This window comes from Saccopteryx bilineata, chromosome 11, assembly GCF_036850765.1.
Source record: "Saccopteryx bilineata isolate mSacBil1 chromosome 11, mSacBil1_pri_phased_curated, whole genome shotgun sequence".
NCBI classification, from domain to species: Eukaryota; Metazoa; Chordata; class Mammalia; order Chiroptera; family Emballonuridae; genus Saccopteryx; species Saccopteryx bilineata.
In genome coordinates this window covers 46131574-46203662 of record NC_089500.1, presented here as the reverse complement: position 1 = coordinate 46203662, position 72089 = coordinate 46131574, and the positions used below count along the sequence as shown (strand labels likewise).

The window sequence follows — 72089 nt, the reverse complement described above, 5'->3', positions numbered from 1 at the left end:
TCATCAAATTATGTTGCAAACCCCTCGCCCAAAGTCAGATTGTCCTCCGTCACCCTCTATCTAGTTCTCTGTGCCCCTCCCCCTCCCCCTAACTCTCTCCCTCCCTCCCTCCCTACCATGTCCTCCCTCCTCCCCCACCCTTGGTAACCACCACACTCTTGTCCATGTCTCTTAGTCTCATTTTTATGTTCCACCAATGTATGGAATCATGTAGTTCTTGTTTTTTTCTGATTTGCTTATTTCACTCCTTATAATGTTATCAAGATCCCACCATTTTGCTGTAAATGATCTGATATCATCATTTCTTATGGCTGAGTAGTATTCCATAGTGTATATGTGCCACATCTTCTTTATCCAGTCTTCTATTGAAGGGCTTTTTGGTTGTTTCCATGTCTTGGCCACTGTGAACAGTGCTGCAATGAACATGGGGCTACATGTGTCTTCACGTATCAATGTTTCTGAGGTTTTGGGGTATATACCCAGTAGAGGGATTGCTGGGTCATAAGGTAGTTCTATTTGCAGTTTTTTGAGGAACCACCATACTTTCCTCCATAATGGTTGTACTACTTTACAGTCCCACCAACAGTGAATGAGGGTTCCTTTTTCTCCACAGCCTCTCCAACATTTGCTATTACCCGTCTTGTTGATAATAGCTAATCTAACAGGGGTGAGGTGGTATCTCATTGTAGTTTTGATTTGCATTTCTCTAATAACTAATGAAGCTGAGCATCTTTTCATATATCTGTTGGCCATTTGTATCTCTTCCTGGGAGAAGTGTCTGTTCATGTCCTCTTCCCATTTTTTTATTGGATTGCTTGTTTGTTTGTTGTTGAGTTTTATGAGTTCTTTGTAAATTTTGGATATTAGGCCCTTATCTGAGCTGTCGTTTGAAAATATCAGTTCCCATATAGTTGGCTGTCTGTTTATTTTGATATCAGTTTCTCTTGCTGAGCAAAAACTTTTAATTCTGATGTAGTCCCATTCATTTATCTTTGCCTTCACTTCTCTTGCCATTGGAGTCAAGTTCATAAAATGTTCTTTAAAACCCAGGTCCATGATTTTAGTACCTATGTCTTCTTCTATGTACTTTATTGTTTCAGGTCTTATATTTAGGTCTTTGATCCATTTTGAATTAATTTTAGTACACGGGGACAGGCTGTAGTCGAGTTTCATTCTTTTGCATGTGGCTTTCCAGTTTTCCCAACACCATTTGTTGAAGAGGCTTTCTTTTCTCCATTGTGTGTTGTTGGCCCCTTTATCAAAGATTATTTGACCATATATATGTGGTTTTATTTCTGGGCTTTCTATTCTGTTCCATTGGTCTGAGTGTCTATTTTTCTGCCAATACCATGCTGTTTTGATTATTGTGGCCCTATAATATAGTTTAAAGTCAGGTATTGTAATGCCCCCAGCTTCATTCTTTTTCCTTAGGATTGTTTTGGCTATTCGGGGTTTTTTATAGTTCCATATAAATCTGATGATTTTTTGTTCCATTTCTTTAAAAAATCTCATAGGGATTTTGATGGGAATTGCATTAAATTTGTATATTGCTTTGGGTAATATGGCCATTTTGATTATATTTATTCTTCCTATCCAAGAACAAGGAATATTTTTCCATCTCATTGTATCTTTTTCGATTTCCCTTAACAATGCTTTGTAATTTTCATTATATAGGTCCTTTACATTCTTTGTTATGTTTATTCCTAGGTATTTTATTTTTTTTGTTGCAATCGTGAAGGGGATTATTTTTTTGAGTTCGTTTTCTAGTATTTCATTGTTGGCATATAGAAAGGCTATGGACTTTTGTATGTTAATTTTGTATCCTGCGACCTTACTGTATTGGTTTATTGTTTCTAATAATCTTTTTGTGGAGTCCTTCGGGTTTTCGATGTATAGGATCATATCATCAGCAAAAAGTGATAGCTTTACTTCTTCTTTTCTGATATGGATGCCTTTTATTTCTTTGTCTTGTCTGATTGCTCTGGCCAGAACTTCTAGCACCACGTTGAATAAGAGTGGAGAGAGTGGACAACCCTGTCTTGTTCCTGATTTAAGGTAGAAAGTCCTCAGTTTTATGCCGTTTAATAGGATGTTGGCTGATGGTTTATCATATATGGCCTTTATCATGTTGAGATATTTTCCTTCTATACCCATTTTGTTGAGAGTCTTAAACATAAAATTGTGTTGTATTTTATCAAAAGCCTTTTCTGAATCTATTGATAAGATCATGTGGTTTTTGTTCTTTGTTTTGTTGATATGGTGTATTACGTTAACCGTTTTGCGTATGTTGAACCATCCTTGAGATTCTGGGATGAATCCCACTTGATCATGATGTATTATTTTTTTAATATGTTGTTGTATTCGGTTTGCCAGTATTTTGTTTAGTATTTTAGCATCTGTATTCATTAGAGATATTGGTCTGTAGTTTTCTTTCTTTGTGCCATCCTTGCCAGGTTTTGGTATGAGGGTTATGTTGGCCTCATAAAATGTGTTTGGAAGTATTGCTTCTTCTTCAATTTTTTGGAAGACTTTGAGTAGAATAGGAACCAAGTCTTCTTTGAATGTTTGATAGAATTCACTAGTATAACCGTCTGGGCCTGGACTTTTATTTTTGGGGAGATTTTTAATAGTTTTTTCTATTTCCTCCCGGCTGATTGGTCTGTTTAGGCTTTCTGCTTCTTCATGACTCAGTCTAGGAAGGTTGTATTGTTCTAGGAATTTATCCATTTCTTCTAGGTTGTTGTATTTGGTGGCATATAATTTTTCATAGTATTCTACAATAATTCTTTGTATTTCTATGATGTCTGTGGTGATCTCTCCTCTTTCATTTTGGATTTTATTTATTTGAGTCCTGTGTCTTTTTTCCTTGGTGAGTCTTGCCAAGGGTTTGTCAATTTTGTTGATTTTTTCAAAGAACCAGCTCCTTGTTTTATTGATTTTTTCTATAGTTTTTCTGTTCTCTATTTCATTTATTTCTGCTCTGATTTTTATTATCTCCTTTCTTCGGCTGGTTTTGGGTTGTCTTTGTTCTTCTTTTTCTAGTTCCTTAAGGTGTGAAGTTAAGTGGTTTACTTCGGCTCTCTCTTGTTTGTTCATATAGGCCTGAAGTGATATGAACTTTCCTCTTATTACTGCTTTTGCTGCATCCCAGAGATTCTGATATGTCGTATTTTCATTTTCATTTGTCTGTATATATCTTTTGATTTCTGCGCTTACTTCTTCTTTGACCCATTCATTTTTTAGAAGTATGTTGTTTAGTTTCCACATTTTTGTGGGTTTTTCCCCCTCTTTTTTGCAGTTGAATTCTAGTTTCAAGGCTTTATGATCAGAAAATATGCTTGGTACAATTTCAATTTTTCTAAATTTGCTGATATTGTCTTTGTGGCCCAACATATGGTCAATTCTTGAGAATGTTCCATGTACACTAGAGAAAAATGTATACTCTGTCGCTTTGGGATGAAGTGTCCTGTAGATGTCTATCATATCCAGGTGTTCTAGTATTTCGTTTAAGGCCACTATATCTTTATTGATTCTCTGTTTGGATGACCGATCTAGAGCCATCAGCGGTGTATTGAGGTCTCCAAGTATGATTGTATTTTTGTTAGTTTTTGTTTTAAGGTCAATAAGTAGCTGTCTTATATATTTTGGTGCTCCTTGGTTTGGTGCATATATATTAAGGATTGTTATGTCTTCTTGATTCAACTTCCCCTTAATCATTATGAAATGACCATTTTTGTCTCTGAGTACTTTTTCTGTCTTGTAGTCAGCATTATCCGATATGAGTATTGCTACGCCTGCTTTTTTTTGGGTGTTGTTTGCTTGGAGTATTGTTTTCCAGCCTTTTACTTTGAATTTGTTTTTATCCTTGTTGCTTAGATGTGTTTCTTGTAGGCAGCATATAGTTGGATTTTCTTTTTTAATCCATTCTGCTACTCTGTGTCTTTTTATTGGTAAGTTTAATCCATTTACATTTAGTGTAATTATTGACACTTGTGGGTTCCCTACTGCCATTTTATAAATTGCTTTCTGTTAGTTTTGTATCTAGTTTGATTCTTCTCTTTTGTTTTTCTATCATTTGTTTTTGTTTGTTTGTGTTCCATACTTCTTTCCTCTGTTGCTACCTTTTTTAAGTCAAGTGTTTTTGTGGTGGTTTTTTTAAGGGTGGTTACCATTAAGTAATGAAAAGGGTACCTACCATATTCATTGTAGTACCCTATCTTATAAGTATTTCTGCACTTCATCATCCTTTGCTACTGTTAATCTCCATCCTCTCCCCCCTTTTTTTCCTTTGTTGTCACAGTTTAAGTTTGGTTTTATTGTGTTCTTGGTGGAGCTGTTACTTGTGGTGTTGTTTTCTTTTGTTCTTTGAATCTGGTTGGAAAACCCCCCTTAGTATTTCCTGGAGTGGGGGCTTTCTGTTGATAAATTCTCTCATCTTTTCTGTATTTGTGAATGTTTTTATATCTCCTTCATACTTGAAGGATAGCTTTGATGGGTATAGTATTCTTGGCTGAAAGTTCCTCTCTTTCAGGGCTTTAAATATTGGGGTCCACTCTCTTCTAGCTTGTAGAGTTTCTGCTGAGAAATCTGATGATAATCTAATAGGCCTTCCTTTATATGTTGTACTCTTCTTTTCCCTGGCTGCCTTGAGAATTTTTTCTTTGTCATTGGTTTGTGTCATCTTTATTATGATGTGCCTTGGAGTGGGTTTGTTGGTGTTAAGAAAACTTGGTGTTCTGTTTGCTTCTTGAATTTGAGGCTTTAGTTCCTTCCACAGGCTTGGGAAGTTCTCGTCTATTATTTGTTTGAGTATATTCTCCATTCCATTTTCTTTCTCTTCTCCCTCTGATATACCTATTATTCTTATGTTATTCTTTCTGATGGAGTCAGACAATTCCTGTAGGGCTTTCTCATTTTTTATTATTTTTGAGTCTCTTTCTTCTTCTCTCTGTTGTGCCTCAAGTTGTTTGTCTTCTATTTCACTAATCCTATCTTCAATCTGGGCTGTTCTGTTAGCTAAGCTTGTTACCTCGATTTTCAGCTCGTGAATTGAGTTTTTCATTTCTGTTTGATTTGTTTTTATAGTTTCAATTTCCTTGGTAATATATTCTTTGTGTTCATTGAGTTGTTTTCTGATCTCCCTATATTGCCTTTCTGTGTTTTCTTGTATATCTCTGAGTATTTTTAAGATTTCTATTTTAAATTCTCTGTCATTTAGCTCCAAGGCTTCCAATATGTTAAGTCTTTTCTCCATAGATTTTTCCACATCTATTTGTGTTACCTCTCTTTCTTTTGTATCCATAATATTCGATTTCCTCTTTCTTATTGGCATCTGAGGGTGGTCTTATTGATAGCACTAATTAGAATTAATAAAGAGTAAAAAGAAAAAAAAAAAAAAGGGTAAAACACCCCACAAAAAAAAACAGTAATAATTTATTATTTCCCCCTTTTTTCTCTCTTCTCTTTCCCTCCTCTCCCCTCCTCAGGGAAATATCGTGCCTATAATGGAGGGCCTGATTTGGGGTGAAGAGTTCAAGGGGCAAAAAAAGGGAGTAGGGACCTACTAAATGCAAAAAAAAAAAAAAAAAAAAAAAAAGGAAGAAAATCTTAGACAAGCATAAGATGATTTGCTTGTAAGTGATGGTCAACTAAGAGATATAATGAGAGGGATAAGAGGGAATCAGAAAAAAGGACCAAAAAAGAATAATAAAGAAGAAATAATAAAAATAATAAGTAAAAATCTGTTGTATTAAGTGGAGCGAAGACTAAATACAATGGAGACCTTGGGTTGGGAGGACCCAAAATGCCACAAAAATAAACAAACAAGAGAAAAAATAAATAAAAATAAAAGCAAAAAAGAGAAATAAAACCAAAAAAAAGCCTTGAGTCCCAAATTAACTAATTTGTTCGTGATTGAGGATTAAATGGGAGGAAAGTAAAATGAGAAAAGAAAAAACGAATAGAAAGGAAAAAATAAGAAAAAGAGAAAAACGAAGGAAGAAATAAAATAGGAGGAGAAAAAAACAAAATAAAGCAAGACAAAAAAAAAAACAAAAGAGGAGAGAGTGAGAGTTAAGTGTTTTGGAGTATAACCTTAAAGGAGGGTGAGGATGAAGAAGAAAAATAAAATGCAACACTCATGGGTAGTGTAGTTCAAGAAAGGGGAAGCATAAGATGGGCAGAGAATAGAAGGACTGAGGTGGAGGAAATAAAGGCAAAAAGATAGAAGAAACAAGCAACAACAACAACAACAACAAAAAAAAATTAGTGGATCAAGTTGTAAAGTCTGTGGGTTTTTCTTGATTTTGAGAGGTTAACTTCTTCCTTTTTATTTTCTCTCCCTCTTCCTAGTCGGTGACTCTGTACCCCAGGCTCTGCCCCTGTGTCACTCTTAGTTAGGGATTTGCAGTTGATGGGATTCTATGGCAATGTCATATAATTGGCTTTAGTCTTGCTGGAAGTAAAGGCTTGTTGGCGTTTGCAGGGTCCAAGGATGAGAGAGTTTGCTTTCCTGGATTCTCTCTCCTAGTCCCCCCTTTCTGAATTAGCAGCCTGGTGATCCAGCTATAAGGCTGCAACTGCTTCTGCCTGGGGAGTAAGAGGCTCAAAGAGCTGGGAAATCCCCACTCTATCCCCACTCAGTGCAAGGCTTTGGGAAAGGCTCTGAGAGTCAGGGCCTCCAGTGTAATCAGGCGGGGGTGGGAGTCAATTGTTGTCAAGGTGACTGCTCAGCGCCTATCATTTAGTTGGACCTCTCAACCCAGGCTTTCCACACTTTGTAGCCTGTTTTTGCAGGGAAGAAGAGGCACTAGTCTCTGCTTACGACTAATGTAGTATAGACCTTATTATCTGCCAAGTCCTTCTTGTTAGCGTTTATCCCTGAATATGGAGGCTCTATCAATCAGAAGTTGCCCCCGCCCCTTTAGCAAGAGGCACTAAAAAATATCACGCCCTTGTCTTGGATCGCTGAACTGAGAGAGATCTTATCAATTAGAACCGAGGGTGCGCAGATTTTATGGGTTAAGCTAATTTCAGTGATTGGGTCGCAGCTGTGTTTCCGAAGGTATTTTAGGCTGCCTGCGCGCACCCCTCCCCCAACGCTTGCTTGTTAGCTTGAATGGCTGGGTGAGGTGCCCCGCCCACGGAGAGAATCTCCCAAGCCTCTCCCGCTCGCCCCGCCGCTGGCGGCTGGACCGCACCAGGCGCAGGATAATGGAGCCCCCTGGGTGTGCGGGCCAGTAGGGCGCCCTGGGCGCGTGGAATGCCCAAGGCACGCGCGCGAATGGGGCGCTCAGGGCACCGGTGGCCGGCGACCCCCACTCGCAGTGTGCGGGCCGCTGGGAACGTCAGCAGTGCTCAACCGGACCTGGCGCGCGCCGCGGCGGCTCGTGGCGGCCGCTCGCGGTGGCGGTTCGCGGGGGCTCGCGGCGGCTCGCGGGCTCGTGGCGGCTCGCGGTCGGCCGCTCGCGGCCGCTTGCGGTTCCCAAGTATATGGGCTGACTCACCGCGGGTGCACTCCCTGGCGGCTTGAATGAGCGTCGCTGCGGTAGCTTCCTCCACACCCTCGTCTCTCAGATTCAAGTGATAACAGTCCTTTTGCTTTCAGTTTGTGTGGAACTCCGGAATGCTCCGAGGATAAATTTTTCTGTTTCTAGTTGATAAATTTGTTGTGATTTAGGGGAGAGCTGTCGGACGCGCTTCTCAAGGCGCCATTTCCGTGACGTCACTCTGTTTTTTTACTTTAAAATAAGATATGTGCATAGGGATTTGTTCATAGTTTTTTTTATAGTCTGGCCCTCCAACGGTCTGAGGGACAGTGAACTGGCCCCTGTGTAAAAAGTTTGGGGACCCCTGGCCTACACTAAGGATGGAAGAAGGACGTATAGGCTGTGGAGAGGGACTGCTTGCTTAATGATTGGTTTGTGAACTTCTGAACGCCCCCTGCCTGCTTCCTTTCTTGAAGACTGACTATGTCATCAAATGCACACCCCCAACAGTGAGCCCCAGTGTAAACTATGGATGTTTAGTGATGAGGAGTTTCATTGATTGTAACAAATGCACCGTTCTGGTGGGAATGGCCATTGTGGGGGAGGCTGTGCACATAGAAGAATGGGGCGGGGTTGATATGGGAACTTTCTGCGCTTTCCACTCAATTTTACTGTGAACCTAAAATGCTCTAAAAATATATATTAAAACAACAGCAATAATTGAGTATGTGAGGTGTGGGCTTTGCCAAAGGTGGCACAACCAGTAAGATAAGGCCTGTTCAATTCTTTTTTTATCCATTTGGATAAAAGGTGCTTTTGAAAGAAAGGGTTTTGTCAAGTGCCATGATCTCATCATCTGGCAACACCGTTGGGAGAGGATCCAAGGGAAACCCAGGGCGTTGACGTGTGGATGACTCAGGAACCCGCGTGGCTGACAGCGAGAAGCCCGGGGCTTGGAGTTGGTGGGAGGGCCCAGGAACCTGCCAGGGTAACACTGCTGGGTAACGCGAACCTGGAGGCTCTGGCTCTGGGCTCCTGGCTGCTCACAAGTGCCTGGCCCTGGCTTTTGCCTCTCTCCAGTTTTCTGACCTGTGTTTTCCTCTTTATTTTTCAATAGATGCTTATTACTGTGGTGCATCTTTAACGGGCTCTGCTAGCACTGGGTTGCCCTGGAGCTGGGTTAGCATAGTTCCAGGCAGTTCCCATGTTGTACCCTTGACGTCAGTTCCTGGAGGCAGTTAGCATGCCTGAATCACACCATCTAATGTGTTTTACTTGGGTTTTTTGTTTGTTTGTTTGTTCAATAATATTACTAACACATGTATAAAGCTTTTTTAAAAAATTTTTATTTATTCATTTTTAGAGAGAGAGGAAAGAGAGAAGGGGGAAGGAGCAGGAAGCATCAACTCCCATATGTGCCTTGACCAGGCAAGCCAGGGTTTTGAACCAGCGACCTCAGAGTTCCAGGTCGATACTTTATCCACTGCGCCACTACGGGTCAGGCTGTATAAAGCTTTTAAAAATTTTTTTATTCCTGTATCTCATTTGATTGTCATGACAGTGTCTAGTAAATGGAGACAATGACCTCTGTGTATATTTGATTGTATTTGTGGAATTTCTCAAAGTTAGCACTTTCACAGGAGATTTAGAATCAGGGTAGAGAACAATATGACAAAGTGATTCTTTAGGAGGATTTTTTCCCCCTCCCCATTTGGCTGTGCTATTGTTAGGCTGGTCTTAGGAACGCCAAGCTCAGATCTGATTCAAACAGTGAACAGTGAACCATGAGGAAATTGGGTAAAACCTTGATGCCCTCAGGGGAGTGAGGGAGTTGCTGACAAGACACGTTATCAGAATTTGAGGCAAATGGTCCAAGTGGCTGTTTAACATCTTGGCCTTTCACAGCTTCAATTTCAAGCCAATAACTCACTTGGGGGGGGCGCATTGGTGGCCCAAGTGACCTGTGTTCCACACCTTGAGCTATTTTCCCAGGGGTGGCTTATTCATTAGCAAATGTGAGAAATTACTAATTAGCACCTCGCTACCACACTAAAGCAGTGTAGGTTATAGGTGGGTGTGAGGAGAACCACGCCCCTCCCCCCCTTCCCTTCTGAGATACTTGGATTAACACTGGAAGACTGTATCCGTTAATGAAACCACCATAGCAGTCAAGACTTTTTAAACTGAAAAGATGGATGTCCAAAGAATGCTAAGAAACTTTGAAAAAAAAATTAAAAACCTTAACACTACTTGCCTCATGTGATTGCAGTATTTTTATATACGCATTTTTTTTTCTGGTCTTTGTCCACACACACATTCATTTGGCATTGTGGTAAGCTCATTGTAATATATCCATTTAGTATTTTTTTTCTTAATATTATACCATACATACTTCTCCAATTTATACACTGTCTTCGTAATGATCATTTTCAGTGTCTGCACAATATTCATCACATTAAAACTCTCAGTGTATTAACTGATCCCTTTAGTCGGCATTTTGGTTGTTTCTAGATTTTTTTATTATTGAGGTAGCTGGGAACCTTTTGGTGTGTGTGAATACTTTGACTTCTCTGAAACTGTTTTCTTAAAGAAATACCAGCAGTGAACTGAAAGGAGGGATCTGGGGGAGGTACCACTCTTCTGCTTCTATGGGGTTGGAGGGAGAGGCAGCGCTTTCAAGCCATCTGATGAGGCTGCTCTTTGAAGGGTTTTCTCAGACCCTTTAAAACAGAGGTCCCCAAACTTTTTACACAGGGGGCCAGTTCACTGTCCCTCAGACCGTTGGAGGGCCGGACTATAAAAAAAAACTATGAACAAATTCCTATGTACACTGCACATATCTTATTTTAAAGTAAAAAACCAAAATGGGAACAAATACAATATTTAAAATAAAGAACAAGTAAATTTAAATCAACAAACTGACCAATATTTCAATGGGAACTATGCTCCTCTCATTGACCACCAATGAAAGAGGTGCGGCGGGGGCCGGATAAATGGCCTCAGGGGGCCGCATGTGGCCCGCGGGCTGTAGTTTGGGGACCCCTGCTTTAAAATATCCCTCCTTGAATCCTACTTGAGCGTTTGCCTGCGTTTCTTCCCATTCCCTCCCTCACTATCTTTCCTCAGCCCAAATCTGCTTCTTGGACTCCTCCAGAACATCAATCTCCCATCCCTGGAAGGGTTTCCTCTGAATGACCCACCTTGTAAATCCTGGCTCCTCTCTGAAGCCGATCTACCCTCTTAGGAATGGAGAGGGAAGGAAACAGCACACATTGCAATCTTAGCCTCTGGATCTGATGTCTTATCTAAATATTATTTCTAGTCCTCTTTACATCACAAGCCCACAAGGCATGGGCCCTGCCTTTACATGCGCCACAGAGAACAGAGAGCGCTGCTGGCACTTGGTGAATGTTGTAAGGTGTTAATAATAGGAAGATGTGAGTGGATGTTCTGAGGAAGTAGAACCTGCGCTGGAAATGAGCAGGACTTCCTGGGAAGACTACCAAGGAAAGAGTCTTCATGGGAAGAGGGTAGTCACTGTGTTTTCAGATATGTGTCTGGTGCTTCTGCTACTGGGAGATGTTGGCATCGAGTAGGTGCTTGAATGGGGTGCTGTTCACTTGAACAGACACTTCTTAAAGCATTTCAAGTCAGGGCTAGTGACAGGGAATGACATGCAAACACCTCTGGAATAATCCTTCAAATACATTGAGCAATGGGATGGGAACATCTTGACAATTTCTAAATTTTAATATTTGAAGTTTCTGAATGGAAAGTAAACTTTAGAGAGGATTTTTTTAAGTATAAAAATATGTTGTTGGGTCAAGCAGATGGGATCATCCATTCTCTGTGACATCAACAAAGGGTAAAAATTTATTTTTTAAACTTCATCCTAAGATATTAATGATATATACCTAATGTATTGTGATAACTTTAGGTAAGGTTTTTCATTAGTTAAGTGGAAATTACATTAAGTAGGATAGAAATCAAAAGTGAACTGAGGAACGGAATAGAGGCAGAGGCGGGGTCACAGGGACCAGAGGGACAGCTGTCAGAGGGAAGGGGAATGAGGGGATGGGATCAGAGAAGGTAAAGGGATTAGTGAAAACTATATATATATAACACAGAGATGTAGATAACAGGATAGCAAATCCTAGAGGGAAAGGGGGAGGGAGTTAGGGGGAAGGGGGGAAAGGGGGTATAAAAAGGGACACAGGGGTGGGAGATGAGGGAGTTATATTCAGTGGGACATTTGAATCCATATAAACACAATAAATTAAAAATTAATAAAAATAAAAAAATAAAAATAAAGTGTAAAACAAAAAAAATTTAAATTGTAAGGGCCTTTCACATAAGGTTTTAAAACAACTTAGATGAATAGGCTGTTTCTACAAATGGGTTCTTTCTAATGCAGAATGTTATTGTTTTTGAAATATGTTGATGCTTATTAATTTGCTATTATTATTTAAAAAAAATTTTTTATTTATTGCCTGACCAGGCGGTGGCACAGTGGATAGAGCATTGGACTAGGATGTGGAGGACTCAGGTTTGAGACTGCGAGGTCGCCATCTGGTTTGAGCAAAGCTCATCAGCTTGAGCCCAAGGTCACTGGATCGAGCCAGGGGTCACTCAGTCTGATGAAGGCCCATGGTCAAGGCACATATGAGAAAGCAATCAATGAACAACTAAGGTATCGCAACGAAAAACTGATGATTGATGCTTCTCATCTCTCTCTGTTCCTGTCTGTCTATCCCTATCTATCCCTGCTCTCTGACTCTCTCTCTGTCTCTGTAAAAAATAAAAATAAAAAAATAAAAATATTATTTATTGATTTTAAAGAGAAAGGAAGGGAGAGAGAGACAGAAGCATTGATCTGTTTCTCTATGTGCCCTGATGGGGATGGAACCAGCTACCTCTGTGTATTGGTAGAATTCTCTAACCAACTGAGCCAGCTGGCCAGAGCTTGCTATTATTTTTGTACAAATTGCATAGGAGGGATAGCTAGAACTAATTGCATCATTGTTCTATAATTCAACAAGTACTTTAATATACATATTTTTAAAATTTTTAAAAAATTATTGATTTGAGAGAGAAAGAAAAAGACATTGATTTGTTGTTCCACTTATTTATGTATTCATTGGTTGATTCTTATATATGCTCTGACCAGGAATTGAACCCACAACCTTGGCATATTAGTATGATGCTTTAACCAACTGAGCTACCCATCCAGGGCTCTCTTTATTCTTACAACAACTTGTGAAATAGATATGTCTACTTCCATTTTACAGAAGTGGACACTGAGACAAAAGAGGGCAAGGGATTCTGGCTCTAAGTTATTGAGTCAGAATTTAAACTCAGTATTATGTATTGTCTAGTGTTGTGCTATCTGTCTGAGATGGGAAATGACGGTAATTTCTGGTGTAATCTCATCCTTTTTTATTCTGTCTGTGTGAGTCTTGTGTGTTTTGCTCTTGTCTCATTATATAGGCATTCTGTCTATCTCGTGGGTATCATTCTTGTGCTGTTAAAATTCCAGAGAACTCATTGGACTTTGTATTGGTGAAATACTCAGTACAAGTGGCCCCCAAACAGCAGCCTCAGGTATTTTTAGGAAACAGAACTGGGAGACGGGGGAGAAGAAAAGTCCAGTCAGCGAAAAGCAGCCTTTTATATTAGAGACCATGTGAAGGCCACATGAGGCATTAAACAGAAGTGTTTTGATGTGTGGGTTGAAGAAGAGTTGGCACTTCTAAATCATCTTTGGACTGTTGTAACTGCCCCAGAAATGCTGCAAATGGCTGTGATATAGCTGCTCTGAATGATCAGTAGATTTAGGCTCTTCACACTCATTTTGGTGCCCTACCAGGAGTGACTATTCCTTTCAGTTTCTAATAGATAAACATACTGTTTAAATTGCATTTTAATTAAATTATATATATTGTGCCCTGGACAGGTAGCTCATTTGCTTAGAGCATTGTCCCAATGAGTCAAGGTTTCCTTCCTAGGTCAGGGCACATACAAGAATCAACCAATGAATGCATGAATGAGTGGTACAACAAATCGATGTTTCTCTCTCTCTAAAATCAATAAAAAATAAGTAAATTACATATGTTTCTTATCTATGTCTTTAGGGTCTCTTGGTATACCTACTGTTACTCCTGTGTGACTTTGGACAAGTGACTTCATCTCTCTGTGCCTTAGTTTTGTCATTTATGAAATAGTTATAATATTAGCCTCTACCACATGGAGTTAGTACATGGATTGGCTGTGGTTAAACAACAGCCCTAATAAGGGTTCAATAAATGTTAATTATTTATTATTATTATTATAAAGGCTAACTTGTCTAATGTATTACAGATTTTAGGTTTGCTCTTTGACTGTAATGAATATATATTTTTTCATTTAAAAAAATTGTGATAAAATATACCTAACATAAAATTTGCCATGTTAACCATTTTTAAGTGTACAGGTAGAGGTGTGGCTTTAAGTACATTCACACTGTTGTTCAGAACACATTTTTGCCCTGGCCGTTGGCTCAGTGGTAGAGTGTCGGTCTGGCGTACAGGAGTCCCGGGTTTGATTTCCGGCCAAGGCACACAGGAGAAGCGCCCATCTGCTTCTCCCCCCCTCCCCCCTCCTTCCTCTCTGTCTCTTTCTCCTCCCGCAGCCGAGGCACCATTGGAGCAAAGATGGCCCCGGGCGCTGGGGGTGGCTCCATGGCTTCTGCCTCAGGCACTAGAATGGCTCTTGTTGCAACAGAGCAACGCCTCAGATGGTCAGAGCATCGCCCCCTGGTGGGCATGCTGGGTGGATCCTGGTCGGGCGCATGTGGGAGTCTATCTGACTGTCTCCCCGTTTCCAACTTCAGAAAAATACAAAAAAAAAAAAGAAAAAAAGAAAAAAGAACACATTTTTAAAGTGGGGAGTGGACCACGGAAGGGATGGGCGTGGGTGCTGTGTGTGCAGTGTTCACAGTGACAGCCCCAGCCCCACATCTGGCTGCTGTTCCTGGCGTGACCCAGCGCAGGAGCAAGCAAGGCGGTTGGGCCATGCAGAGCAGAGCCCGGCAACTGCTGTCCAACTGTTCTGTGAGCAACTGAGAGGCTGGGATGCAAGGATTTCTGTCCTGTCATCTGTCCCAATTTGTTTTTATTCGCTTCACTGGCTTCTTTTGCTCAATCAGTTCTTTGACCCTGAGAAGTAAAGGCCTGGATTCAGATCCATTCTGTAGATATCATTTGTTTGAAATGTCAGCAAATCAGTGGCTGAGAGAACCATTCAGAAGTCCTGTGTACCATGATTAGAGGTTCATGACTCAGGTCTTCTAGGACATATAGATTAAGCATGGAACTTAATGCCATAATTTTACTGCATTCCTTGAAATGAACAAGGCCAGCAGTTTAGAAGGTCAATTTCTGAAAGTCATAAAGGTGCGGAAGCAAACAGACTTTAATAAAAATGGAAAGTCTACATCCCTATATTGCTGAGATTATTTCTTCAAGTTGATGATACCGTGAAAAGCTTGGCACATGTGTCTGCTGATTCAGTGGAGAGAGCTAGTTTGAAATTCATTTATTTTCCTATGTTCCTTCAACAAGCATGAATTGAGTATGTTCTAGAAAATTGTAGTGGTCACTATAATTCCACTTAAAAGGATCTCCTTCTCCCCCAGAGAAGGTTTATTATATATAATGTTGAATTTGTTACTTAACTCTTCAGGGCCTATCTAGTTTGCAGGTGTCAAACAGACATAAGTTTTAGATATATTTGAGAGATAGTAAGTTGACAGACTATTAAACATCAAAGAGCATCAGCTGTCTCCAAGGTGGCTGCTTCAGTAGTTACTTCAAGCTCACAAAGTGAACTATTTGCAACCTAAGGGTTCCAGATGGGTACACCTAGATGCATCACCTAAGGACTAGCTTTATTGAGATAGAATTGACCTAACTGTGTAAATTCAAGATGTACAATGTAGTGGTTTGATATATGTATATACAGTGGTAACTGGTACCTTGAGATACGAACAGACCAATATACGAAATTTTTAAGATATGAGCTACGACTTGGTCCGTATTTTTGTTCGAGATCCGAGTGAAATTCTGAGATATCAGTCGTGATTCGGGAAGCTGCCGCTAGTTGGCATGTTGGCATAGGGGCCCAGTATCGGCAGTTTGATATACGAGTTGACTGACTTATGAGCTCGGTTACAGAATGAATTAAATTCATATCTCAAGGTACCACTGTACTGCAAAATGGTACCACAATAATGTTAGTCTATGCACCCATCACCTTAGATACTTAATTTTTTTTTTTGTCTTGAGAACTTTTAAAATCTACTCTCTTAACAACTTTCAAGTATATAATACAGTATTGTTAACTTTAGTCACCATGTTGCACATTACATCCCCAGGTTTTATTAATCTTATAACTGGAAGTTTGTACCCTTTGACTGCCTTCACCCATTCCCCCCTACTGTCTGTTGATGGACACTTGGGTTGTTTCCATGTCTTAGCTATTGTAAAACATGCTGCAATGAACATAGGGGTGCCTATATCTTTTGGAGATAGTGATTTAAAAAAAAAATTCCATTGATTTGAGAGAGAGTGGGAGGGAGGCATCAACTTGCTGTCACACTTAGTTGTTCCATTTAGCTGTGCACTTATTGATTGCTTCTTATACTTGCCCTGATGGGGAATCGAACCCACAGCTTCAATGCCCCAGGTCAACTCCTTATCTACTGAACTTCCTAGTCAGGGCCTGGAAATAATAATTTTGTTTCCTTTAGATAAATACCCGGAAGTGGAATTTTTGGATAGTTCTATTTTTAATTTCTTGAGGTGCCTCCATATTGTTTTCTGTAGTGGCTGCACCAGTTTACATTCCCACCAGTAGTGTGCAAGAGTTCTCTTTGTCCACATCTTCACCAACACTTGTTATCTCTTCTCTTTTTGATACGGAGACTTTACTTTAGCCATCCTTTTATCCATCCATTCATCCAAAAAGCAAAATATATGCTCATAGGCTTTGGGACTTTTCCTAAGGGGGAACATATTCAGCATTTCCCTGTCCAGTCTGTCTATAGAACCCCATGTGTTCTGTGGAGCAAGGTTTTGGAAACACTAAAAGGTAAACAGTGTAATACTCTTGGATTCCCTTTAGTACTCCTTCTATAACACCTAAGCTGACTAGCCTTTTTATAAATCTCCTGGGGTATTTTATGAAGAGTAAGATTCCAGTCAGCAATGACTCAGAAATTGTTATATCTATTAGGTGTTATAAAATCCCATCTTAACTCCAGTGACTTGAAAAGTCGAACTTTCAGTTTGGATGAAAAGAATAGAGAAACCGATATCTTGAGCATACAAGGCTTTCCCTCCTGCATTTTCTAAGTAAACAAAAACTGCTACCTTTCTTTCATGCAGAGCCACCTGGCCTCTGGCCTCACACCTGGGATGTTTCATCTCTAAGTATCTGATTGACCTGCCTTTCCACTCTCTGCCTCCTACTCCCAGTTGGAATCCAGGGAGTTGTGAATGTACATGCTTGGGGAGAAGGCAGAAATTGCACTACCACCTGGAGCTTCAGCGGGCACACCCCAACGATGTTTGCGTTGTGTGAAGGTGTAGAGGTTCTGGCTGGAAACTCATCTCTTGGGTTGGGTCTAGCATGCTTGCAATGCCTGGTGAAATCAATCCCAAAATTCCTGGGTCCCCAGCTTCCACCCTCTCCCTGAAGTCGCTTCTCTCATCCCACCCTAAATGGGGTAATAGGGTCATGGGGGAAGGATGAGGAAGGATATTTCCCTTTATGTAGTCCTTTAAGGTCAAAGAGTCATAAGCGTTTCCTGTGTGGAAGAACACTACTTCCTGACATGTTGCTTGCCTTGCTATCAGGTTTCTTAGCAGGAAGAATTAGCTTCTCCTTCCCTCCCACAAACATTCCAAGGTGTGGAGATGGTCATATAACTGAAAATAAGACAAGAATAGCTTCATGTTACTTCCTTCTAAAGGAAGTGGAAGAGTGAACTTACAAACAAAATAGTAGTTTTCTTAAATTTGTAATAAGTGTCTTAAAAATAACAAATGGCTCTATTGTCCTTTATGATAATGTGCTGATTGGAACGCTTAAGGAGCCACTTGGATTCTAAGGGTTTATTTTCATGCATGTCTGTGAACTGTCATTATCAAAATAAGATAACATGTGAAAGTGCTTTGCAAGCAGTAAAAGAAATACATATAGAAAAGTGATTGTTACTGTTACTCACATCAGCTAGTAAAGCTCTGCTCTTTGCAGGGTGCCGTGGCAGGCCCCTGTCTGAGGCTGGCTTGAACGCTTAACAGTGTAAATAGATATCCACCTGAGGGAACTCGAGGCTCCTGGAGCCAAAATATCTCCTTGTCATGTTACCTCAAGTTCCTAGCATTTGTCCTCCTTTCATGGCAACTGGATGGAATGACTTAGTAACACATGCTCATTATATAATGTAGCTTATTTGAAAATTCAGCAGGGAGCAGAAGTTTGAGGTGCTGGGACAAAGGGAAGACCCATTTTGACAAACTATAGAAATGATCCCTGAAAGTATAGTCTTGGAAGACCCATTTTGAAATGGGGAAGGAGGAGAAGAAAGCAGATGACCAGATGCTGGTAACATTCTGCAGAGTTAGACGCTAAGCAGCAGTGTACCACGAGAAAGCAGGAGGAATGAGAAAGCCCACTTGTCTGACCTCGCCTAACGTCTTTGCCCTGTTGTTCGATTTGAGCGAATCTGACAAGATCCTTGCCATTTAGAAGCTCATGATCAATGGTACAATGGAGATATGAGCACATTGAAAACATTAACCAATGCCAATGTTAAATAAAGCGTTTCCATGATGGTAAATGCAGTCTGTGGGGTGAGTGATGGGAAATACTGTGAAGTTTATTTTCAGATCAAGTGTCTGAAAATGGGGACTTCAGGGGCTTCAGAGTGACAGCATGGATGTTCTCTATGAGCATTATGGGATCCTGGGCACAGGGTGAGGCTCAATGGAGGACTCTGAGCTTGGAATAGAAATTTGTAGGTTGATTGCTGAAATATGCAGGAACTCATTCGTAAATTACCAAGCCACTGTCCTGGGTTAGTTAAAACAGGAGAAATTTAATGTGTTGTAAGAATTCCTAATAAATATACATAGTTTTTATTTCTGCCTTGGACTTTGGAGGATTTGCAGCTGAATTTACCTTTGAAAGTGTTACTTCTTGAAAGTTCATTAATATGTTCATTATACTCTGTGTTTCCAAATTCAAAAACATATTTATTAAAAACCTCCAGGATTATGAAAACTTGGGGGTTTGGCCAGATCCTGCCTGTGTGGAAGTTGAGTCTTAAGAACACAGAAAATAAGATGAAGGAGAATGTTTAAGTGTCCTGAGGCTCAGAACAATGATTTATAACCATGACTCCCAAATGGTTAAAATCCCAGGATATCCAAAGCCACTAATTTAAATATCTTTTTTTAAATATATATTTTAAAATTTTTATTTATTCATTTTAGAGAGGAGAGAGAAAGAGAGAAAGAGGGGGGGGGGGGAGGAGCAAGAAGCATTAATTCCCACATGTGCCTTGACCTGGCAAGCTCAGGTTTTTGAACTGGCGACCTCAGCATTCCAGGTTGGCGCTTTATCCACCGCGCCACCACAGGTCAGTATTTTAAAATCTAATAATTGTTTATTGATTAGTGTTTGAACTCAAACTAATACTTCAGGGTGAATGTACAAAAACCAAGGCCCCTTATTTCAAGGCTCTCCTAACAACACACCAGTCCGCTGCTGAGTCCCGGAACCCCTGCCACACCTGCAGTGTTGTCCCAGGCTGTGGGAAACACAAAAGAAATCTAAGTCTCTGCCCTCAAAGAATTTGTGGTCTAGTTGAACACTGAGGTCAGGACATAGGAAACGATGCATCCCATCTCAGAATGGTTTTGACTGCAAGAAACAAAAATGCCAATTGAAACTGGCTTAAGCAGGTAGTTGGTTGAAATAATTAGACATCAGAGGTAGGCCTGGTTTAGGCGAGAGGTGCAGAGGTTCAAAAACATTATCAGAGACCCAGATGCTGTCAGTCATTTCTCTCTGCTAACCTCAAGGCTGTGTCATGTGGGGCTGTGGGGGGTGGGGGCGGGCAGCTGGGAGCAGCTGGCGGTCAGGGTTAGGCTCTGTCTTGGTCCAGTGGGAGAGGGCTGGCATCCTATAGCTCTCTCAGAAAACCAAGGAAATTCCTTTGCCAGAAATTCTCAGAAAGTTTCCTATCATTTTTCATTGTCCCATCCTTTGGCAAAGGTGATTGATGGTTACACTCTAATTGGCTGAGATTAGTCCGGGTTCACCACTGGAGTTGGGATAAAGGTAGGCATCCATTGATGCAAGGGTCTGCATGGAGGAGGGTGGATTCCAGAAGGAGAGTGTGGGTTTAACTGAAAGGGGGTCCAATGGATGTTGGGTTAAGGGAAATTTTGCTATCTAAGCCACAGCTGCCTTCTAACAGTGCTGAATGTCATGAGATAGGCAGCCTCTTGTGGGACTGTCTTTGGACATGTGTCAGGTTGGAAATACCTAGTAATGGAGGCTGGTCGGCTCTCCATAGTGGAGGCAAGAAGAATTTGAAGTTGGATAGAGAAATTCAACAAAGAGAAGAGCCCTGACCAGCTAGCTCAGTTGGATAGAACGTCATCTGGATACGCCAAGGTTGTGAGGCAGATCTCCCATCGGGGCACATACAAGAAGCAACCAATAAGCACATAAATAGTGGAACAACAAATCAATGTTCCTCTCTCTTTCTGTAAAATAACAATAGTAAAAAATATATAAATAATAAATAAACAAGTAAGAAGAAATAAAAAAAGAGAAGAGCCTGCAGACATTTCCTGGAGTAGGGCAGAGGCAGGAATACCCAGGGGAGTGGAGGGGCAGCAGGAGATGAGAAGGTCACGGAGAGCTGTCTAATCAAAATGTTAAGGTTGCTGTAGGCAAGTGCAAAGGAAACTCTTCCTCCTTTGGAACCCTATGAGCCCTTCCATGAACTGCTGTGTGAAGTTAGTATTGTATTATTCAATACTTTTGCTTTAGTATTGGAGTTTAGGAATATTCTGCAATTATGCTCTTACTTTCCAATTTGCCTTTCTGTAAGGTTTTGGGGTCACTTCCCTGTCCCAAGCAGGCTTTTACAACAGAGAGGTCTGCAGACCCTGGGGCACTGCCTGTCCTCCCCGCACCTCAGCCTCCTGGCTCCTCTCCCTTGCGTGCCTGGGGGCATGCCCCGCAGAGGGGTCCCTTCTATCAGCAGGACTGGCTCTAAGTCTCTCAGACACACCCAGTGGCTTCTGATGGTGGCTGTTATTTCTTCACAGTGCACTGGGGCACGCAGGTTCCGGGCTGGCCTGCTGTGTGGTACAATCTACCTTTATACAGAGAATCGTCTTTCTCTTCTGCTTTCACAGGGCAGTGGGGTTTGTGCCTTCCCTCATCAACTCCTTACAGTAGTCCAGTGGGGTAGATACTATTATTTCCTTCTTTTATGATGAGAAACTGAGTCTCAGAGCTATTTAAGCCATGTTCATCAGAGTGAATCCCAAATTTACCTAGAGCCCATAGTCCTAACCAGCAATTGCCTTGCCTCCTGTATTTCTGGAGGGATTTACAGATGCCCTTTTAGATAAACAGAGGAGACGGTAGGCCTGGAGTCCGCTTGCAGACTTGTAGTCCAGTGCTCATGCCATGGCCACTGCAGTGAGCTCGGGCTTCAGATGCCTCATGCGTAAGATAAAGGAGTCGTGGTGAATAAGGCCTTGCTGCAGTAACGTCTGATGACTCTATGATATGGGTGAGCTTGGGGTCTTGTGTTACTAAATCAAGTTCCAAGACTGAGGTGAAATTTTACTTTTTTTTAATGGCCATGGTTTACGTGTTAAGTTTATTTGATCGATATTCAACAACATTTGAACATCTTCTAAGGGCCACACACTTTTCCAGAAGTGCCCAAGGCAGATAAAACCCTCTGTCCATTCTGGATGACATGTTTTACTAAAAGAAATGCATAGAAATGTCTTTTGGGGCAAAAATGTGTGAGAGTTTTCTATTGTTAGCATTCTTTTCCTGCCTGCCCTAACAGGCTGATCCCTCTGATTCTTGCAGGAGTCAGGGACTGGTTTGCCCTCGTCTTACTTACATATCTATACTTCCTCCTTCATGTCAGAGACTCTGAGCCGAGAGCAGGACAATCACTTGCCATACTGCTTTCCTAAAACCAAGTCCATGGCAGCAAACCCTCATATACAAGACTATTGAGTGAAAGACAGCGGGTGGGCTAGCCAGCCCCTCCCGCCCAGCAGGCTCCCTGCACACCCTAGCACGTAGTTTGCTAGGCACGATCGAACAAATGCTCTCAGGAATAAATGGTGAGGCTCTGCAGGAATTAGACAAGGGAAAAACGCATCCTGAACCTGGCAGACTGAAAACATTCCAGAAGTCATTTTTATCTTCTCGGGTTTGCTTGGAAATTTTCCCTCTGGGCAGTTTGGCATACTGTATGTAGATCAATGATCAAAGCGAGTGCTCTATTATTATATAGTTTTTTTGTTTAGGATTTCCCACTCACATTATCTCCTTTATGTTGTGGAATTACTTGATGCTAGTAAGGACCCACTTCCCTCCAAACGTCAAAAGATCTAATCCAATTTACTTCGTGTCACGTATATTAGCAGGTTCAAAGAAGCCATAAGGAGAATAGAACACGCAAGAATTTAACTTGTTTCCTACTCTGTCTCTTCCTGCTTGACACCAGGGCAGCGTTATGCTGGCAAAAAAAGAAAAAAAATCTGCCTTTTTTTTTTGAAATGGGGAATATCTCAGTAACCAACAGAGCGCCTGTGTTCCTGTATCTTTCTTTTGTTTGATCCAAATATTGACGCATTCTCTCTTACATATTTAAGATGCCTGATACAAGCCAAACAGTCTTACTCAGATTCTTTGAATCAATGATTAAAGATTTTTAATCTTGTCTTTCAAACAGCACTCTGTAACTGAGCCTGCGGGAACGGCCGCCAAGCCCGGTGTAGATATGAGTTGTAGAGTAACTAAAAAAGTCTTTTCAACAAAACCCAAGTTAATGCTTGCTGGATGTTGATTCACAATAGATCTCAGTTTAATCCCTTTTGTGACTTAACATATGGCTTATAATAAAAACAAAACAAAACAAAACACCTTGAAGTCAACTATTTGTTAGTTTTGAATTTATCTACTTATTACCTGACAGAGAATCATAGGAATTGAGTACTTGAAAAGACTTAGGAAATCTTTGGTTTATGTCAGACCTAAAAATTGGAGATCCAAGGGGGAGTAAAAAACTTCTGAGATTTCTGAGATAGTAAGTGACTGAGCCAGGAATAGAAGCTACTTTTTTCCTGACCTCGACCCATTGGTTATCCTTCACTAATGTGGCCATGCCCGCTCCCAGCTGCGGCCTCAATTCCACCTCTGAAGAAAGCAAGCTCAGGCCGCACCTGGAGTTAGGAACCCACGCTGGCCAGGCTGACCTGCAGAAGCTGCAGCTGTCTTCTTGGGGGCCTCACCCGGGAACCTATTAAGAAAATGGGAACATTTCTCTTTCTAAAACCCTCTCATTCGAGAATAGGGGCTGTGAGTTTACTTCAAAGGTATTTATCATAGCCATTATCACCATTATGAGTAATAACATATTTTACAATTTGTGGGATTAACTTTTCACAGCATTTTCGCATGTAGTATTTATCCTCATTGTACCTTTGAGTGGCCCGTACTAGCCCCATATGACTGGTGTGGAACTTGAGGTCGGCCATGTTATTTGCTGGAGGTCACACAACCAACAGATACGGGTAGGTAGCAAATAGTGCTTTACTTTCTTTCCTTTATCCATTCATTTATATTAAAATTTCTGTTACTGAGAAACAGTTCTATAACTAAGGGAGAGATTTAAATCTTCTGTGATTTATGTTAAAAAAAAATCTCGGATTATTGGATTTCTACTAAGCCCTCTCTTTGGCCTCTGACTTTGATTTTTGTTTTTACAGAGAGAGAGAGAGAGTCAGAGAGAGAGAGAGAGGGATAGACAGGGACAGACAGGAACGGAGAGATGAGAAGCATCAGACATTAGTTTTTCATTGCACATTGCGACACCTTGGTTGTTCATTGATTGCTTTCTCATATGTGCCTTGACCGCGGGCCTGGCCTCTGACTTTGAAAAGTCCTCACCAAAAAGACAGTTCATAGCTGGGTCCCTGTTTGGGAGGTTCTCATTCCAGGGGTCCACTGTGTGAGCAGGACAGTCCCGGGGTCCGCCATGGCCCTGGGTCCAGCCACACTTCAGCTCTGCTCAGAGAAGATCCCTGTCACACTGGCAGCTGTCCTTTAGTTCCCAGAAGGCAGCAGGGCTGGCAGCACTCCAGAAGGCCCCTGAGGCGTCTGCCTCACCTGTTCTCATGCGTGGTTCCAAAATCCTGAAACTTGAGGATTTCTTGAAATTTCTCAGTGGCTTATTCTAATGGTTACACAGGACTGGTTGGGTTAATTTCCTTAGGGCATGACCTCTCTTTGGGAGAATTCTGTGCACACAAATCACAGATGGAACAAGGAAGTATTTTTATTCGTGTGTCCCGGGTCCCTGCTTTCCTTTGAGTAGGTTACCAAAGGCTTCAGGATTACCCCTCTAGCCTGCTCCTTGCCTCAAATGTAAACAGGTTGTAAATTCTGCAGAAAAACAGTACAAAGGTTTGAAAGACTTTGTTTACAACCAGGCTTGATCTCTAGAAAATGAACTTTACTCAAGATAGAGAAAAATGCAAGGAAGAAAGAAAAGAGAGAGATAGCTTGCATTGTGCAATTCTCTCTTTTCACCTCATCGTCCTCCAATCTGAGAGGGACACATTCCTGGTGTTCAGAATCTGGGGTTTTTTCATCTATTGACATCTGCAATACAAGTTAATGGTGGTTGGGTGTTTGCATGATGTCTGCCCACAAAACCTGTTCGTCATGATTAACGATCAGTTAGTTAAGTGTTTCAGATGTACAGGATGGCTACTGTGGATAGGAGAGAATAGTCTAGGCTTCAAACATTTTTGTTTTTTTATGAACTCTATCCATGGACTCAAAGGCCCTCGAGGGCCAACTCTGGTGTCTGAGAGGCTGTGCCCTTGAGGGCTGGTGATTCTTACCGAGTAACCAGACACCAGAAACATGGATGCAGGGTAGTCACCAGAGGTAGCCCCACCATTGGGCCAGCTTGCCCACATCCAGAAGTCTGCTTCTTCTGCTTCCATTCTTGGTAGAAAGATCTTTCAAGAGACAGGCAAGTTGAAGTTCTTTGCAGTCCTTGGAAGGAATGAAGGGCTAAACCTGGGAATCTGGGTGTGGTTAAAACACTTAGGCTCCTTGGGGAGGTGACATCAGTTAAAAAAAAAAATTGAGAGGGCTCATGACCACTTCGATCAGCTATCTTGGCAAGAGAATATGAAATAACATTTATCTTTCCCTTTGTTTTCAATTAACAACAAGCAACAGTGAACATCGGGTCTGCTGATACTCCCCCCACCCCAGACTCCTTCCACGTGAATCCCAACTGGCCCCATCCCTGACATCACTCTCGCACCCTTCTCTACCCAGGACTACACAGCTATGGCTAGTTATACAGTCTCTTTGGGTTGGATCTGCCTTAATTTCTCACTTGTGTTTGACTTGTCTCCTGCTTTTGGGTGTAAGAATCTGAGGATCAATAGAGTAGCACGTCAGAGCACAGTGAAGGCGCGTAGCCTGCCTCTGCCCTGTCACTGACGGAGAGCTGAGCCTAGGAGACTCTACAGTTCAGCTGGCAAGACAGGGGTAGGCTGGCATGAGAGTCTGCTTTGTGCCAGGTACTGGGCTGAGCACAGCAGCCGAGCCCAAAGAGGTGGCTTTGTCATTTGTCATTGACTCCATCAGCCCCTGCTAAAGCCATGCAGCAATCATGATAATAATACAGTAATCTCAAGGTGATAATTTTAAATTTCGAATTCTGTGTGAAATTCTGGAGGAGTCTTTGCTATTTTTATTAAGCTCATCTCAAAGGTGTTCTTGCTATAAAAAACATTCCTTCAAGATGGTTCCCCAATTCTCCCCTTTTAACCTCACCCTTTCCTGTGTAGCATTTGGGACCCGCCACTGCTTACCTCTGTGGGTTACAATAATGGGATTTGAGGAATTTGAAATCAAGAAAACTGATAAGTCAGTATTGGCCAATACCAAAACCCTCTCAGAAGGCCAGCAAATGTCAGAAACAGACATTTTATTTAAAATGTCATAAACTTCAGGATTTATTAGAGGGACTGTGACTGATGAATATTTGTGTCAGAAATGGATAGGGGTAATTTTGCTGTGCATATTCTGCCAAGCTCAGGGTAAATAAATAACACCCAGCGAGTTACACATTTGTTTAAACTGTGGGTGTTTCACTGGGTATCAGAATCATGAACGCACCTGAGGTCCCTTTTATACTGTTCTCTGTGTATAACAATCCTGATTCCTAATTGTAACAGTTTTGGATTACTTTACTTTCTTTAAACACAAACTGTTAAGTGATAAATCAGTAGTGAAAGATCAGCTTTCGGCATTTAAAAACTCACTTATGTGTATGTGTAATGTAAACCCAAAATAATAGTGAGTTCTTGGTGAGAATTTTGCTACAGCAACTGACCCCACATGGTATGCTCCTGGCTGATGAAGGTGTTGTACGTAAATGATGTCCTCCAGACTTCATAGCAACCTGTGAGATATGTATGATCATCCCCATTTTAAAGATGAGAAAGCTGAGGCTCAGAAAGTAGGTAATGTGACCAAGACCACAGAGCTCTAAGTGCTATAGTAGCATCTGCATCTAGGTCCATCGGACAGTAAAGCTGTTGCTTGTTCTGCTGCACAATATGAATACATAGAGTTGGGTTTGGCATGCGAGGGAACCAGTTGGAATACTATTTATTTCATGTATTTTCCAATCCATTTATTTTAAAGGGACAAGAGGGAAAAAGTCATAAATTAGTTTATTGCATATTTTTACCTCCCATTTCATTGGCTTTCCCCCCCATTTCAATTCCTCTTTTGGCTACCTCAAGTCCTGCTTAGATCCTATTTTCTTTTGTAATATAATTTATTTTAAAATAATTTGTGACTCCTAGAAGTGTTAAGAACTGTACAAAGAAAGCTTGTATTCCTTTTCTCCCACATTCCCCAATTAGTAATATTTTATATTTGCTTTCTCTCCTTTTCCAAATATGTAGTCTGATTATACATATACTGCTTACAAAAATTAGAGGATAGTTTATAGCTTCACGTTCATTTTGAAATATCCCCTAATTTTTGTGAGCAGTATATTAGACAGACATAAATAATTAATTAACGTATTGTCCTCTGAACCATCTGAGAACAAGTCACAAATGTGCTGCTCCATCATCCCTAATCATTCCAGAGTATATTTCCTTAAAGCAAGGATACTCACCTACATAACCATCATAGAACCATCCACTTGCATACACATCACAGACTACTTTTACCTTTGCCAACTGTCTCAACATTGTCACTTCTTTCTTTTTTTGCCCAGGATATAATTCAGTGTCATATGCTCCAAGTCTTTAAAGACTCTTTTGATCTGTAGTGATCTTCCCCTATCTTTGAGGACCTCCAGTGGAAAGAGTACCCGTGTTTCATTCTATAGGGTGGCCCACCCCTGAGTCTGTCTGATATATCCTCATGTTCAGATTTAGGTCATGCACTCTTGGCAGGAATCCTATAGAAATGATGCCATGTTCTTAGAAGTTATCAGCTGTCTCACCATTGGAGATGTCAGCCTGTCACCTGGTTTCTCCACTGTGATGTTTCCACTTGCCTTCATAACTGATGAAGACTTTGTGAAGAGGCCACATCAATATCCTGACCCCACCAGCCTAAGTCTCCACTGAGGATTCCCTTTAAATCAACTACCAAGATGATGGTTGTCAAATAATGTTTTTTTATTTTTGTCATTCCCTCTGCCTTCTACTGACATTCTACTATGAGCAGAACTTTCCCTTCTCTATTAGTTTGCTTTAATATCTGAATGGATGCATGGAGAGTCTTATTATTTAATCTGTTACTAGCATTATTTCTTTTTGATGCTCAAAGTGACACATATTTGACTAGTGAAAACCTCTGCAAACTGGCTTCTGTCGTGATCTCATCATTCTTTGAGCTTTTCCTTAGTTTCCTACACAGCAAGATGTTCCGGATTCATTGCCCCAGCCAAGGAATCAGCCAGGGGCTTCTTCTGTTTCCTTTCATGGAGAGCGGTGCTTAGAAACCCAAGATCTGGTCCACACACACAGATGAACACACATTATCTATTTCTTTACCTGTGTTATGAAATGAGTGCACATCAACACATCTAATTCGAATTCAACATTTTAATATTCACTTTTGGCTTTCACCCTTTCAGTATTTGTAGAATCCTTCTCTAATGACAAGGGACAGGCTCCCTTGATCCTCAATGCTGTGTGTACTTATTTGCTCAACCCCCTGCATGTTATCAAATTCCCTACTACTTTAACTGCCTCTTTGGTCGACTGCCTCTACGGTCCCTCATTTTCCCCATTTGGCCTCTGTACTGGCCACCAGGCATGCCACCTTTTCCCTTCCCTTTATTTTCTTTTTTTCTCCCCATTGATTTGAGAGAGAGGAAGGGGGGGAGGAGGGAGAGAGAGAGACATCACCATTAACTCATTGTTCTACTTAGTTGTGTACTCATTGATTCCTTCTCATAGGTGCCCTGACTGAAGCTTGAACCAGTGCCTTCTGGGATGGAGCCTGTGACCCAGAGCCTGGCAGCCTCGGCACTCGGGGTGGCTCTATCGACTGCGCCACTAACTAAGGCTTTCCTTCCCTTTCATTGCTGCTCTCTAGCCACACCATTGCCTTGTGTCTCTCACCCCTATACCCACCTCCTTGCCTCTGCTGCTTCCCCGAGTCTCCCTGCTGCTTCTGCACAGAAAAGACAAGCACTTCAGTCCTATTTGGTACATCCACAATTTGGGTCTAAAACAAAGATATGGGCCTGACCTGTGGTGGCGCAGTGGATAAAGCGTCGACCTGGAAATGCTGAGGTCGCCGGTTCGAAACCCTGGGCTTGCCTGGTCAAGGCACATATGGGAGTTGATGCTTCCTGTTCCTCCCTCCTTCTCTCTCTCTGTTTCTCTCTCTCTCTCCTCTCTAAAAATGAATAAATAAAATTTAAAAAAAAATAAAACAAAGATATGTAAGAAGAGCAGCAAGCTTGATAAAAAAAATGAAACTTTTTTTTTGAATTTTGGATGAGCAGTGTTCAGTATTTTTGATAAAGGTTTGAAAATATGTTAACAACCCAGCCGAATGGTGAGCTCAGTTGATTGGAGCATTGTCCCCTAAATGCCAAAGTTTCCCTGGTCACAACTAAGTGGAGGAACAAATGAATGCTTTCCTGTATCTGTCTCTTTTTTTCTCCTTTCTTTTCTGTCTCTCTAAAGCAATCAAAAAAAAAAAAAAAAAAAAAGGGGGGGGGAGCACTAGGTGGAAAAAAAATTAATAAAGCAATCAATCAAAAAATTTTTTAAAGAATTAAAAAAATATATAGTAATGACTACCTAATAAGCTAGTGCACAGAATTACCCTATAATTAATAAAGCAAACAAAGAGACTAATTTTAATTCATTTTAAGAAGAATTTTGGCCCTGGTTAGGTAGCTCAGTTGGTTAGAGCATTGTCCTGATACACCAAGGTTGTGGGGTCCATCCTTAGTCCAGGCATATACAAGAATCAACCAATGAGCCTGACCAGGCGGTGGCACAGTGGATAGAGTGTTGGACTGGGATGCGGAAGGACCCAGGTTCGAGACCCCGAGGTCGCCAGCTTGAGCGTAGGCTCATCTGGCTTGAGCAAATGGCTCTAGCAGAGGGTTACTCGGTCTGCTGAAGGCCCATGGTCAAGGCACATATGAGAAAGCAATCAATGAGCAACTAAGGTGTCGCAACGAAAAACTGATGATTGATGCTTCTCATCTCTCTCCGTTCCTGTCTGTCTGTCCCTATCTATCTCTCTCACTGATTCTCTCTCTGTCCCTGTAAAAAAAAAAATAAAAAAAAAAATAAATAAAATACAAATTAAAAAAAATAATAAAGAATCAACCAATGAATGCATACATAAGTGGAACAACAATAAATCTAAAATCAATAAATAAAAATAATAGAAAAATTTATATGCATCAGTGTGATACTGTCTTAATTGACCCACAATGTTTTGAGTTAGAATTTATAAATAACATTTATAGATAACTTTTCCTGCCAGCTAAATTCACTATTTTTCTTACTTTTTATAAGTGTAAAAAATAAAGTTTCTATAAAAATTCTCACCTGGCCTACTAGGGAAGGAAGAGGGAAAGAGGAAGGTAACACATAACAAACGAGGGGAAAAGTGGACACTGTGAGGTTATAAAGTTGATCAACCATAAAGACCTCAGACCTGTTTTCTATCCATACCTTTTTAGGAGGGTGTGGGAAGAATGATGGATATTCGTGATCCTAAAACAAACTATTGTAGTTTTCACCTCCCCTTCACTACCTAGATTACTGTAGATTTTAGTAAAATCAGAATTCTGCAATCTGCTTATTTTGAGCATTATTCTTATTATTATCTTGAGGACTTTCCCATTCAGAGCAATCAATAAAGAGTTTGGGGCAGTGTGTAGATGGTGTTGTATTGAGTGAGACACTTGAAACCATGCCAATACAACATATTAAAAATTAAATTAAAAAAAATTGGGGGGCAAGTAGGATCTTCAAGTTCCTGTTGGCATCTAAGGAATGCGGAACATTAAACAGAGTTAAACATCTATAGCAGGAGAAGGCAGATCTGGTCCATACTGTGTTACTTTGGGCTAATTACTTCATTTCTCAGAACCTCAATTTCCTAATCTATAAAAATTGGATATTACTGTGTAGGGTTATTCTGGGGAATTAAAAAAGCAGAATGAGAGAGAGAATAGGTCTGGACTTTCTAGCACAGTGCTTGGTGTGTATCGAGTAAGCAGAGGTTATAATTATGAATAAAGCCTAACACTTGGCTCTTGACCTTGGTTGCTGCAGTCTGCTTTAGTCAATGGGATATAAGCACACAAGAAGTCAAAGCACCATCCTGTTAGCTTGCATCAACTGGTGCTGCTACTACTCCCAAAGCACAAAAGAACTGGATATTTTAGAAAATTAAAAAAAAAACAAAACAAACTAAACCTTGTTCTTCCCTTCTCCATATGCCAGGGTAGTTTCCCCTGGTCCTGGCCTTGCCTGTCTTAAGATAAGCTCCTCGGAGCAGGCCCCTAGAGAAGGCCTCCTGTGCATGTGATTTATCAAGGACATGCTCTCTGGGGAGACATGTAAGGGAGCAGGAGCAAGACAGGGAAGCAGAGGTCCCCAAGCAAGGTCACAGGTCTGGGCAAAGTCCTAGGGGGTAGAATCCAGGAACATAAGTTACATTTCAGGGTCACTGGGCTGGGCGGCCCCAGAGGAAGAGATCCCAGGCGCTCTGGCTTTCTGCTGTGTGGCTGAAGTGGCTCCAGGGACCCGAGGGTGGTCCTTCAGGAAAGAGCCTGGTGGAGCTCTGTGGGGTTGAGAGCACGCTGATGTGGAGGTGGGAGGGAGAGAAGTGAGGGTCATGGGGGAAGCGCTTCTGCCTCTAGACCCTGCTTTAGTGCTGAGGTTATGGAGCACAGACCAAGCCTGAGATGATCCAAGGAGTGAGGCTGCCCACCTCTCTCCCTGCCCTCTCCTCTCGTGGGGTCTTCCTCACCCACAGGAAGGCGGGGAAAGGCCCTGGTGCATCTGACCTGGGTCCCCTCTTTGCCAGGCTGTACCATCAAAATGTGATTCTGTCCTGCCAGCTCACTTTTCCTCCCACCTCCTAAGTGTGAGAGCCTTCTCACTGTGATTATTACCAGTGAATATGAGTCATGAATTAACAATAAGAGAAGAGGCATCTGTCCCAGGAGAGTGCGCAATGACTTGCTGAAGAAGAAGTCAGTGCAGTGGAAGGACTGAGTGTGGAGGAGTGCTGTCTCAGGTGGGAGGTGAGAGAAAGAGGCAAGTGCCCAGGCTTAGGCTGGTCCCAGCGGCAGGCTTTGGGTTGGTAAATGAGACGGGAAGGCCTTCGGCAGCTGGACTGATAAGGGGCCGACGTGCGAGGTAGTGGGGTGAATCATGAATCACTCCATTTGTCAGCAGTGCGCTGGCGGAGAGAGGAGGAAATTATTGGCAGGGGCAAGAGACCAATAAAGAGGCTGAGCAATAGCCAACCCACCCGAATCCGGTGTATACAGTGGGACTCCTGAAAATTAGGGCCAATTTTAGAGCAGTTATTTTAGGAGCTACATGTTAAACATCTAAACAGATCGTGGACTGATACCTAAAACTGTGATTTTGTCCAGAGGAGAGAAATTTGGGGGAGTTTTCTACCCCATGCTTCAAAGGTTTGAAGAAGGGAAAATTAAAAATAAATATTCCATCAAATTATATTAATCTGATTTTTAAAAGTGGGTGAGATCCTGACACATTTCAGAGACAAATGGGAGAGTGAGTTGCCAGTCCCTTGTACATAGTAGGCACTTGACGAACAGTTCTTGAATGAGCTGAAGAATTTGCTTAGAGAAAATATCACATAGTTTGAGTTTAGTCTTATCTTGATTCTGCTGAGAGAGTAGGAGGGGAGTTGTGTTTTGGTCTTTTGAGGGGGTGTTTTTGTGGGTGACTAAAAAGCATCAGCTCCCAAGAAAACACAGGTTATTGACTGGGAATCAGGAGTACTGTATTTCCCCATGTATAAGACACACCTTTTAAAGAAAAATTTGGGGTCTAAAAACTGGGTGTGTCTTATACAGTGGTTGTAGAAGTGTGACATTTCAAATGCCACAGATGGAACTGAGGATGAACAATATACGAAGATAGTGATTCTTCATCAGACACAGATGAGGACAAGCTAATGGATGGGCGTTTTGACAGTGATGAGGAGTTGTATGAATTTTATGATGAATAAAACTTGAGTTCAATAACTTTATGTAATGCTTTTTTTTTTTCAAATGTCGGGCTCCAAAATTAAGGTGCATCTTATACATGGGAGCTTCTTATATATGAAGAAATACAGTACATGTGTTGAAGGAAAGAAACCACTTGCTTTTCCAAGTTCTTTAGGCTTTTATGGACACAATTTAGTCCAATAAGGAAGTTCTATATTTTAAAAAATAAAATAACTTAAAAAATTGACTAGAATACTAGGTAGTGTGTAGATATGGCACAAAATTACAAAATATGCAAATTATACTAATCCCATGGAAAGAAAATTTTCTACTAATCATTCCATAGTCACACATTTTCCTCCTCAGAAGAAGCCATTGGTGCCAAGGTCACACACCCGTTTCAGGGAGTTTCTATGCATTCTGTGTAAATTTCCCGCACCAACGGGTTCATAATATATATACTATTTTGTTCCTTTTTTTTTAACCTAATATTATATCTTAGACATAACTAATCAGTACAGATAAAGCTCTCATATATAATTACTAAACAATCACATGTTATAAAGCTTTTAAATAATAAAAAAATATACAGAATTAAAGTAAAAGCCCCTTCACCATTCTCCTCCTCCAATTTTTAAAGTGTCTGAACAGGGACACGTGTATATGTATGCATACATGCAGAGTATTTTTAAAAACATAAATGGTATCATACTGAACACATTTTGTGCAAATTCCTTTTTCATTTTAAATATATGATTGCTATATTTATTTCTATAGTTATAATATACCTTATTCTTTTAATGTTATTTTTATTGATAGAAAGTTTATTAATTTTTTGAATAGAGAATATGCGTACAGGGTATCATGTTCAAAAGATATAAAATAGTGCCCAGTGGGAAGAAATTTTCCCATCTACCTCTGGTCCCCAACTCTCTATATCTTCTTTTAGACACAACCTCTGTTACTATTTATGCTGTATCCTTTCAGAGATAGTTGTTTATGCCTTTATAAACATATACACACAGACAATAGGATCATGATTACAAGAAGGAAAAGGGGGTGGAGGGAGGTAGAGGAGGGTAAAGGAGAGATAAACGGTGATGGAAGGAGACTTGACTGGGGGTGGTGAACACACAGTGCACTGTACAGATGATGTAGTATAGAATTATACACCTGAAACATATAATTCTTTTAATCAAGGCCACCCCAATAAATCCAATTAAAATATAATTTTTGAAAAAAATCCACACAAATAGTAACATGTTATCTATGCTGTTCTGTCCCTAGCTTTTGTTTTCTTCACACAAAGTAAATTTTGGGCATTTTTTTGTATCCATATGTATATAGATGTTTCTTTCTTTCTTCTTTTTTTTTTCTTTCTTCTTTTCCAAGTGAGAGGAGGGAAGATAGACAGATTCCTGCCTGTGCTCTGACTGGGATCCAGGAGGCAACCTCTGTCTGGGGCTGATGCTCTGCCCATCTGGGGCCATGCTTGCAGTGGAGCTATTTTTAGCACCAGAGGTGGAGGCTCCATGAAGCCATCCTCAGTGCCCAGGGCTGATGCACTTGAACCAATTGAGCCATGGCTGCAGGAGGGAAAGAGAGAGAGACAGAGAAAGGAGAGGGGTGGAGAAGCAAGTGGTTACTTCTCCTATGTTCCTTGACCAGGAGTTGAACCCAGGACATCCACACACCACCTGACACTATCACTGAGCAAAATGGCCAAGGTCAGAAGTTTCATTTTTTTAACTGCTACATAATATTGTAGTTTGTAACACGGATATATTGTAATTTACTTAATCTGTTTATTAGTCATTTTACATGTATGGAGGGTATCTGCTGGGTAAATTCCTAGAGTACAGAGACTGCCTCTCCTGTTCTTCCTTATCAGTCCATTCATTCCCTTACTCATGCTGCTCTCATTTGTTTATCTACTAATTCTTTCAACCCTGAAGCCTGTCATGTGCTGCCTATCACTCTAAGTTCTTGACTAATTTAAATCTAGCTTTCTTTTTCTAAACACAGTATTATTTTGCAAGTAGACAAAGACTTGTTCGATTAGAGAAGTTAAAGGCCTTGCTATCTATTCCCGATTATTTGCACGGACCACCCATAAATTATTCCAATCAGCGGACAGAGCGTAAACCCTCAAGAGAAGAACATGCCCCCGTGTCCCCGAGTCCCCTGGGCCTTGCTGGCCCTGATATTCAGCAGTCCCACCGAAACCTAGCCTCTCCGCCTGAATGAGTTTGGCAGTGTCTGGAAAGCACATTGATTACATTCCAGGTGCCAGATGAGTAGGAGAGAAGTCTCACACCAGCCAGCCAGTAGGTAAGTATTAGTCACACAAAAGCACAAACAAGTCTCTAAAACCACATTTAGCCAGCTGTGGCCAGCGGTGTCCCATGGTTGCCTGCCCACAGACACCTCTGTGCCACATTAAGAAAGACTTCCCACTTACTGCGGCAACACAGCCAGCTGCTGGGAATTAGGCGGCGAGGCTCAGAGGAGGAGGGGGTGGCTGCAGGGACTGAAAGGGAAGGCCGAGCCACTCCCTGCGCAAACAATTCCTTTAACTCTCCTCCAAATGGGAGCTGGCACCAGAAAGGAAGGCGGGTCAGCGCAAGGGAAGGCAGCTCTCCAAACCCCTGATGCTTCAATTAAAAGAGGGAACCACTGGTGAGGAATGGTCCTGTTGATGGAAATGGGCCCCAACGGCAAAAGATGGGATGAGGTAGAAGGGTCAAGGAAAATACCAAAATGCCCCAAGTTCCACCTCCTTGCATATGAGATGAAAGAGTGTTTTCTAACATTTTGGATCCAGCCCTTACCTTAAAAAAAAATTCTATCTATCTATCTATTGATATATATATATTCCTATTCATATATATATATATATATATATATATTCCTATTTCTCACCAAGACCCTGGGCTTCAGGCGTGAAAACATTAATTTCTATCAATACTTGAAAAGTTGCAAGTATTCTTTTTCTTGTTTTGGTGTGATTTTTAAATTTAAATCTCAGAGTACAATTTTAATTTAAAAATTTTTAATCTTCAGCAAATGAATTACTGTATTCCTCCAAAAAATGATTTCCTTAAAACCTGCTCTCAGAAGTGGATATTTCCAAAAACACTTATAGAATAAAGGCTGTGCTTTCATCTTGGAAGACTTGTTCACGTTTCTCACAGCTTTCATTCATTTCCTGACTTATTGATTTAATAAGCCATTAAGTGGATATTAATTTAGGGCTTATTCTGTGCCAGGCAAAGCTCTCTCTGTAGTGTAGGAGGAAGGTGTTGTGGGATCACATTGAAGGGATGGCTGTTTTGATCGGGGGAATCCAGGCCTTGAGAAGGATATGGCATTTGGATCTGGGCCTTGAGGTATGAATGTCCATGTTCAATCTCAGGGGTTCATTGCTAGCAAAACAGGGTTGGACCAAGCCCTGATTTAATGGGGAAAAAATGCATCCCCATTTCAGATTACCTTATTTATATTAAGATTTCTTAAAAAATATTTTTTATTCATTGATTTTAGAGAGAGGAAGGGAGAGAGAGAAACATCAATCTGTTGTTCTACTTATTTATGCATTCATTGGTTGATGCTTGCATGTGCCCTGACAGGGGATCAAACCTGCCACCTTGGTGCATTGTGACCATACTCTAACCCAGGGGTCCCCAAACTACGGCCCGCGAGCCGCATGCGGCCCCCTGAGGCCATTTATCCGGCCCCCGCCGCACTTCCAGAAGGAGCACCTCTTTCATTGGTGGTCAGTGAGAGGAGCATAGTTCCCATTGAAATACTGGTCAGTTTGTTGATTTAAATTTACTTGTTCTTTATTTTAAATATTGTATTTGTTCCTTTTTTTTTTTTTTTTTTTTTTTTTTTACTTTAAAATAAGATATGTGCAGTGTGCATAGGGATTTGTTCATAGTTTTTTTTATAGTCTGGCCCTCCAATGGTCTGAGGGACAATGAACTGGCCCCCTGTGTAAAAAGTTTGGGGACCCCTGCTCTAACCAACTGAGCTACCCATCCAGGCCTACTGGGACTTATTTAATATAAATTCTTACTTGAGACTATTTGGTTCTGGTTATGTATGTTACCCTGTCTCTGTGGGTTGGAAAGAAAGCATGTTGTCAATGTCCCCTTTCTGAAAGGTATTCCTAAATTTCTCTCCATACGTTCCTAAGTCCTGATGCTTGATCTCCTTCTCAGAAGTCCCTATCTAGATGAAGTTATTCTGCTTGGCTCATGCCTCATAAAAAGCCTCATTCCCTACTAACGGGGAGAACTGCTCTGACAGTGTGCTTTCCCTCTCACCCCAACCAGCCCCCTTCTTCATAATTGGAAGAGGTGAGTGAATATTCTTTGCTTTTTATCGAGACAGGTCTCCTGCCAGGAGCAAGGAAAGATGTGTAGGAGGGAATGTCTCTGATAATAACAATAACAAGAGTAATGAGTAAAAATTCGCAACAGGATCTTGGGCAACTAAGTCACCCAGACCATTTATACATGTTTATAGTGTGAATACTTTTTTTCTTCAGCAAACAATGGTTCCTAAATGCCTTCCTTCCCTGGGTCTCCTCCCAACCATTATGAATGTCTGAACCATGAGGAGCTTTCAAAACTAAGCTCCCCTCCCACCCCCGCTTGCTTTTGGCAGTGCCTAAAGCTGAGGGGGCACCTTAGCCTTTAGTTATGGGAAGGCAAGGAGCTCACAGCGTCTTGCATTTCATGGCCAGGAGTGTCATGCGTCCTGCTTGGGCTAATGCAGCCCCTTCTCCAAAGGTCCGAAGAAAGCTTTCGTTCAATTCTCACCTCTCTCTCGGCTCTAAGGTAATCGTAGGGGTGATCTTCATGTTTAAGGAACAGACTGTGACTTCAGCAACAATGAACTGACTTCCTACCCATCTCTCCGTACCACCTCTTGGGTGATTTAAGAGGAAACAAGATTTCCTCCTCCCAGGCTCCACGGGACAGAGCCTCCTCCAGCCGGGGTCAGCCCAGCCTTCGCTAGGCAGGGACAGGAAGTCTCTCTCAGCCTCCGTGCCCCCTTCACATCCTGGTAACAGGAGGATGAGCAGGAAGTGGAAAGTGTCAGGGTGAAGTCTTTCAAGCTCACAGTTGGCTCCAGGCAGCATGTGGGCCTCTAGGAAAAACAATACAAAACTTTCCAAATGGTTCTGTTGATGGCTTTCTGCAAATACTTTATACAGTTGTATCAGAAATTATTAGTCACTAAGACATTGAGTTATTTATTTACTTTTTCTTTTCATTTTGCTAAAAAAAAAAAAAAAGAGTCAAAGTTAAGTGTTTTTCTCAGTAACTTTCTTTCTGGTTGTTTGGGATACTTTTGACAGTGGATGACAGGCCTATTGTATGAGGGAATGGCTCGTGGCAACCCCTGTGCTCGGGATTAGGAAAATTAGTTATCCAAAATCCATGCTATGAACCTAGGGAAATCCCCTTCCCCCACACACCACCAGGTGCCAGATGCCAGGTTGCCCCTAACCTTTGGACATAGCGCATCACTTTTCGGGCCTCAGTGTCCTCATTTGTAAAATGAAAGAGCTGGAATCATTCAAGTCTTATGTTCTCTGCATCCGTGAGCCTCTGATGAGATCCACACAGAGGTCCTCTGGTTCCTCTGAGGGCGATAACCTCAGGTGTGCCTCAGACCCCTTCTCCAGAGCTGCTTCTCCACGTCTGTGTCCTTCTTTCCTCTTCCGGGTGACGCTGACCTCTGAAGTGCTCTTCTGATCTTCTCCACTGACTTGACACAAGGCATTGTCTGGCAATAGAACTATCACACAGTAGTCTACCAGAGACTTTATTAGGGTGATTATTATTATTTTTAGGGTGATTCTTTTTTTCATAAATTTCATTTAGAAATTAAATTTAGGCCCTGGCCAGTTGGCTCAGCGGTAGAGCATCGGCCTGGCATGCGGGAGACCCGGGTTCGATTCCCGGCCAGGGCACATAAGGAGAAGCGCCCATTTGCTTCTCCACCCCCCCCCCCCTTCCTCTCTGTCTCTCTCTTCCCCTCCCGCAGCCAAGGCTCCATTGGAGCAAAGATGGCCCGGCCGCTGGGGATGGCTCCTTGGCCGCTGCCCCAGGCGCTAGAGTGGCTCTTGTCACGGCAGAGCTACGCCCTGGAGGGGCAGAGCATCGCCCCCTGGTGGGCAGAGCATTGCCCCCTGGTGGGCGTGCCGGGTGGATCCCGGTCGGGCGCATGCGGGAGTCTGTCTGACTGTCTCTCCCCGTTTCCAGCTTCAGAAAAATACAAAAAAAAATAAATAAATTTAATGGGGTGGCATTGATCAACGAGTCCAGGTAAACATTTCTATAGTATTTGAACTGTTGATTGTGTCGTGTGCTCATCACCCAAAGTCAAATCACTTTCCTCTCACCCCAATTATTTTTTTATTTTAGTTCTAGAATCATAGACTGGGCCCAAAGATGGCACCTGCTTATAAAAACTTTGCCTTTTCGTCAGCTTCTCCTATTTAAGCACTCTCGTCCTATATTACTATTATTCCACTTACTGCACACAGCTCACTTGGAAAATAACCTGGTAAGCTTCTCCCTGCCTTTTCCCCACCTTTCACCCCTTTTATTCTTTAGCTACCGGGGGAGTAATAGGAAAAGGGAGTTCTGTTTTGTTAGAAGGTTGATATTTATCAAAACTAACATTTTTCCTGACTAATTTCCAGATACTGCCCATCAATTACCTTGGAATGTAAATACAGTATATTTGAAAAGCAGACCTGTGCTAAGGCACGCCCCAACTCCCCAACTCCTCCAGTTGAAGATCTCAGGGCAGCTCCTCTTGGACTGGGTGGGAGACTGGCATTCAGGAGTTCCATGAGAGGCGCAAACACCCGACTTCCTCTGATTCCAAGCTAAAGGCAATGATACCTGGCAGGGTTACTTCTACATGGTGTTTCCCTAACTTTAGAAAATAATGGACCGTGAGAAAGAGAAAGTATCAAAATGGAACTAAAACAGATCTTTATCACTGGGCAGGGAAACCTTGTTTCAAATGAGATAGTTTCTGAGAAGTGTCTAGCACAAAATAGGTACTCATTTAACACGAGCATCCTTACCTATTCCCACTGCTTTACATTTCAGAGGTGGTACCCTAAAGGGCTGGGAGACTGTGTATGTGTGGGTAGAGACAAGGAGACTCATATCTGCTGGTTGAGAGCCCTCTTCTCCAGAATGTAATTGTACAAACAAAACAGTCAGGTCTCACTGAATGCCAGGGCAGCCTGTGAGGAGAAGGGGCGGGCTGAGCAATGTGTTGGGGAAGCAGACTTGACCTGCCTCATTTGCCCTGGTTGCCTGAAAGAGTACATTTGTACGCATAGGAATCTTAGGTCGTTTTTATTTTTTTATTTTTTTAATTTTTAATTTTTTTTCTGAAGCTGGAAACAGGGAGAGACAGTCAGACAGACTCCCGCATGTGCCCTACCGGGATCCACCCGGCACGCCCACCAGGGGCGACGCTCTGCCCACCAGGGGGCGACGCTCTGCCCCTCTGGGGCGTCGCTCTGCCGCGACCAGAGCCACTCTAGCGCCTGGGGCAGAGGCCAAGGAGCCATCCCCAGCGCCTGGGCCATCTTTGCTCCAATGGAGCCTTGGCTGCGGGAGGGAAAGAGAGAGACAGAGAGGAAGGAGGGGGTGGGGGTGGAGAAGCAAATGGGCGTTTCTCCTATGTGCCCTGGCCGGGAATCGAACCCGGGTCTCCCGCACGCCAGGCCGACGCTCTACTGCTGAGTCAACTGGCCAGGGCCTCTTAGGTCCTTTTTAAAGCATCAAAGAACTAATTGTCCTCTTCTTCCTCAATAGCTAACTTCTCAGGTCACATGTACTTGACGGCTTTCCCAAGTGCAAACTATGGTTAAGTCACTGGTCCTGAGCAAGATCAGATGGAGCCTGGATTTCTAGAATTTCATAAGTTAGAGAGCCCCACCGGGCAACTGGTGTTTGTGAGATTGGAGGCCTGGGAGATTCGCTTATGGGCAGTCTGAGTAAAGGCATTAAAATCAGGTTAAGATGATGAGTAATTAATTCCCCATTAGTTTAAATGGTTTCTCCTTTCACAGTAGTGAGATGAGAGTCTGTCACTCAGAAGTTTGGAAACCTAATTTGAGAAGTACTTCCAAAACGGGGGGGACTTCAAAAAGACCCCTGAAGTGTTAGTCGTGATAATCTGTGTCACCCGGAATGGGAGAGACTGGCCAACCCTCGTCCTGGTTCTCCTAGATGTCATTCCCTCCTTGGCTTACCCGTGAGTCTTTGTGGTCTGAGTCTTCTTTGTTCTTCCACATGTGGACTCAGGCCACTGCAGGGGCATGCTGCTTTTGAAATATGTATACTTTCTACCTTCATTGCCACGGCTCTTCTGCTGCTGTGACTTAATTTCAACAGCGCGTTTCTAAGTTTGATGAAGATCTCTATGTTATGCGAGACACTTCTCTCTTTGTCTTCAGAAAAAACTACACTCTGGTCAGGTTCCTAGGTTTGTGAAGGGCCCTGACCTTGGCTGTGTGCCTGGTCACTGCCCTGTGCTGACCGCCTCTCCCATCCTGGCCAGAAGCCGAGCCATCGGTTCTGGCTTGCAGCCTCCACAGCCTCCCTCTGAGGGAACTCAAATGCTAACGCTGTCTTTGGTCTCCACCAACTTTGGGTGCAGTGATTTCTCTGTCTGCCCTTTTCATACTCTTGGTAAAGGGCTACTCACCCTGACTCCAGGTCTTGGGTGTGAAGTAGTTGTTTCTAAACTTAGTGTGCGCAGGAAGGTCTGTCCTCTGGGCCAGGTAAGCAGGACATCAATTTGTTCCATAACAACCCTGTGCGCTATGCACTCTGATGGGCGTCACGGGTCCAGAGAAGAAAGACCATCTCTGTTTTGAGGAACCCTCAGACTAGGGCAGGGGTCTCAAACTCGCGGCCCGCGGGCCGCATGCGGCCCGCTGAACATTTTTGTGCGGGCCCGCAGACTAATCCACGAAGTTCAAAATATTTTGGATAAAATTTAGTAAGCCTAGGGGCCTACTTGTATTTTTCATTTCTCTAGCATCCTAGCTAGATATTAGCTTAGTTAACAGCAGTTGTGATGCGAACTACAGTTTCTGGTCGTTTTGTGACACTGAGTAAACTGCATGTACGATTGTGCTTTGTTGTACTGATTTTTTTTTGTTTTCAACTGCAGTGAGAAAAGTGTTGCGTAACAGTTGCCTTTTGTAGACCTAGTGCGGCCCGCCGAATGGCTGTGATCTTGCTCTGCGGCCCACATGCTGAGTTGAGTTTGAGACCCCTGGTCTAGGGGGAGACCAGTGTGAACATAAATTTTAAAACCGTGTTGCAAATTGAGGGCTAGAAAGAAGGGATGCTGTAATTCCCTCATAATGTTTGGTCCAGCCAAACCTGGTGTTTGTGTCCAGCCTCCATTTCAACTGTTCGGGCTCTTGTTCTGAGTGGGTGGTGCGCAGATGGAACTGAGTTCTCCCTAGACAGGAGCAAGCAGTGTGCCAGGAGAAAACTTAGCTCAGTCCTGGAACGGGGGAAGACAGGTACCTCAGAATCCAGGTTTCTCAGTTGATCACTTTAAGAGGAGGAAGAGTTCGATGAAGGTGAAGGGAAAAAGTGTACCAGGCAGCGCCATCAACACGAGCCCACTGAGAGGAAGGATTAAAGGCAAGGTGTGCCCAGGCAGCCTTGTACGATCAAGTTCATGCGGTGGGGGAGACCGTCGGGGAAAGGTGCTCTGCTAATGATGAACAAGCTGCAGAGATACTTGGTTAGATTTTTTAGACAGTCTGCCAAAAGGACGATGTTTGAGGGAGGCAAGAATAGAGAAGGAAGTCTATCAGAGACTTACTGCAGCTGAGAGACCCAGGAAATAAGTAACCCATTCCTGGTGGGATTTCTTTCCCCTTTTATAGTCCCCCTTTCTTCCACAGCTTCGAGGCAAGCGACTGAATGGCCATCTTCTTCCTCCTCCTCCTTTTCCATCACCTTCTTCTCTTTCCTTTTGTTTTGTGCTTTTTTATTTTGAAATAATTATGGGCTCACAAGAAGCTGCAAAGAGAGTACTAGCTTTAGGCTTCCCCGGCATCCCTGCGTGGGAAACGACTTTAGTACAATATCAAAACCAGGAAATTGACATTGGGACAAAACTGCTAACAAGCCTACAGGTTTCATTCAGACTTCACTAGTTTTTACATGCGTGTGTGTGTGTGTGTGTGTGTGTGTGAGAGAGAGAGAGAGAGAGAGAGGGAGGGAGAATTCTATTCAATTTTATCACACATGCCGATCTGAGCGACCACCACCCTAATCAAGGTACAGACCTGTGCCAGCGCCACCATGGACTTCCTCATGCCTTTCCAGCTGCACCCACTTCCCCTGTCCCTAAAGACATTCTAATGAACTAAGCTAAAGCATATATTCAAACAGCTGCTGTTACGCACACACGACCCTTCTTGGCACATTTAATTCCTTTGAGCTTTTCTTCCTTACTCTGCCCAGGTCATGTCCACCTCCCTGGAGAGCGTGGATGTAGCATTGAAGTTTGTAAATGTTACTATATGCAGACTGACCTTACTACAGGTGCGTTTCTGAGATTTATGTATAAAGTAAATATTTCACTATTCAGTAGTAAGTACAATGAATCAAAGTGATTGTAATTTTGGAGATGTCATAATACTAGCTTAGACTCGGAGTAGTCTTTCCATATCATCTGGTGTTAGTTTTTACTTAATTTAGGAATCACTTCTCCAAAGCTTTGATGTTCCTGGGTGTCTAAGAGTAGGAGCCCACTGGTTCGCAAGGCAGCAGCCCGCTCCCTGCTATATAGCTCAAATCATTGGTGAATTTCCCTTTTTAACCCCAAATCTTCCATCATATGAACTTTGTTTATTGGTTAGTTTGATCTTTTGAACTACGCAGACTCAATGTGATCCCTTTTCCGCACACTATCTCATGGAAGATTTGAAAGCAGTTCTTGTGTTTCCTTGAAACCTTCTCCTTCTAGTGTAAACACCTTCACTTCCTTTACTGGTCCTTATAGGCCCGTTTCCCAGACCCTTCGCCATCTAGTCGCTTCCTGAGGAAGCACTCTCGTTTACACATGTCACTCTTAAAATGTGCCATCCACGTTTTCTTTGTTATCACAGAAAGAAAAACAACACTGTTTGGTGGGTCTAACTCTTTCAACCACATGTAGGATATTGAATACTTCACACAGTATCCTGCTTTTGTGATGTAAAATCTCTATGTTTAATTCCCCCTAGAAATCCTGTAAGGAAATCTAGTCAAATGAACACTGCATCCATGTAGTAAACACTTAACAACTTTTATTGTTGCTAATTTAAGAAATCTAACACTATATTCTTTAAAAAGTAAGTAAGTAAGTAAGTAAATAAATAAATAAATCCCAAACAGACCCTAAAACAGCTGCAGAGTCACAGCTAAAGGGCGTGAATATAGAGAGAAGTGAATAACTGAGGCAAATAAAAGTTTCTCACATCTTTTTTTTTTTTTAAAAAATTGAGATATATTTGACATAACATTGTGCAAATTTAAGGTGTACAACATATTAATTTGATACATTTATATATTGCTATATGATTGCCATTGTAGCAGCAATTAGCACCTTTATCACATTACATAATTATCATTTCTTTTCAGTGGTTGGAATAATTAAATTCTATTCTCTTAGTAAGTTTTAAAAAAATTTTATTTATTGATTTTATAGAGGGGGCATAGCAAGAAGTATCAAATTATAGTTGCTTCACTTCAGTTGTTCATTGATCACTTGTTGACCAGGCAAGCCCAGGGTTTTGAACTGGCAACCTCAGCATTTCAGTTCGTACTTTATTCATTGCACCAACACAGGCCAGGCTTAGCAAGTTTGATGATTATAACATGATATTGTTGTCTATTTTCAATGTACTGTGTGTTAGATCTCTAAGGCCAATTTAAAACTTGTGGCAAGTTTTTACCCTTAAACAACATCTGTCCTGTCCTCCACCCTCCATTCCCTGGTAACCACCATTCTACTTTCTGTTTCTATGATTTGGTGTTTTTAGATTTGACATATAAGTGAAATCAGGCAGTATTTGTCTTTCTGTGACTTCTCTCACTTTGCGTACTGCTCCCTTCAGTAACTCAGCTGACAGAGCAGAAAAAGTAGTGTTATGTCTTCATTTCAGGTGGGTACAGTCAAAGCTTCAGACACTTTATGGAGACTTTGCCTTCTGAAGTAAAAGCGGTAAAAATCAATTCACCATTGACATGCATGGGTAACAATCTTACTCTTTGCATTTCTGAGATAAAGGTTAATTGGACTCTTCTTTCCTCCCTCCCTCCCTCCCTCCCTCCCTCCCTCCCTCCCTCCCTCCCTCCCTCCCTCCCTCCCTCCCTCCCTCCTTCTTTTTTTAGGTAGTAAGACAAACATTTTCTTGTTTGATTAAGAAATACTGGTATCTTGGCTTCTTGTGGTGGCACAGTGGATAAAGTGTCGACCTGGAATGCTGTGGTTGTCGGTTCGAAATCCTAAGCTTGCCTGGTCAAGGCACATATGGGAGTTGATGTATAAGTACCGCGCGCTAACCGATTGTGCCACTGGAGCTCCTATGGGAGTTGATGCTTCCTGTTTCTCCCCCTACTGTCTCTCTCTCTCTCTCTCTCTCTCTCTCTCTCTCTCGTCTTTCTCTAAAATTGAATAAATAAATATTAAAAAAATAAAAAAGAAATACTGGTGTCAAGAATCAGCTTTTCCTAATTGACACTATACTGGGTCATATAAACATATCATGAAATCCTTATTTATATTTTACTATTTTTTAAATAAGGAGAAAAGAACTAACATTTATTAAATATTTTAGTGCAAAGCACCTTGACAAATTTATTCGATCATTTTAACAACCTATGGTAGACTGGATTATTGTTCAGACTCGTCCTGTCCAGGTTAAAGCGTCATCCTGATATGCCAAGATTGTGGATTTGATCCCCAGTCAAGGCACAAGCAACAATTAACCAATGAATGCATAAATAAGTGGAACAACAAATTAATGTTTCTCTTTGTCTTCTCCCTTCCTCTCTCTCTCAAATCAATGAATGAATTAAAAAATATTTGGCCCTGGCCAGTTGGCTCAGTGGTAGAGCATCAGCCCAGGGTGTGGATGTCCTTGGGTTCGATTCCCTGTCAAGGCACACAGGAGAAGTGACCATCTGCTTCTCCACCCTTCCTCCTCTCCCTTCTCTCTCTTTATCTCTTTCTTCCTCTCCTGTAGCCATGGCTCAGTTGAAGTAAGTTGACCCTGATGATGGCTCTATGGCCTAGCCTCAGGAGCTAAAAGAGCTTGGTTGCCAAGAAATAGAGCAAGGGCCCCAGATGGGCAGAGCATTGTCCCATAGGGGGCTTGCCAGGTGGATCCTGGTTGGGGAACATGTGGGAGTCTGTCTTTCTGTCTCCCTGCTTCTCATTTAAAGGGAAAAAAAATCATTCGCTTTTTTACTTTCTTTTTTAAAAAACCAATTAATTAAATTAATTTAGTTTTTTACAAATTTTTAAATTACGGTTGACATAGTATTATTTTGAACTCAAGTGTGTATACAATATAGTGTTGAAACATTTAATAACTTACAAAGTATCACACTAATAAATCTATGTAGTCTGACAGTTACTAAAATATTGTTGATTATATTTCCTAGGCTGTAATTTATATCCTGATGTTTTATTATATTTTAAATAGTTTATTTTGAAATAATTAAAACTTACAGAGAAGTTGAGAGAACAGTAAAATAAAGCTTGTCTTCCCACCCAGATCTCTCATTTCATGAGCTCCATTTATTTTATATCTCTTCCTAATAATCTTTTCCAGTATTACTGAGATTTAATTGGCATATAGCATTGTGTTAGTTTAAGGTATACAACATAATTATTTGATATAGGTATATATTACAACAGTGATTATCACAATAAGTTTAATTAACATTCATCATCACCTTACATAGTTACAATTTTTTTTCTTGTGATAAGCATTTTCTTTTTTTTTAGAGAGAGGGAGAGAGAGACAGAGAAAGACACACACAAAGAGAGAGAGAGACAGACAGACAGGGACAGACAGACAAGAAGAGAGAGAGAGAGATGAAAAGCATCAACTCATAGTTGTGGCACCTTATTGTTTATTGATTGCTTTTGCATATGTGCCTTGACCAGGGGCCTCCTGCCGAGCCAGTGACCCCTTGCTCAAGTGACCTTGCGCTTCAAGCCAGCGACCTTTGGGCTCAAGCCAGCAATGATAGAGTCGTATCTATGATCCCACACTCAAGCTAGCAACCTCACACTCAAGCTGGTGAGTCTACTCTCAAACTGAATGAGCCCACGCTCAAGCCAGTGACTTCAGGGTTTCAAACCTGGGTTCTCAGCATCCCAGGCTGACAGTCTATTCACTGCACCACCTCCTGGTCAGGCATGATGAACATTTTAAAGTTCTACTTTCTTAGTAGTTTTCAAAAATATATTACAATATTGTTAACTATAGTAACCATGCTATAAATTACAATACATTGCATCCCCAGAACTTATTAATGTTATAATTGGAAGTTTGTACTTTTTGACCTTGTTCACCCATTTCCCTCCCCACCAACGCTCTCTAATGAATATCATTAGTTTTTATCTGAACTGTTTGAGAATGAGCTGCAGATACAATCTCCATCACTCCCAAATATTTTACAGTGTATTTCCCCAACATTTTACTACACAACCATAGAGTAAGTTCTGACTCAACATTGAAATCAGCATGGATATATCACTACTGTACCATCCACAGATCCATTCAGATTTTGCCTAATGTCCCACTAATGTCATTTTTGTTTGTTTCTGGTCCAGAATCTCATCCAGAAACACACGATGCATTTAGTTGCCATGTTTCTTCCATCTCCTTCAGTCTGGAACAATTCCTTACTCTTTTCCTCCCTATAAGCCCCCTCGCTTTTGACCATTTTAAAGAGTACAGACCTATATTCTTCAGGACTATTTCCTTTAAACTTATTCTTTCTTTGTGTGTGTCCAGAGTTCAATGCCATTTATTTGTTATTATACTGTGAATGAAAAAAAGGGAAGCTGTAATGAATCTAACCAAAAGTAACCTCACAGGGTGATCTGATCATAAATTCCTATCTGGGCAATTCATGGTGGGTAGTCACGTCCCAGGCATTTAACTTCTTTAATAAAAGGTTTTTAAGCAAACCCTGTCTTTTGTTCTTACACATCTAGATTAACACGTTTGAAATACCAGAAGTAATCCTATTTCCTAGACTCCTAGAAAGTGTAACCACCCTCAAAAGACATATAACCTTGTTAATCATCCTGTAATACAGTCCTTGACTTGTTTTCTCCCATCTTCCTGTAATTTCCCTTAAAATTCCCTCTTTAACTCCAAATGCATAAAGGAAACTGCAAACTGTCATTCTCCCAAACGTTTAAGATCTTGCTTCCCGGTATTGCGATCAGTATGGCTTATATAAATTCTTATTAAAATTCTCTATAAGTTAGGTTTGGACATCTCTTACACTGACAGTGCTAATGACTGTATTTTTTATTTCCGAGATTTTAAATTGTTTATATTCATTTCTTCATGTTTCATCTCTTACTGCTTTTGTCTCATAATTTCTCTTACTTTTAAAACTAAAGTTATTTCATCATTTGAGCATCCCATATATATTGTTTGTGTGCTATAAACTGAATTTAATTTGGCATGAGTTTTGTTCTCATTACTGATTTTGTTGGCTTTCTTTCATTGAATTAGTTTTCTCCTTTGGCTTGCCCCTCCCTCTCTAGTGGTTTTGAGGTCTCCTCCACCAGTTTTCTGGACTCCCCAGGTCAGAACCAGGCTCAAATGATTTTTCAGAACTTTGGTCCTGCCGTGATTTGCAGATATCACAGACCAGGTCACAGAGCTGGCAGGCAGCTTGGCTCAGAGCCTGGTGGTGAGGCTGCATCGATGTCATTTGTCCTCCTGGGCCTGTAACTTGCTCAAAGCTTCAGCCCATGCAGTAGTAGGCAGCAGATTCCCCCCCCCTTGTACTTTTTGGGCCATTGGGATGGAAAGAATATTTTGTATACATTAAGGTCCCAAAGTTAGGGGGCCAGGGGTCGAATGTTATGGGCTGAATTGTGTCCCCTGCTTCCCACCCAGGTTCTGGAAGGTGGCAGTTCAGCCTGTTGAAACCAGTGGTGGCTTTACCCTTTGAAACCAAGATGGAGGCAGTGCTGATGATCTCTGAATGGCAGTAGTCAAATTTGTGGTTTGCATCCATATAGATCTCCTTATCAAATGGTGTTTCATCCACATCCTTAGTGTTTTCTTCACAACACTTTTTTTCTTATTTTTTTTTCCAATATAAATAAAGTGACAATTTTTCAAATGTTTAAGTTCTGTTTCCTTTTTGCTTAAAAATTCCCTTAGATTATCTCTCTCCTCTCACATTTTGTTATAAGTGGTAGAAGGAAACCATGACACTTATTCAGAACTTTGTTTAGACATCTCCTCAACTAAACAGCCGGTTTCACTGCTTGCAAGTTCTACCTTCCACAGAACACTAGAACACCATCAGCCAAGGTCTTTGCCGCTTTATTGCTAGGATCGCCTTTCCTTCAGCTTCTAATAACATGTCCCTTATTTCCGCCTGAGATCTCACCAGAATAGCCTTTAACGCCCCTGTTTCCACCATATTCTGTTCTTGATTGTCTGTATTGTCTAAGGGGAAGGCTATCTTTCTGTTCTCCGTTTTTCTTTCTGAGCTCTCACCATGATCACTTTTTTTTTTTTTTTCATTTTTCCGAAGCTGGAAACGGGGAGGCAGTCAGACAGACTCCCGCATGCGCCCCACCGGGATCCACCCAGCATGCCCACCAGGGGGCGATGCTCTGCCCATCTGAGGCGTAACTCTGTTGCATCCAGAGCCATCCTAGCGCCTGAGGCAGAGGCCACAGAGCCATCCCCAGTGCCCGGGTCATCTTTGCTCCAATGGAGCCTCGGCTGCGGGAGGGGAAGAGAGAGACAGAGAGGAAGGAGAGGGGGAGGGGTGGAGAAGCAGATGGGCACTTCTCCTGTGTGCCCTGGCTGGGAATTGAACCCGGGACTCCTGCATGCCAGGCTGATGCTCTACCACTGAGCCAACCGGCCAGGGCATGATCACTTTTAACATCCAGATTTCTACCAATAATCCCTTAATGGCAATTTAGAATTTTCCTATCATGCATCTCCAAAGCCACTTTCACATTTTTAAGTATTTTGTTACAACAGCTTTCCATTTCTTGGTACCCAACTCAAGTTGGCTTGGACTATCATAACAAAATATTACAAACTGGTGGCTTAAACAACAGAAATTCATTTTCTCACAATTACGGACTCTGGAAAGTCCAAGTTCAAGGTTCCAGCGGGAAATCAAAAACACTAATTCAAAAGATATATGCATTTCTATGTTCATTGTAACAACCTACATGATCATTGATAGATGAATGGATAAAAAATATATTATATTTATATATAATGGAATATTACTCAGCCGTAAAAAAAATTAAATCTTGCCATTTGTAACAACATGGATGGACATAGAAGGTATTATGTTAAGTGAAAGAAGTTAGACAGAGAAAGACAAATATAGTCCTGGCCAGGTAGCTCTCAGTTGGTTAGAGCATCCTCCTGATAGACCAAAATTGCAGGTTCAGTTCCTGGTCAGGGCACATATAAGAACCAACCAATAAATGCATAAGTAAGTGGAACAAAAAATTGATCTCTCTCTCTCTCTCTTTCTCCCTTCCTTTCTTTCTAAAATCAATAACACACACACACACACACACACAGACATCATGATTTTACTTATATTTGGACTGTAAAAAAAACCACACAAAACAAAACAGAAACATGATGCAGAGACCAGAGGATAGTCACCAGATGGGAGGGCAGGGGGCAGGAGCGAAAAGGTAAAAGAATTTAGAAGTACAAACTGCCATTATAAAATTAGTTATGGGAATCTAGTATTCAGCATAGGAAATATAGTCCATTATAATTATATTACCTATGTATGGTACTAGATGGATACTGGACTTACTATGGTGATCATACTGTAAGGCATATAAATGTCTAATTACTATGTTGTGCACCAGAAACTAATATAATATTGTATGTCAACTAAAATTAAAGAATAGATTTTAGCCTGACCAAGCAGTGGTACAGTGGATAAAGTGTCAGACTGGGATGCAGAGGACCCAGGTTTGAAACCCTGAGGTCGCTGGCTTGAGCACAGGCTCACCCGACTTGAGCGCGGGTTCACTGGCTTGAGTGTGGGATCAAAGACAAGACCCCATGGTTGCTGGCTTGAGCAAGGGGTCACTCACTCTGTTGTAGCCCCCCAAGTCAAGGCATATAGGAGAAAGCAATCAATGAACAACTAAGGAGCTACAACAACGAATTGATGTTTCTCATCTCTCTCCCTTCCTATCTGTCTGTCTGTCCCTATCTGTCCCTCTTTCTGACTCTCTCTCTGTCTCTGTTAAAAAAGTAAAAAAACAAACAAACAGATTTTAGTAAGAGGTTGTCAGCAGTGTTCAGTTTCTGGTGAAAGTTTTCTCCTTGGCCTGAAGACGGTACTTCCCTGTTTTATTCTCCTCAATAGCACTTGGCGTCATGAATATTGCGTGTGCTTCATTTGCTGTCATCCTCCTCCGTGAGAACTGAGTATCATGGGGCAGAGATTACTATCTGCAGGGTTCACTGACAGATCCTCAGCACTTAGAACAGGCCTGGCACACGGCAGGGGCTGAAGCAGTATTTGTTAAGTGAAGAAATGAGTGTGTGTGTAACAAAATAACAAATATTATTTAATATTTACTTCCTTCTTACCTATGAGGAAAGTAAAGCCTGGCCACACCTGCCTTTCACCTAAGGTTTTCCCCTTCTTCTTCCTCCTCCTCCTTCTCCTCTTTCTTCTTCTTCTTCTCCTTCTTCTTCTTCTTCTTCTTCTTCTTCTTCTTCTTCTTCTTCTTCTTCTTCTTCTTCTTCTTCTCCATGATTTATATTCTTATTCATTTTTGTTTCTTGAAGCTGAACAGACATTTCCTCTGAGTATGTGTTTGGTTTCATGTTCCTGAGACATTCCTCTTGAGAAAACACATATTCTTGTTTCTCTCATTATATGTCTTAAAATGGTAATACGTAAGAGGTGTGTCCCAGCACAGATACCACTCAAATCCTAAAAAGGTTTCCCACTGCAGGTGGCAGATACAGCACTCCTGAGGTGAGATCCTTGTGTGGATGTAGACATTTCGTTAAAAAAGATAGTAAAGGGGAGCAGGGATATAAAGATATCATGTCATCTCGCAGCTTCTGCAGTAGGAAATCCCGCCGTGTTTGAGGCTCAGTTCTAAGTCCTAGTGAAGGCACTCTGAGCCCCAGCTGTGGGCAGAGCCTCGCCCCCAGGCCTGCCTGCACCCCCTCCCTCCCACACTCTGTGGATGGCGACAGCCACACATGCTTCAGGCTTTGGCAGGTCCAGGCGGGAGTCTGTTTTCACAGGTGCACCCCATAGCCCAGAGTTGCAGTTTGGCTCATAGTGTGTCCCTAAACAGAACAGCTAAATTTCTTTTGTAATGAATAAATCTCCCCCCCCCCAATATTGAAACAGGTTGCAGAACATTTGACATTTTAGACCCAAGGATGTTCCCGCCTTCTGTTGTCATGAGAAGAGCTTCTTCCTGCTTCAGAAGCTGATGATTATAATCATTGCTGTGATCTACTATGTAGTTTGAAATACTTAGAGATTGAGAAAGAAAACTCTTTTGTCTCTTCTCAACCTTACTTTTAAAGATTTTACTTATTTAGTTATTTATTTTAGAGAGAGGAGACAGAGAGAGAAAGGGGGGTGGGGGAGAAGAGGGAAGCATCAGCTTGTTGTAGCTACTTCTCATATGTGCCTGGGGTTTCAAACTGGCGACCTCAGCGTTCCAGGTCGATGCTTTTACCCACTGTGCCACCACATGCCAGGCTCAAGTTTACTCTTAGAAGAGCTCCCCAGATCACAGGTATCAGATCCTTGCCTCTTGATAGTTAGAAAGGAAAGATCTGACTGACCTAACCTATACTGCAGGGTAGGCTCTGCTTTTGTTTTATTGTACACTTATTACATTAGATTTGCTTCATTTATTGATGAGAGAGAGAGAGAGAGAGAGAGATCAATGTGTTGTTCCAGTTATTTATGTATTCATTGGTTGATTCTCGTAAGTGCCCTAACTGGGGATTGAACTCACAAATGTGGCATGTCAGGATGATGCTCTAACAAGCTGAACTACCCAGCCAGGGCTGTACATTTTTAAACCATTTTGAAAATCTGCAGAACTCACAGTATCTTTAGTCTCTCAGTCTTAGAAGAGTTGATGCATAAAAGGATTTCTGTTGCTGGTACGGAGGCTTGGACAACTCAGAAGAGCAGCAGCGTGATGGTTAGATGAAAGCCCTTAGGGGGTAGGCTGGCAGTCTGTAACGCTGGTGGCCGAGGGCAGGCGGGTTCACACTGAATTCGGGCAGAGGGTAGAGGAACTGCAGAGCTGGAAAGCATAAGGCCATACCCATTTATTGGAGGCTCTCAAAGATAGGCGAGTGAATAAACAAAAAAGGAAAAGAGTTAATAAACAAAGGAAAATCTGTTATGTCCAGTGAAGGGCAAGGGAGCAGGAAAACTGCACCTCACAGTGGCGGGAGAGAGACCTGGGAAAACCGCTGCTGAGGGCAAGCACCCGCAGCCTCACACAGGCCATGCACGCGTGGTGCTGCCACGGGCTCATGCACCAATCAGGCAAAGTGCTTGCATCTGGTAAACCCGCAAGCAAGCTTAACACAGCTGTTTTCCCCGCACAGTCTAATTTTTTATGTGACAAACACATGTCACTTTATATGTGCCAGGCCTTTAAAAAGGGTTTAAACTCTTAATGTTCATTCATCACGTCTCTGTTACAATTCTATACCCTACAGGCATCCCCAAACTATGGCCGGCCGCATGTGGTCCCCTGAGGCCATTTATCCGCCCCCCCCGCTGCACTTCCGGAAGGGGCACCTCTTTCATTGGTGGTCAGTGAGAGGAGCACTGTATGTGGTGGCCCTCCAACGGTCTGAGGGACAGTGAACTGGCCCCCTGTGTAAAAAGTATGGGGACCCCAGCGGCCTAGACGTTAACACGGACCTCCTTCTGCATAGGTAGGGGTGTTTTGGGTGTCCCGCCTAAGGTGCACTGCTGTTGGGAAGTGGCAGCATTAGGGTCCAAACCCAGGCAGCCTGAGCCATGTCCAGTTTGTGGTTGGTGGACTCTGGCCACATCAATTCTTCCCCTTTGGTGGGAAGCTGAGGTTGGACACGGCACCCTTGCTCCTGCCGCAGGGGCAGAAGGGCTTGGGCACTTTCCCCTCCCCTAATGTCACCTGTCACATGCTTGAGGGAAAAGGAGTTTCTCTCCTTTCCTGGCAGTGAGCCTTCGCTCTCTGCTGTTTCAGGTTACTTGGGAGTCTTGTTGAGTTTCAGGGTTTCGGTGCCTCCTCCTCCCACATAGCAAACACAACTGGCTGGATACCTGTTCTCTTGATTAAATGTTTTCAAATATCCTTCACTTGGGATCAAGGGTGGCACTCCTACCTTTCACCTGGATGGTATCCTTGGTCCCGGTGCATGCAGGAGCCACTCAATGAAGTGGGCACTGGGAGCTGGTACTCCGAAGGCCGGAAAAGCATCCCTTTGTGATGGAATGGATGACGTGACACAATTCCCTGGCATTCAAGACAGAACAGGCTGTACTTTTTAGAATAGCACCACCTCTTAATCAGCTATTTTAGGGTCTGTGCATCCTGAGCTGTCACCAGGAACTTTCTGAACTTCTGGGGTGACGGAAGGTGTCCAGAGAGGCAACGTCATCCTGTGCTCTCGGTGGGGGCGGGGGCAGAGGATGGGGAGGCACGGGATGCCTGGGTGGCCTGTCGTGGGCTCTAAATAGTACCAGCCAGGCTCGTGCCCTCTCTTGTGAGTGTTCTGTGACATTTCTAATCAGTTCAAAAGAGGATGAGGAATATTCTCCCTGAAGGTGAGCTCCAGGCTATTTTGGATACAAGCCCATGGAATTTTTATGATTTGTTCAAATCAGCCAACAGGAGAATCCAAAGAGAGATGATTGCTACTGATGGCCACTGGTGTTTGTCCTGAGTGTCTGGCCACCAAGGAGTGTGATCTACAGTGGCTTCCTGCAGGTATTAATGCTCCATATTCTCAGGGGATGAGACATATGGTATTAGAATAATGTAGGTCTCAAAACTGGACTGGGAGCCAATGTGACTGAAGGAGAGTGGTAGGCAAGTGGAGGGAAGAGCTGGGATCCTGAGATGGCGATTCCCTCTTCTGCTGGGTGGCTTTGGGCAGCGTTCCATGTCCTCCACCACAGGCAACAACAGCCTGGGTGTACCGGGGTGGCTGGAGAGTAGGCTGGACCCAGGCAGAGGCGGATTAAGGTCGGTTAGGCCCCAGATGCAGAAGAAAACATTGGGTCCCTTACATTAGAAAAAAGTATAAAGTTGGGGTTATACGGGGCTCTTCAGAAGTCGGGGCTCATGGCACGTGCCCAGTGCGCCCGTGGTTAAATCCGCCCCTGGACCCAGGCACACCATTGCATTTCCATAGCAGCCTGTCCTGCCAGTGACATTATCTAATGAGAACATCTTATGAAAGGACAAGGGAAGCTGTGTCCACATGAACATGGACGGTGCTGGTGTCATTTATTTGGCTAGTTGAGATTAGGATTATTCTCTTCCTACTTTGCCACCGCCTTCTTGGATTGTTGCTAGGAATAATATTCTTTTCCTTACTTGGAAATAAATATGGCCATGCATTCTTGGCCTTTTCTCAAAAAAGGATTACTGTGAACCTAAAACTGCTCAATAATATCTACTAAAAAGAAGACTATCCCCTCATTATTAGCTTTATTTATTTATCCATTCATTCATTCATCAGATTTGTGACATGGCAGTTTCTGAGAGTGATAAAGTCCTAGAAGATTTTATAATTCAATGGAGAGGACTATAAAATAATTATAACACAACATAAGCAATGTTAAATGGACCTGCTTGCAATGCTATGGGACAGACAAAATTTGTATACATATATTCATAGCAGCATTACTCATAATTGTCAAGCAGTGGAAACAACCCAAATGTCCATCAGCTGGTGGATGGATGAATGAAACTGGTGTATTCATACAATGAAATATTATTCAGCAATTAAAAGGAAGAAGTACTGACACATGAATTAACCTTGAAAACATTATACTAGGAGAAAGAAGTCAATCACAAAAATTTTGTATGATTCCACTTATTGTAAGAGTTCTTTTATATGAACTATCCATAGTCGGCAAGTCTATAGAAACAGAAAGATTAGTGGTTGCCTAGAGCTGGGCCGGAGGAAGAGTGACTGCAATGAATATAAGGTTTATTTTAGGGGTAATGAAAATGTTTTCAAATCAGATGGTGGTGATAGTTGCACAACTTTATGAATATACTGAAAACCACAGAGTCATATACTTTACGTGGATGAATTTCTGGTTAGTGATTCCATCTCAATATAACTCTTAGAAATGTCATGTAAGTATAGAGAAGGAGAGACTAATTTTGATTCAGGTATCCAAAGGCTTCAAATTGGAGGCATATTCTAATTGGGTCTTTTTAAAAAAAAATATTAATTTTAGAGAGAGAAGAAGAGGGGGTGAGAGAGAGAGAAACAGAGAGAGAGAGAAACAGATTTGTTGTTCTACTTAGTTATGCATTCATTGGTTGATTCTTGTATATGCTCTGACCGGGTATGGAACTTGCAACCTTTGTACATCGGGATGACACTCTAACCAGCCGAACTACCTGGCCAGGGCCTAAATTAACTTAAAAAAATTTAGATTTATTTTATTATTATTATTAATTATTATGATTATTATTATTATTTTGAGAGAGACAGACAGAAAGGGAGAGAAATAAGCATCAATTCATAGTTGTATCACTTTAGTTGTTCATTGATTCATTGATTGCTTTCTCATATGTGCCCTGACTGAGGGCTCAAGCCAAGCCAGTGACCCTTTGCTCAAACCTGAGACCTTTGGGCTCAAGCCAAGAACCTTGGGATCATGTTGATGATCTCATGCTCAAGTCAGTGACCCTGCACTCAAGCTGACAAGCTTTCACTCAAGCTGGTGAGCCTGCACTCAAGCTTATGAGCCCATTCTCAAGCCAGCACCTTTGAGGTTTCAAACCTGGGACCTTGGTATCCCAGGTCAGTGCTCTGTCCAGTGTGCCACCACTAGTCAGGCCTGAATTAACTTTTAAGAGGCAAATTTTCCAAATGGAAAAGTATAGGAAAAGCATTCTGAGCAGAGGCTTTATTACTACAAAGGCATGGAGGAAGGAAAAAGAACGTCACATCTGAGGACTAGTTTTAAGCTTGGAGTGGCTGGAATGTAGGTCATGATGGCAGGTGACAGCAGGCAAGGGTGGAAGGGTAGGAAGGAGATAGATTGTGAAGGGCATTTTGTGTGTGCCAAAGAGTTGGGCACTGTTCTGGTTCTGTCCATAGTGGAAAGTCCTTGAAGGGCTTTAGTGAAGAGAGATGATCAGATTTAAACTGCACAATGCAATGAAGCAGAATATGGTTCTAGTGGGGTAGAAATAGAGAAAGAGAGACAAAGGATATGGCTTTGGCCATTGCTCAGGTGAAAAACAGTAACTTTTTGAACTAAAACAGTGTGAATGAAATAAAGATATCTTTGGGATATAGCATGGTTAGGACCTAATGATAAATATTTTTGGAGTAAAAAGAAGGATGAAAAGGAGAAGGAGGGTGGATGGAGGGAGAGAAGGAGAAAAAAAAGAAGAGGAGGAGGAAGAGAAAGAGACACATAGTATTGTAGCTTGGGTGATTGGGTGGGTGATAATATCATTAGACGAAAGCAGAACGATGCAAAAGGAAAACATTTGGGGGTATAGATCATGAGTTTATTTTTAGACATGCTGAGTTTGAGGACCCTTTGGGGCGCAGCAAGCAGCTAGGAAGGATCATAACCAATACACATCCCAACAATCACAAAACTTACCATATCAGGATTGTCTGCTGTGTATCAGCCACTGTGCCCAGCGCTCTATGTAAATATTTCTGAACACTATAAGTAGTCCCTACAGAAAGATATGGAACATGATCCCCATTTTATAAACAAACATAGAAATAGGTACTCTGGAAACAATGGACATAGATTTGTTTTTTGAAGACTTAGAAAAGAAGTTATTATTAAAAAGCCATTTCCAAGCTCATCAGTGACGCCTAACTGCCACAGGTGGGGAATTACCTGAGCAGTAGATGGTGCGAGGCCACTGATGGCTGTGACAGTGCTCCTTTTGCCAGGACTGTAATTCCTTCTCCACTGGATTTCCCCCCCAACACCAGCACGAGAAAACAGTATGTACATCTATCTATGCATTGTGTTGGTTGTCTTGGGAGACCACACCCAAGAGATGGAAGGTGGCAGCAGAGTCACAGGAGAGCCAGAAATACAAATCCTTTCCCTCTGTTTTTGGATCAGTATTCAAAAGAGTTTAGTGAAATGAAAGGCTCATTCTTTTATTTGATTAGATCTTTAAACAGGTAGGCTTTTCTTTCCAAGGCCAACTTTGTGGATCAGTACTGCCCACAACTGTGTTGTAACCTTCTGGAGGGTTATAGTTGTGGCTCTCATAAACCACAACCTAGTGCCCAGACAGAAAAGGGTTCGAGGAGGCTTTGTGGTGTGAGTGGGTGCGCTAAGACGTTTATGCTCAGGTTATGGGCACTGCACTTTGCTGGGACTACCGCTGTGTAGTTGCTCTGCTGCCCAGGTGCCCTGGGGCAATGGTATGGGGGTGGGGGGGGCACTGATCTCTGCAATATCCTTGCCAAAGTCCCAACTCAAGTAGGGGATTGTACATGTGTGTTTTTAAATTTTTATTTATTGATTTTTAGAGAGAGAGGAAAAGTGAGAGAGAGAGAAACATGGACTTGTTGCGCTTATTTATGCATTCATTGGTTGATTCTTGTATGTGCCCTGACTGGGGATTGAACCTGCAATGTTGGCATAATGAGATGACACTCTAACCAAATGAACTATCCAGCCAGGGCAGGTGATTGTGTTTTAATTATTTGTGCCAACATTCCCTGCTGTGAGTGAATCCTCTGACTACCAGTGCCCAGCATGTGGAAGGGCCCCTTAATTAATATCTGTTGGACCGAAATGAAAGTTTGAGTAAATCCGAGGGATAAATTGAGTCTTGGCTGACCTCAGCTAGTAAGAGCCCTCTGATGAACTACGGAGGAGTGAATCTGAAATTTTAAATTTCACGAGGCCCCTGAAACCTTCCATCCTCCTCCTTTACTTCAATTTTATTTCAGATGAATACAACAAACATCAAGCTTTGAAAAGGTGGGATTTGATTAGGGAGAACAAGCCTTTCAGATACAACTTTCTTTTTAAATAATATATATACATTCAGCTATTGAGGCTGCCTCTAAGGAAATAAATCAGATCTGGCCAAGATGGTGACAAGGAGGAAAGCTGAGAGAAAACGGGAAGTGCTGTGGATGAGAAACAATGGGAAGGAAGTAGATGAATGGCTGTGAGTGGATGGCTCCCACCACTGCCCCGGGCACTCTCCACTCTCAGCCTGTGGGTATTTCACAGAGCTCTCATCGCCTTCATGTCTCACCTACCAGAACTTCCTGACAGGTCAAAATCTGGTGCCCATTGGTCAGGAGCAGGCAATCTCGCTATTTCAGAAAAAGAAAACTCTCTTTTAAGTATAGAAAGAAATTTCTCTAGTTACTTCATAGTTCTCTGATAACCTGAGTTGACCTGACTTGAAACGGCAGTAAGTGGCCATTTAGAAAGTCCCAGCCTGAAATCTCATCCTTGCTCTTTCTTCTCCACAGTCCTGACCTGGTTTTTTTTTCCTTCTCTGTTTTAGCCTTTGAATGCATGATTCATCTTTGCCAACTGTATGTTTTTTATGGCTGCTGTAACAAATGACCGCGTAAAACAAACTAACAAAAAACCATTTATTATCTCACAGTTCTATAGGTCAGGATTGTAGGTGGGCTCAACTGGGCTTTACAGAAATCAGGATGTCAGCTAGCTGGGCTCCTGTCTGAGGCTGTGGGGAAGATCCTACTTCCAAGTTCATTCAGATTGTTGGCAGGATCCAGTTCTTTGTGGTTGTAGGACTGAAATCCCATTTCCTTGCTGGCTATCAGCTCTGGCCACTCTCTGCTTCTTGGGGCTGCCTGACTTCTTTCTCATGTGATCTCGTCATCCTTACTCCCTCTGTCTTCCTCCACCATCCCCTTTTGCCACCAGCTGGAGAAAGAGCTCTGCTCTTCTGGGTCCATGTGAGTAGATCAGACCCAGTTGGATTACCTCCCCATTCTAAGGCCAATTGTGCCATATACCATAACACGATGTGGTATGTCATCACATTCCTAAATCCTGGTATTCGGATGTGCAATCTTGGGGTCTGCCCACCATACTGACCCTTGGATGTCACATCAGATGGAGTGAACACAGCCTAGGATGGTGTGTTCATTTTAGCCACTAGAAAGGAATACTAAGAATCACTTGTGTTCATTTCGTGGCAGAGTAGAGCCATTTGCCTTATCACGGGGCTCTTTCTAAGTGCTTTCTTGGTTTAGCAACTTCAGGGAAGGTTAGTAGTTTTATCAAACGTTTAAAATGGTACAAAAGGTCAATGAAACCAAGAGCTGGTTCTTTGAAAAGATAAATAAGACTGTTAAACCGTTAGCCGAATGATCAAGAAAAAGCAGAGGAAGGACCCAAATAAATCAAATCAGAAATGAAAGAAGAGAAGTAATAATTGACATTACAGAAATACAAAGGATTGTAAGAAAATATTCTGAACAATCATATACCAACAAATTGGACATTCTGAAAGAAATGGATAAATTCCTAGAAACATACAATCTTCCCAAACTGAACTTTTATAAAGGTGAATGGCCTAGAGGTGGATGTTTCTCCTTTTTGGATTATTTGTTTATTTTATGGGAAGCTCTCAGCTCTCTTTCTAACTTTGCTTTTGCTAAGTGAAAGGTCAGTGCAAGTAATGTTATGGAAAGTTAATTATTTTTAGTCAAACAATATGGAACCAAGCAATAAAATTCAGGAAAAGGGCCTGTTTTAAAACCTATGGCCTTGTCTAAATCACTGTCAGTAAATAGCTTCCAAAGCAGGTGGGACACCATTTGCCTGGCTCTGGACTGAGTCACCTGGTGCACTTCAGGGGACCCCCGGTGCCTGAGCTCTGCAGTCACATTCTGTTGCCGCCTGGTTAGACCCAGCCCTTGTCTTTACATGTTGTGTGCTTGGTGACCGGAAAGACAGATGCCAGTTTCCCAGGAGGGAAAAAGAGCAACTGGAAAAAAGGAAATGGCAGATCGTCAATGAGATAGCTTTTGTTTCAATTTTCCCTCCTTTGTTTTGTTTCTAAGCCCTCTGTGAATTACCGTACTTTCCCTTCTGGTATTTTGGGCCATAGATCTCTACATTAGCCTGACCTCTTGTTTTGTTTGTTTGTTTTGTTTTTGTAATTTTCCCTAATATTCATCTGGAAAATATCCCCACACTGGTCTGCCTTGCTCTAGTGGGACCCTCTGTCCACTCCTGGATTGTTTTAGAGAGGGGGAGCCTGGTCCTGTGGCCAGAGGCCCGGACAGGAGGCCAGGAAAGCTGGGCCCCTTTCCCAGGCCGGCCCACCACACCTCGGCCGGGCCTCGGGGTCCCCATTAACCTGCGCGCGCAGTGTGTTCACTGCAGATAAGCACAGGGCGGCCTCTGTTGGGTGTAGTTTCCAGCTTGGCATGAACTGGCTGTGTGACAACAGGCTCAATCAGTATTCCTGTCTCTGAGCCTCACTTTTCTCCTCTGAAAAACTGAGGAGAGGATATTTGCCTCCTCGTGCAAGAAGCCAGGCATTTCAGTGTGGTCGCCTCATGGGGCAGGCAGGGTGTGGCCAGAGACTCTTTGGGACAATGCAGGGCTGGACAGAAGTGGGAAGGGGCCAGCCATGTCAGAGATGAGCTGTTGTGCTGTGTTCCTGTTTCTTTATGGTTCGGGGGCAAGATGAGGGAGCCCAGCCAATGCCCCGGGGCTCCAGACCCCGGCAGGCCTGTGGAGGGGAGTGGCGGCGGGGGTCCCAGCAGGCCTGTGGAGGGGAGTGGTGGCGGGGGTCCCAGCAGGCCTGTGGAGGGGAGTGGCGGGGGGGGGGGTCCCAGCTGGCCTGTGGAGGGGAGTGGTGGTGGGGGGTCCCAGCAGGCCTGTGGAGGGGAGTGGTGGGGGGGGGGGTCCCAGCAGGCCTGTGGAGGGGAGTGGCGGGGGGGGGTCCCAGCAGGCCTGTGGAGGAGAGTGGTGGGGGGGGGGTCCCAGCAGGCCTGTGGAGGGGAGTGGCGGGGGGGGGGGTCCCAGCAGGCCTGTGGAGGGGAGTGGCGGGGGGGGGTCCCAGCTGGCCTGTGGAGGGGAATGGTGGTGGGGGGTCCCAGCAGGCCTGTGGAGGGGAGTGGTGGTGGGGGGTCCCAGCAGGCCTGTGGAGGGGAGTGGCAGGGGGGGGTCCCAGCAGGCCTGTGGAGGAGAGTGGCGGGGGGGGTGTCCCAGCAGGCCTGTGGAGGGGAGTGGCGGGGGGGGGTCCCAGCAGGCCTGTGGAGGGGAGTAGTGGCGGGGGTCCCAGCAGGCCTGTGGAGGGGAGTGGCGGCGGGGGTCCCAGCAGGCCTGTGGAGGGGAGTGGCGGGGGGGGGGGTCCCAGCTGGCCTGTGGAGGGGAGTGGCGGCGGGGGTCCCAGCAGGCCTGTGGAGGGGAGTGGCGGGGGGGGGGGGTCCCAGCCGGCCTGTGGAGGGGAGTAGTGGTGGGGGTCCCAGCAGGCCTGTGGAGGGGAGTGGCGGCGGGGGTCCCAGCAGGCCTGTGGAGGGGAGTGGTGGGGGGGGGTCCCAGCTGGCCTGTGGAGGAGAGTAGTGGCGGGGGTCCCAGCCGGCCTGTGGAGGGGAGTGGCGGCGGGGGTCCCAGCAGGCCTGTGGAGGGGAGTGGCGGCGGGGGTCCCAGCAAGCCTGTGGAGTGGAGTGGCGGCGGGGGCGGGGAGGGGGCGGGCAGGGGCAGCCCCAGCGAGGCAGTGCACACCCCACTCCCAGGGTCCGCCCCGGAGTCCTTGAGCAGGACAGTGACTCACGCTAGCTCCCTGTCCTACTCCTCTCCCCAATTTGCCCTGTGTGTATTTGCTTCTAGCTCTGGCTGTGATTTTTTTTTTTTAAAGTACAATAAAAGAGCACAGGACTTGGATTTAGACCAACCTAGATGCTGGATTTGAGATTTGATTTGACCAGTTCCATGCACTTGGCTAGCTGACTTAACTTCTGAGCCTCAGTTTCCTCATCTGTACCATGAACACAGTAGCACCAGCCATGCTGCCCCTCTGGTTTGCTGTAAAAAACACACCCATCACAACACATGGATGTATTTTGTAGGCTCTAACTATGTTTTCCTATAGGCGTTTCAAGGACAAGTTAAGTCAAAGCAGCAGTTGCGTCTGAACATCGGAAGACCCCGGCATATTCCTCGTCCTGTAAGGGAACAAGGTCAAATGAATGCACAGCTGAGAAAGGAGAGGGCTCCAGGAGGGGCCCCCTCCTTCCCTGACTTCTGGTACTAACGGACATCTATGTTTGCACTCAGGAGCCCCACTCATCTGTCAGGTACAGGGCTGAGATACCGAAATAGCACTTATGTAGGGCTGGAGCCATTATTCCCCAATCATTTCTGGGCTTTACTTTTTCGCTCAGCTCCACCTCTCTCCGAGTATCTGCAGACGTGTCAAGGATGTAATACAGGCCTGGTGATGGTGCTCAGAGAGGGTCCAAACATTACTCACGGAGACAAGAATTTTCGAGATGTTCAAGTCATGGGGGCAAGGCCAGACTCCCCTGGCAGGCTGATCACTCAGTGCCAGCACCAGAGGGGCTAAAACGTTCCCCACGTGCTGCAGTGGACCAGCTTATACGTACAGAAAACGGAGGCCGCCATAATGGATGTTCCACTTTAAAGGGTGGATTTAGAATACATATCTGTACAAGTGACAGATGACATAGGTCAGCAGTTGGAAATGCATCACTTAACTAGAAATTTCTTTTCTATAAGCACACATGGGTTTTTTAATAGACATAAGCATGGCGTTTCATGTTTTTGGTTAACAACTGCATCTAAATAATGTCGGGAACACTGAAAAAATGTCACTTTGAGAAGTGACACTTATGAACCTGCATAACAAGCACAGACTTTATAGTTAACCTCAATTTTCTGTTATTTCTCGTTATGTGACCATAGGCGAATCTAGTAGCCTTCTAAGTGTCAGTGCCCTCGTCTTCAAAGTGGAGGAAATTATACTAAAATTAAGGGTTGTTCTGAGGAGTAAAGGTAATGTGTGAAAAGAGTTGAACCCAGGTCCAACAGTACGAGGAATTAAAACCTGGAACCTATTGCTGTTGAAAATAAAATAGTACAGATGGTATTTATGATTTAACATTTAAAGCTCTTGTCAGGGCCCTGGCTGGTTGGCTCGGTGGTAGAGCGTTGGCCTGGTGTGAGAAGTCCCGGGTTCGATTCTCGGCCGGGGCACACAGGAGAGGCGCCCATCTGCTTCTCCACCCCTCCCCCTCTCCTTCCTCTCTGTCTCTCTCTTCCCCCCCCCGCAGCGAGACTCCATTGGAGCGGGGATGGCCTGGGCGCTGGGGATGGCTCCTTGGCCTCTGCCCCAGGCGCTAGAGTGGCTCTGGTTGCGACAGAGCGACGCCCCGGAGGGGCAGAGCATCGCCCCCTGGTGGGCAGAGCTTAGTCCCCTGGTGGGCGTGCCGGGTGGATCCCGGTTGGGCGCATGTGGGAGTCTGTCTGACTGTCTAGCCCCGTTTCCAGCTTCGGAAAAAAAATAAAATAAAATAAAAATAAATAAATAAAGCTCTTGTCAGAATTTTCCCCCTTTTTATATAGAGTATAATGGACAGATTTAGTAGCATGGCTCTGATTTTGTTTTCTTAGTAGCTTAGCTGATTTCCCCTTAGTGCATTGCTTTAGAAATTAAGCATAATATAAAAATAATAAAATAAAAACAGTAGAATTATATTATATCTGGGTAGCGGGCTACACATTCTACATGTAGAAACAGTTAGTGCTCAAGACAACCTTAGGCAGTGGGTGCCATTGTTGTCCCCACTTTGCAGCTGAAGGAGTCTCATCATGAAGACCAGGTGGGTGAGGGGCAGAACTGGGACTGGAATGAAGGGTTTTGCTATACCAGAGGCCACATTCTCAGTTACTAAAGTTTGCTGACCTCACTTAAAAGCAACTTGATGTTGTAACTTCATATTTAAGAGCAGTGGCTAAGGTTGTCATGGCCAGACAGAGACTAGAGGAGAGCTTTGAGGAGATGACGTCAAAGAATGAGAGCTACTAGTTCTGTGGGATACACCCACGGTCATTTTCCTCCTCATCTCTCATGGCTCAACTGCCACTCTTCTTCCCTTCAGCTGCTGTCCTGTCCTTGGACCACCTTCTCCTTCCATTTATCCCAAACCCATCTTCCAAATTACCTCCTCTTGGGTCAAAACTTTGATGCCATCTTGCTCTTTGGAGTCTGAGTGACTTCCAGTTATCTCAGAGTCAAGACCAAGAGTCCCACTAAGTGACTGCAATTACCCCACCTCCACCTCTCATCTTCCATCTTTCATCAGTCCCTCTCAAGAACACTCCTTTGCTACCTTCTGGGGCCCCGCCCATCCCCTGTCTGTGCCCTCCCCAGGCAGCACTGGGCCCACCCCTCTGGCCAGCTCAGCAGTCCACGGGGGAGGACAACTTGGCGGCCCTGCATGCAAGTACAAGACCCAGCCCTGCATGATGGAAAAACCAGGAACCTTGTATTCACCTGTGTATTCATTTATCCAGTCAGTCATTTTTATTGAATAGCAGGTGTTGGGAACACAACAAATAATCAGCCACAAGCCTGCTCTTATAGTCCAGAGGAGGGACAGACTCAGAAATGAAGGATGACAGTTTGGTGGGTAAGTCTGGGTGGTAGCATCCACTGAGCACCATAAGTGTGCAACAGAGAATTGAGAAGGATGAGCTGAAAGAAAGGGGTTTATAAGTCGACAGAATAGAATGTATGAAGATTTAGAGGTAAGAGGGAGCTGGTGCTCTCATAGAAGTCCACACAAAGCAGTATGACTGAAACATAGTGTATGTGTGGAGAAATGGCAAAAAACCAACCTGTTCTGATAGACCTGTCAATCACCATCCCAGTTCACACCCAGATGGAATAATTGAGGAGCCTGAGCAACCACTACTTACATAGGTATGGGCATGGCTGAAAGAAACCAGTAAGGGTTGGAGACACACCCCAGGGAGGGCAGGAGAGGAAAAGGGGAGCTGTTACCACTCTTAGCAGTGAAGGAGCAGGAGGAAGAGACAGTTATTAAAACACAAGAAAGCTATAGCTATAAGCATAAGAGAAGACCTTAAGAGTGGGGGCCTTTGGTTAAAGAAGACAGCCACTGCCAACCCACAGCCTGGCAGGCAGATTCAGAACAGGTGGAGAAGGGTGGAGTGTTTACCTGGAGGGAAGCAGAAAATACCAGCATAGCAGATATCAATCTTGTCTCCTAGTAATAGCCTAGCTCCATTCATCATATGTATCATAGAAAACAAATCTCACTCTACCAAGGGCGGCACCACTGTGCAGTGCAAATGTACAATGAAGAAATAAATACAAATTCAAAAATAGAATCCAGACCACAGAAAACAAATTAAAGGTCAAGTATGAGGAATGGAAGAAGAAGGCTAGATAATAAAACAAATATGTGGAGAATATTTGGACTTACATAAGTGCCATTGTTGAGCCAGAAATATGGCTCTGAGCTTCCTGGTGGCCAACTTTTAAAGGAAGATGAGGTCAGTCACATAGTTTTCCTTTCAAAGAAGTGAAAGCATACCGGTTTGTATCTAGAGTCAAGATTTTTTTTTAGACCTTAGCATGAATAAGAATTTTGTCCATTGGTGCAGCATGATTAAAACAGACTGCAACGCTAAGATAATTTCTTTAGCAAATTCATCTAAACTATACATCTGGCTTATCTATATAGTTCACCGGTTGTATTGAGTTTGCGAGTAGTGTTCATTGTGGTATTTAATCTCTGCCTCTCTCACATGAGTTCCTGTTCCTCAAGATCAGGGGCCAGACTTTAAGTGTTTTTTTTTTTTTTCTGCTCCTCATTACCATACTAGTTTGAAATTGAATCCTGTAGAAATATTTTGAGTATTAACATTTTTTTCTGGCATTATAAAATTAATTTCCTACACACTGTGAAGAATAATTAGACCAAACACAGACAATTGCATAATCCTTTGAATGTACTCCTGGGAAGCAGGTGCTCTGGGGGTCCAAGGTACAGTGGAGAGTTTCCATTGACACCGGTATTTCAGAAGATTGCAACATTGCCATCTCATAGTACCGTGTGCCCAGATGGAAGAAAGCAATGACAATTCATCCCAGTTCAACCTGCCTGGAATGTCACTGAGATCAGCGATGCTTAGCATTTGGGGGCCAACAACCCCTTCAGAACGATGGTAAAAACTAAGCACTCTTTCCCCCCTGAAACAAAGATGCACAATTTTGGTTTCAGTTTCAGGGAATTCACAAGCTTCCTGAAGCCCAACCGTGGACTCATTAAAGGCACATGAATGCCCTGGTCTAATCTATGATCTCACAACATTTCCCTCCTCCTTCCCCTTCCCCTTCCCATTCCCCTTCCCCTTCCCCTTCCCCTTCCCCTTCCCCTTCCCCTTCCCCTTCCCCTCCCTCCTCCTTCCCCCTTCCCTCCCCCTCCCCCTCCCCCTCTCTCCCTCCCCCTTCCTTCCTCCCTCCCTCCCTCCTTCCCAGTCTTCCTTCCTTCCTTCCTTCCTTCCTTCCTTCCTTCCTTCCTTCCTTCCTTCCTTCCTTCTTTCCTTTCAATTTATTGATTTGAGAGAGAGAGAAAAAAAACATCAACTTGTTCCATTTATTTATGCATTCATTGGCTGATTCTCATATGCGCCCTGCCCGCAATTTTGGCATATAAGGATGATGCTCTAACCCACTGACCTACCTGGCCAAGGTCCTCACAATATTTTTCTATGAGGGGTTTTCTTCTGGATGCTCTGGTGCCACATTAGTGATAGAAACAAAGTGATAGCCCAGCTATCAATTTCACTGCATAGGGCATGAGAAGAGTGGGCAAGTTGTTTTACTCCTTTTACTCTTTATCACACACACCTTTTACTACTCATCAGACACAAATATTCTACAGATAGAACAAAGTAAATATGACAAAAGAAATACTACCCAGGAAATCCTGTCACAGGGTACAACAAGAATGGACCTTGAGGATATTATGCTAAGTGACATAAGCCAGTCACAAAAAGATAAATACTGTATAATTCCACTTATGAGGTACCTAAAGAAGTCAAATTTACAAAGACAGAAAGTAGAATGGTGTTTGGCAGGGACTATGGGGGAAGGAATGGGAGTTACTGTTTTTTTTTTTGTTTGTTTGTTTTTTCCTCTGAAGCTGGAAACGGAGAGAGACAGTCAGACAGACTCCCACATGCGCCCAACCGGGATCCACCCAGCACGCCCACCAGGGGCTACGCTCTGCCCACCAGGGGGCGATGCTCTGCCCCTCCGGGGCGTCGCTCTGCCACAACCAGAGCCACTCTAACGCATGGGGCAGAGGCCAAGGAGCCATCCCCAGCGCCTGGGCCATCTCTGCTCCAATGGAGCCTTGGCTGCGGGAGGGGAAGAGAGAGACAGAGAGGAAGGAGGGGGATGGAGAAACAAATGGGCACCTCTCCTATGTGCCCTGGCCGGGAATCGAACCCGGGTCCCCCGCACACCAGGCCGACACTCTACCGCTGAGCCAACCGGCCAGGGCCAGAGTTACTGTTTAATTGGTATTGAGTTTCAGTTTTACAAGATAAAATAAATTCTGATAGCCTTGGCCGGTTGGCTCATAGGTAAAGTGTTGGTCCAGTGTGTGGAAATCCTGAATTAGATTCCCGGTCGGGGCACACAGGGGAAACAAACCTCTGCTTCTTCACCCCTCCCCCTTCCCTCTCACTCCCTCTCTTCCCCTCTCACAGCCATGGCTCGAATGGTTCAAGCAATTTGGCTCTGGACGTTGAGGATGGCTCCATGGCCTCGCCTCAGGTGCCGAAATAGCTCTGTTTGGAGGAACACAGCAGCGGCCCCAGATGGGCTGAGCATCACCCCTAGTGGGTAAGCCGGGTAGATCCTGGTCAGGGTGCATGTGGGAATCTGTCTCTCTGCCTCCCAGCCTCTCACTTAATAATAATAATAATAATAAAAAATCTGGAGCTGGATAGTAGTGGTGATGGTTGCACAATGGGAATCTATCTACTTAATGCCACTCAACTGTATGCTTAAAAATGGTTAAGATGGTAAATTTTATATTCTGTGTACTTCACCACAATTAAAAAAGTCTGAAACAAGAGTTCAAACGCTGAAGCCTGAAGCACGCAGCCTGAGGGGTGTGTGGAGTGGGGAAGGCCGAGTCTCCCCCCACCCCCGCTAGCTTGGATAGACTGTGGCCCACCCAAATGAAAGAGCCTCTGGGAGCCAGCTCCTTCCCGGGCAGGTAGGCCCCCAGAGCTGCGAGGAGTGGTCATGGCATTGAAAACCAGCACCAGGAGCAACTTGATTTGGGTCGGGATAATTCTGCTAGGAACTTTGGACTTGCTGTTGCAGTGTTTTCATTTCTGTACTTGACCTTATTACCGACATAAACTTTTCATTTAAGACAATGGCTGATGACCATCTATTTCCTGGAGCTCTACACATAATTTCTAAAGGAACACTGTGGCTACACACATGATTAACCATGCAGGATCTCTTCATTTAATAGCGCCCATCTTTCTTATAACAGGAAGTAAATATGTGTTGCTAAGCTACTATGTCTACCAAAAAACTGCATATAGTAGACTCCATTGTACTCTTCGTGTTCTGTGAGAGTTGATGATTCCTCTCTGTTAATTCAGTCCTTTTGTTGTTAACCTCCTTCACCTAAAGTTAATTAGAGTTTGGCCATGGTGTACTCAGTGCAAACAGATAAAAAGGTCGGAATCATAATTTCCCATGAAAAATATTAAGCTTCCTTAAATTTTCTTGAAGGAATTTTTTTTTTTTTTTTAAATATGGAACGTTTCACGAATTTGCGTGTCATCCTTGCGCAGGGGCCATGCTAATCTTCTCTGTATCATTCCAATTTTAGTATATGTGCTGCCGAATCGAGCACTTGAAGGAATTTAAAAAGCATTTATTGGCTCATATTTTCAGTTCTGCATCTATCTATCTATCTATCTATCTATCTATCTATCTATCTATCTATCTATCGTTCAAGGACCTTGCAAACATCTTAGTCTTATTATCGCAAAGAAAAGAAATGCAGACTGCACAGGTAAGTTTAGGAGTTCAAGTCCCTCTTTTAGGCCACCCTCCCTCCCCCTCCCCCTCCCCTCTGCAGATAGGCATCAGGTCTTCACCTCTGAGAAAAATAAAGCAGAGAGAAATCTTCTGAACATACCACTTAAGGGATTTAGGTCAGAAGGAAGGAAGCGTTGCATGTCAGTTTTCCCATTTCTCCAAGATAGAGATCTCAAAATAAAAATGGATCTCATTGTCAATGTCAGATGCCCTGACCCTGGGCAATGGGAGATCCTGATGCAATGGAATCATTTCATCTGCATATTTAATTTATAAACTCTAATATACACACATGTGAGTGAGGAGGGAGCCATTTACACAGAGCTGGCAGTTAGACCTGCCATTCCACCCCGAGTCCCACAGGAAGACAGGATGAGGGTACAGGAATTTGCTATTTCACAACTGGGCTTTTCCACATGCTCTCAGCATAAACACCTCACCCTGCTGAGTGAGGTTCTAACAATTTTTATCCCTTACAGCACGGCTCCAACATGCAAGTCATCATCTTTATCTAGTGCTCAGTGGTTCGCTTCAACTCCAGTGCAGGAGTGTCTGTGAGCTTCCTGGGAGATGGGATAGCCATCTGCAACGTGGTTCACAAGTATGAATTTGCCCTGTCTAATAGGGGCCACGAAGATTTGAGAGACAAAAAAGCCATCAGGCTGTAGCATCTAGTATTACAGCGATGGTTAAGGAGACAAGTCAAATATGTAGATTACAATAAAGAGCATACCGCCCTTGACTTTGCCTGGAGGAAGTGGACTACGAGTGTGTGCCGATGCATTTTAACTCGCGTTCTGCTTTCTGCCAAAGAGGTATAGATTTCTGATGAAAAACTATTTCCAAGAGTAATTTTGACTCTACATTTCAATATACTGCCTTCTGACCCTAACTCCCATGGAAATTAGAATGGTTAAGAACATGAACTTTGAGGCCAGATGTCAAATTTCAAATTCCAGCTCCACCAACAACGAACATTACTTTTTACTAAGCCTCAGTTTCCTCAAATGTAACAATAATTCTTACCTAGTAGGGTAGTTCTGCAGATTAAATAAGACTACCCATGTGAAATATTCAGCACCTGCATTTAATAAGTAATGCAATAGATGTTTACTCTGTTCAGGAAGCAAAAGCGATCCAATGCCTTGGCCGGATGCCACTGATTTGTGGGAAGAACAAAGGCCTGGTTCTGTGCTCTGGATCCAAAGCAATGACAAAGTTTCAAAAACATATTTGTTTTTACTCTTTTGTATGTTATGTTTTATATATCTAACTTCTAAACTATGTCTTTAAATTATTGTTATTTATTGATTAATTTTAGAGAAAGAAGAAGGACAAGAGAGAAAAATAGATGTTTTGTTCCACTTATTTATGCATTCATTGGTTGATTTTTGTATGTGCCCTTACTGGGGATCAAACCTGCAACCTTGGCACATTGGGATGATGCTCCAACCTACTGAACCTACTGGGCCAAGGCCTAGCTTCTAAACTATTTTATTTGTTTTTGTTTGTTTGTTTTTTCTGGATTTTTCCGAAGTGAGAAGCAGTGTGGGGAGGCAGACAGACAGACTCCCGCATGTTCCCCACCAGGATCCACCCAGCATGCCCACCAGGGGGCAATGCTTGGCCCATCTGGCGCGTTGCTCCGCTGCAATCAGAGCCATTCTAGTGCCTGAGGCAGAGGCCATGGAGCCATCCTCAGTGCCCTGGCCAACTTTGCTCCAACGGAGCCTTGGCTGTGCGAGGGGAAGAGAGAGAGACAGAGAGAAAGGAGAGGGGAAAGGGTGGAAAAGCAGATGAGTGCT

The 72089-nt window shown here is 43.0% G+C and overlaps 1 long non-coding RNA gene and 1 other non-coding gene across 3 annotated transcripts; both read right to left on the bottom strand.

Annotated features, from left to right (window-relative positions):
- Positions 1–42535: 42535 nt before the first annotated feature.
- LOC136315419 (uncharacterized) lies at positions 42536–54400 on the bottom strand. 2 transcript variants are annotated; one of them, XR_010727503.1, is made up of 3 exons: positions 54296–54400; positions 53014–53217; positions 42536–42683 (listed from the first exon to the last, which is right to left on the bottom strand). It is a non-coding gene; the product is annotated as an uncharacterized lncRNA (long non-coding RNA). The 2 variants fall into 2 exon arrangements; XR_010727502.1 differs by lacking the exon at positions 42536–42683 and adding an exon at positions 44447–44860.
- A 15589-nt stretch (positions 54401–69989) lies between these two features.
- On the bottom strand, positions 69990–70096 carry LOC136315782 (U6 spliceosomal RNA). Its single transcript, XR_010727571.1, has one exon. It is a non-coding gene; the product is annotated as a U6 spliceosomal RNA (small nuclear RNA).
- Between the last annotated feature and the right edge of the window lie 1993 nt (positions 70097–72089).